This window comes from Pleurodeles waltl, chromosome 8 (genome assembly GCF_031143425.1).
Source record: "Pleurodeles waltl isolate 20211129_DDA chromosome 8, aPleWal1.hap1.20221129, whole genome shotgun sequence".
NCBI classification, from domain to species: domain Eukaryota; kingdom Metazoa; phylum Chordata; class Amphibia; order Caudata; family Salamandridae; genus Pleurodeles; species Pleurodeles waltl.
Window position 1 is genome coordinate 1,381,777,917 of NC_090447.1, and position 72,089 is coordinate 1,381,850,005.

Genomic DNA, 72,089 nt, shown 5'->3' on the forward strand with positions numbered 1-72,089 from the left:
GATAACATTTTTTTAAACGACTTCAGTAGGTGGCGGCTGAAGTCCTGCGAATGCTTTGTCCCCTAAAGATGGTGCCAGAGGCTGGCTCGGTAGAGTGGCGCAGGGCATCAAGCCAGGGATGAACTAATACACAAACTACTTCACCAGCACAATAACTGTCCAGTGCAGTGCAAGCACAGCACAATCAAATGTGCCTACAATGCTCGAGAAACCAGTCTTAGAGAGAAACTGGCAGTTAATTGTGCCATCTCACGTGTATTGGGATAGACACATGAAAGACAAATGTGATGATCAATTTCAAAATCAATTTTCACTGGACATTGTGGCGTCAAATTACTAACAGTATGCGCCAGGTTTGTGTCATGAAACTGTTGTGATTCACTTTCCAGCCCAAAACTTGTACTTGTTCTGGATAGTATCCTCAAAGTAACACAAAGAAGTGCTATCTGCTACTCTCTGCTGCTTTACATCAAGAGTGTGTACAGTGGGTAGAACATGGCACTCCCATGCAGCCACCTATAGTTTGGGACACAAATCATGATCTGCTAGCATTGGTAATCAGGGATTTGCATCATGTTTAATTGAGGCAAGCATAACTTTAGAGAAAAAGTATTTTCTCCAAACATTTCCGACTTTGCAGATGTGCTGTACTGTACAGCTGACGTGCAAAGTGGGAAAAGTGTTAAACGTCAAAGCATAGCATTTTGTGCTGGAAGGTTACCAAAGGTAGTGTGCATTCTCAGAAGGCAGCCGGAAGGAGATCAGCGCTTGGGGAGAGAGCAGCAGTGCCACATCTTAATAGATATGGCACTATTCTGCTCTCTCCTTTTCACACAACGCTGTACAGCAACTCTGTTTGCTGGACTGCATTCCATGAAAACATAGTAAATCTTCCCCTCAGTTTAGAAATCAGAAACAAATCTTGGCCATACTACATGGGTAACATTAGTACAATGCAACTTTGCACAAACACTATCAACCACAAACACAGTTGGCCATCTAACCCACATCAACACCTTGGAGTCTCCAATGGAATTAATTGGCAATGCCCTTCACTGGTTCTCCTTCTACTCTTCTGATCGACACCTGGTTTGTGCACCTCCAGGTCCAAAAAGAGTCCTACCACCTGCTGAGTTCCCCAGGTTCCATAATACCTCCATTCATCTTCAACCAATAAATGAATCCCTTTGGGGCTTTACTCACAGATAACAGCATCAAGATCTACCAATCTACTGAAGATACACAACTCTACCTGAAAGCCTCTTCCACTCCAAACATTCACTGCTTCAAACAATGCCTACACTCCACAGACTTGGATGTCTGGCAGCTTCCTGCAGCTCAACCTATCCAAGACATAGGTCCCGATTTACATTTTGGATAGCCCAGTAGATATTTCTAGCATTGACAGAAACTGCTGTCACACCGATTCCTACCACTGCATTGTATGTTTTATGAACAGTTCCGGCAGCATGACAGAGCTGTACAGTAAACTTAATTTTTTTTTAATTTTCAAAAATGAAAACCCAAAGCAAGATTTTCTTTTTGAAAATAAAACAAATGCCCCCTTGCCATAGGAGTTTCCTCTAATCGCGAGGGAGTCACTGAGCACTTTTCAATGCCCCTTACCTTCAGGTTTTTCTTGGCAGTGGCGGGCATTGAAAATTAGCTTTATGTCCACCCATCTAAATGAGGTTGATGAACATACAGCCCAACCTCCGACAGCCCTTACTCCATTGGACCCTCAAAGGGGTTTGGCCATGCCGGAGACGAAGTAGATTCTGCCGTCCTCGAACCTATGGTTAGCACAAATCTAAACCAAGTGGGTGGACATACTGTTTGCAGGAAGGGAACTCCTTCACCACTGCGGTGGAATTCCCTCTCTGCCATCATATAAATCAGGCCCATGATTACAGCCATGTGCCAAGAATAACACACAAGCAATTTGGCTTAATGGCATGAACCTTGATGGCTACCAACCCCAATTTTCGTTGAATTAAAGTCACTTGGATTAAACCTGGACTCTAACCAAATCCTCAAAGAACATGTTGATTAAAAATATAAAGACAGCCTGATACCAACCCTCTCTTCTAAAGAAAATGAAACTGTTTCTTTGAGAAATTGACTTCAAAATTGCTTTTTGGACAGTCATACTCTTGTATGTAGATGCTGGTAACTTTCTGCCCAATTGGCCTCCCAGGCTCTGCACTTCACTTCTTAATGCCATCCTACACACAATAGCACGTCTCATCAAAGCCAGAAGAAATATTATCATATCACCCCTAGCCTGATGGAACTCTGTTGGCTCCCCTTGCAGGCTGGCACCATCTTCAAAATCAGCTGCAACATTTACAAAGCCATCACAATCGGCACCTCTGCTTATGTTGCAGACAAGCTCAACATCTCTGGTGGTTCTAAGCACACCCACAGCCAGACAACCATTCAAATAAAGACTAAGGGGGTCATTACAACCCTAGCGGACGGTGTTAAAGCTGCGGAAATACTGCAAACAGGCCGGCGGACAAAAAAACAGAATTATGACCCTGGCAGTAACCGCCAACAAAGACAGCCACTTTAACACTTCGCCCGCCACGGCGGTACTGACAAACAGCGCGGCAGTCACCGCCAACAGACAGGCGGAAGACAATGTACCGCCCACAGTATCACAACACACCAATCCGCCACCTTTTCCGGGGCGGATTCTCCGTGGATAAAAACACGGCAGAAACAGCTTTTGCTATGGGAAAACGCTCACCTGAACACACTCCACGAGGAACGACGACTCCATGGAGCCGGAACTCCAAATCCTACCTGCCCTTGTCTTTCTGCTCCTTTACGAACAACAGCGACGTAGGCGCAGAACATACCGGTGAGTACTGCATCTACGACACAGGGGAGGGAGGAGGCAAAAGTTAGGGGGACACCCACCAAACACCCCCACCCCCAACCCTCGCATATCTCAACATATACACCAATGCAGTCAAAAATATCACATTTACAACCCACAATTCAACCGGAAGAATGCAAAGACAAAGCGAATTGCGGTCAAACATTGTAATGTGCCAATATACATGTCATACAAAAATATACTGATTTATATCTCGAAATCTGTCATAATTATATATACAGTACAAGAAGTAGTGCAGATATGTACACAACAATGTCCGTGCACCAACAGTCCAAAAATGCATGGGCGAGGCCCACAACAGATACCTGACCAAAATCCGAGAGAACACTGCCGGGGCATCAGATTGAAACACTACAGGCACCTCAGGGGGAAGGGAAGGGGGGGCACCTCAGCCAGATGACTGCAAAGCCAGATCCACGACGGGGCTCCAAGCCCATTGATGTATCCTGAGGAGTGCAAAGCCACAGTCTCACAAGTCTTTACAGTGGGTGGTTTGCCCACTGCTTTATCCTGGGGAGTGCAAAGCCACAGTCTCACAAGTCTCTACAGTGGGTGGGTTGCCCACTGTGCCATCCTGGGGAGTGCAAAGCCACAGTCTCACAAGTCTCTACAGTGGGTGGGTTGCTCACTGTACCATCCTGGGGAGTGCAAAGCCACAGTCTCACAAGTCCCAACAGTGGGTGGGTTGCCCACTGTGCCATCCTGGGGAGTGCAAAGCCACAGTCTCACAAGTCTCTACAGCGGGTGGGTTGCCCACTGTACCATCCTGGGGAGTGCAAAGCCACAGTCTCTCAAGTCTTTACAGTGGGTGGGTTGCCCACTGTACCATCCTGGGGAGTGCAAAGCCACAGTCTCACAAGTCTCTACAGTGGGTGGGTTGCCCACTGTACCATCCTGGGGAGTGCAAAGCCACAGTCTCACAAGTCTCTACAGTGGGTGGTTTGCCCACTGTGCCATCCTGGGGAGTGCAAAGCCACAGTCTCACAAGTCTTTACAGTGGGTGGTTTGCCCACTGTGCCATCCTGGGGAGTGCAAAGCCACATTATCGCAAGTAGATGCAGTTCTCAACTGGTACTGGGTGGGACTGGTGCCCAGACTTGATGAGTCTCCCCGTGAAAGTTCCTGTCCTGTCACTGTGCCAGCTGCACATGGGATAAAGATGCCTGATGTGGCGGCCTATTCATACCCACACGGTGTTTGCCCTGTTGAGCGGTCTTCACCATGGCAGTCTTGGCCTTGTTCAGCGGTGCTTTGCCATGGCGGTCTATGGACTGTTCAGCGGTGCTCTGACATGGCGGTCTTTGCCCTGTTCAGCGGTCTTCACCATGGCAGTCTTTGCCCTGTTCAGTGGTCTTCACCATGGCGGTCTTGGCCTTGTTCAGCGGTGCTTTGCCATGGCGGTCTTGGCCTTGTTCAGCGGTGCTTTGCCATGGCGGTCTTGGCCTTGTTCAGCGGTGCTCTGACATGGCGGTTCGGATACTGACATTGGTGTGTGGCATGAGGAACTCCACACTGGACATTGGTGTGTGGCATGAGGAACTCCACACTGGACATTGGTGTGTGGCATGACGAACTCCACACTGGACATTGGTGTGTGGCATGATGAACTCCACACTGGACATTGGTGTGTGGCTTGACGTTCCATCAACGCCCAGCGGGGATGTGGGATCCTGGTCCCTCCTGGGCACTGACTCCGGCGGTGGTCTCCTGACCAGTAACGATACTTGGGCCCTCCTGGGCTGTGACTCTGGCGGTGGTCTCTGGACCAGTAACAATACTTGTGCCCTCCTGGGCACTGACTCCGGTGGTGGTCTCCTGACCAGTAACGATACTTGGGCCCTCCTGGGCTGTGACTCTGGCGGTGGTCTCTGGACCAGTAACAATACTTGGGCCCTCCTGGGCTGTGACTCTGGCGGTGGTCTCCTGACCAGTAACGATACTTGGGCCCTCCTGGGCTGTGAATGTGGCAGTGGTCTCCTGACCAGTAACAATACTTGGGCCCTCCTGGGCTGTGACTCTGGCGGTGGTCTCCTGACCAGTAACGATACTTGGGCCCTCCTGGGCTGTGACTCTGGCGGTGGTCTCTGGACCAGTAACAATACTTGTGCCCTCCTGGGCACTGACTCCGGCGGTGGTCTCCTGACCAGTAACGATACTTGGGCCCTCCTGGGCTGTGACTCTGGCGGTGGTCTCCCGACCAGTAACAATACTTGGGCCCTCCTGGGCACTGACTCTGGCGGTGGTCTCTGGACCAGTAACGATGGTGCTGGCGGTTGTGTCTGGACCGCCAGAAATGATGGCGCACTTCTCCGCCGTGACACTCACAACAGGCTGGGCAGACTTCCTCGGGACCTTCCCCACCTTCTTTGGAGTTACAGCTGACTCACCAATCGCCTTCGATCCCATTTCACTTGTTGTCCCACCAGGAGTCTTGACACGGTCCCGTCGTCCACTCTCCAATTTCAGAGCCTTTTAGGGGGTGGGCTGACAGTGCCTTGGCTCCGGGTCCTACTGCCTGCCCTGGTGGACAGTGCACTCCAAAAACCTGGAACACGCACCACTGGTACTGGAGGCTTTTTGGCTGAGGCGCTACGACGGGACTGATGAATTGGAGGGGGGGTGGGGGCAAAAAGGTCAATTTGACAGAGGGACAGTTTCTGACGGACACTGGGATGGGTAGCTGGAGGGGGTCTGGGAGTGGAGGAAGAGGAGGTGGTTGTAGGAGGTGTCACTTTAGGTGTTTTGGGTGCAGGTGCAGGTACTGGAGGCTGTCGTGAGGTGGATGGATGTTGGGTGAGTGATTGCCGGCGTTTGTGTACTTTGGGAGGGCGCATCACAGACACACTGGGAGAGGACGCAGGGGACGTGTAAATGGCAGTGGAGGTGGTGAGTGCAGGTGAGCGGCTTGTGGTGCTGGGTGTCCTGGTGCGAGTCCTAGTGCCTGTAGATGTGGTGCATGCAGGTGTGTGTGTAGACGACACTGGGAGGGAGGAGGGAGAAGAGGAGGAGGGGGACACAGCGGAGGCAGTGGATGTTGCTGTGTCTGTATGGGTGTGATGCTTGTGTGAGTGCCTGTGGTGTGTGTGGTGCCTATGTTTGCTTGAGCTACTTTTGGGTGTTGACTTGTGTGCATGCTGGTCTGTAGGTGTGCTTGGGATGGGCTGGGGTACAGTGGATTGGGTCTGGGTGGAGGAGGTTGGAGGGGGAGGCTGGACACAGGAACAATGGCTGCCATCAGTGCTGAGGCCAGAGATTGCAGGGTTCGCTGAAGGGCAGCCTGACCAGAATGAATGCCTTCCAGGAATGCATTACCGTGTTGCAACTATCGTTCTACACTCTGGATGGCATTCACAATGGTAGACTGCCCAACAGTGAGTGACCTGAGGAGGTCAATGGCCTCCTCACAGAGGGCAGCAGGGGTGACTGGGGCAGGGCTTGAGGTGCCTGGGGCGAAGGTGATGCCCACCCTCCTGGGTGAGCGGGCACGGGGCAAACGCTGAGGGGCTGCTGGGAGGGCGGTGCTGGTAGGGGGGTTGGCGGCTGTACCTGTAGAAGTGGGGTGCACAGATGGTGCCGCCACCACAAGGGAGCTCCCATTGGCGGACGAGTCAGTGTCGCTGGTTGGTGATCCTGTGGCCGATGTGAAGCTCCCCTCGCCCTCCGTCCCACTGGTGTATTCAGAGTCTGTGGTATGGCCCTCCATGGCCATGTGGGATGCAGCTCCCTCGTGCTCCAGTGCCACTGTACCTCCGCCTGATGATGCTAATGTACAAAAGGACAGGGAGAGCAGGAAACGGGGGGGAAACAGAAGAAAGAGAGTTTTAGTGCATGGCATACCGCTACCGTTGGCGGACAAGACAGACGCAGCAGCCCCATGCATTACGCCGTGCTCCTGCCCTCTGCACATGCAATTTCTGGGATATGGCCTACATGGCAATGGTAGAAATCTGCGCACATGGATGGCAAAGGGGCAACTATACCTCAACTTGCCACTGTTCTGAGCTGGAGTAGAGTGCCACATGGCCTACATTACGGAGGGGCCTTGCCTACCTAACTCGCCCTGGCCTAGGGACACCCACAGCCCACCTCCCCCACCCAGACCCCTCTACTGCACGCAAAGTCCACAGAATGAGGTTGTACTCACCCCCTTGTGTCTGCTGTGATGTCCTTAAGCGCCCATCCAACTCCGGGTAGGCCACCGCCAGGATCCGGAACATCAGGGGGGTCATGGTGCGACGGGCACCCCTCCCACGTTGGGAGGCCATCTCCAGCTGAGCCTCCGCCGTCTTCTTGCTGCAGCGGCGAATGTCCTCCCATCTCTTCCGGCAGTGGGTGCCCCGTCTCTGGTGGGCCCCCAGGGTCCGGACTTCCTTGGCGATGGCACGCCAAATGTCCCTCTTCTGGTGGGCGCTGACCTACATGACATGCAAAAGGAAAGAGGAACAGTCATTACCAACTGCACCGTCAATGTGAGTGTCCCCCTCCCAACTCTGCCCATGTGGCCCATTCATCCCCATGCATTTCTGTTCTTAGAACTCTGCCCCCTTCCCTCTCCCACCCAGCCCTGTCCACCCAGGCCTAGCCCATCCAACATGCTCCCAGTGTACTGACCTGTTGGTCTGGAGGACCGTAGAGTAGCATGTACTGGGGGAGGACCCCATCCACAAGTTTCTCCAACTCCTGTGCAGTGAAGGCAGGGGCCCTTTCCCCAGACGCAGCAGCCATCGTCGCTTCCAGACTGAGGTCACAGCAGCACTAGCAGTGTAGGTCCTCTCCTGTCGAAGGTCAGGTATCTAGTGATTGAACAGATAGAAAATGGCAGTGACGTCTGCGGCGGTGACGTACGCGGCGGTGCGCATCATCACCGCCAGCGCACCTGTTCATTGGCTCCTGGGACCCATAGGGTCCTATGTGAACCAATGCAGCATTGCGCCGCGGTCTACGACCGCCTACCGCGACGGTGTGCAACGCCAGCGCAGTTACCCCACAATCCCATTGTCTCAGTTTAGAGGTCAGGCAGCCGCCATTTCAGGGGCCCACATGGCTTCATTTACTACTGCGTCACGCATATCTAGGCCTATACTCAACACACATACAGGAAGGGGTTTTGTCTGGTGTAGTCTTGTGTGTAACTGTGGGTACATAACTGGAGGAATAGTGACAGGTTCTTCGCTGTTGTCCTTCTTAGGCACCGTCAGCTGGGACATATGAGAAGATGGCGGAATCCTCCGGTGTACCGACCGCTGGTGGACCTGTTGACAATGGAAGAAAGACATATCATTGTCACCTACCGGTTTGACCGTGCCACAATCCAGGAACTATGTACCCAGTTGGAGCCAGACCTGATGTCACCGATCCGCCATCCAATTGGAATCCCCCCCTGACGTGCAGGTGCTGTCAGTGCTCCATTTCCTTGCAAGTGGGTCTTTTCAGACAACAGTGGCCATGGCATCAGGGATGTCCCAACCTATGTTTTCCAACGTGTTGTCCAGAGTGTTGTCTGCCCTGCTGAAACACGTAAGGAGATACATCATTTTCCCTGAGGTGGAGGATTTGCCTACAGTGAAAAGTGACTTCTATGCCCTTGGACATATCCTGAACATCATAGGTGCTATTGATGGGACCCATGTAGCTCTGGTCCCCCCGCAGGAGTGAACAGGTGTACAGGAACAGGAAGAATTATCATTCGATGAATGTCCAGATGGTCTGTTTGGCAGACCAGTACATCTCTCAGGTAAATGCAATGTTCCCTGGCTCAGTGCATGACGCCTACAACCTGCGGAATAGCAGCATCCCTTATGTGATGGGTCAACTCCAGAGGCACCGTGTATGGCTAATGGGGGACTCTGGTTACCCCAACCTTTCCTGGCTACTAACCCCAGTGAGGAATCCCAGGACCAGGGCAGAGGAACGGTACAATGAGACCCATGGGGGGGCTAGGAGGGTGATCGAACGCACCTTCGGCCTCCTGAAGGCCAGGTTCAGGTGCCTCCATATGACAGGTGGGTCCCTATTCTACTCACCGAAGAAGGTGTGCGACATCATCATCGCCTGCTCCATGCTCCATAACTTGGCATTGCGACGCCAGGTGCCTTTTCTGCAGGAGGATGATCCAGATGACGGTGTTGTAGCAGCTGTGAAGCCTGTGGACAGTGATGAGGATGAAGCTGAGGAAGAAGAAAACAACAACCGGGAGTCAGTCATACAGCAATATTCTACCTCTATCCTGTACCTACATTTCACTCACTATTTGTTAACTGAGTTGTCCCCTTCCATTTCAGTTTCACAAATGTGGTAACCTACGTGTCAACAGCTTGCACCCTTGAAGGGCTTGTGATGTGTGACATTGGTATGTTGGCCTTTCAATGGGTAACCCTTTTGGACACTGTAATTGACAATACAAATTTCAAAATCATAGACTGACTCCAGTTTTATTGGTGTTTCAAGGGTGTTTATTTAAGTGCTAAAAAATGAAGGGGGGTTGTGAAATGGTGATGGGTTATGGTGGAAGAATGTCCATGGCAGAGTCCAGTCTATTAGTCTCACAGGTACATTGCACATCTGGGCATTGGAAGTAGAGCTGGGGCAGTTCCAATCTGGACAGGGTAACAAAGTGGGGCAGTGGGAGGACAATCAGGGTGGTCTCATTTCCTGGCGGGGGTCTTGCCATCTTGCTCTGTCCTGTTCCTGGATCTCAGGGACCGCTTTCGTGGTGGTTGTCCGTCTGCAGGGGGTGGGGTGCTGGTGTGTTGGTCCTGTGGTGGGGCGTCCTGTCCACTAGCGCCGGCGGAGGTGGTGGGCAGTTCATCGTCGTGGCTAGTGTCAGGGGCCCCTTGGAGTGCCACGGAGTCCCTCAAGGTCTTTTGAATGTCCGTCAGCACCCCTACAATGGTGCCCAGGGCGTAGCCTATGGTCCTGAGCTCCTCCCTGAACCCCAAATACTGCTCCTCTTGCAGACGGAGGGTCTCCTGCAACTTGTCCAGGACCGTTGCCATTGTCTCCTGGGAGTGGTGGTATGCTCCCATGATGGAGGAGAGGGCCTCGTTGAGAGTAGGTTCCCTTGGCCTGTCCTCCCTCTGTCGCACAGCAGCCCTCCCAGTTCCCCTATGTTCCTGTGCCTCCGTCCCCTGGACCGTGTGCCCATTACCACTGCCCCCAGGTCCCTGTTGTTGTTGGGGTGGTGGGTTAACCTGGGTGCCCTGTAGTGGTGGACACACCGCTGATTGACCTGTCCTGGGTAGGGAGGTATGGGCCCGCTTGGTGGGTGCTGTGCTGGTGTTCCCAGAGGGTGGAAGGTCGGTGTTGGGCTGTGGCTGGGCAAGGGGAACCGACTGTCCTGAGGCCCACGATGGTCCGGGCTGGTCATCAAGATCCAGTAGGGCAGGGCTGCTGTCGTCACTGTGGGCCTCTTCTGGGGGTGGAGTGGTGTTGTCTGGACCCTCTGGTGTGGTGACGTTCCTTCGGGTTCCTGCGGGGGTATGAGTACATGATTATTGCATGTGTGTGTTTCATGGTGTGCAATGTTTGGGTGTGCGTGTACACCAGTGCAGGCATTCCTGTGTGGGGGCTTGTGTGCTGATGGTTGGGGGGTGTTCTGGGTCTGTGCAGTGGGCATGCTTTAGTGATGGGTATCCATGCTTAGTTATGTCATGCAGGTCTTGGGGTTGGGATGGGTGGTTGGTGTCATGGTTAGATTAGTGAGGATTTGGGGTGATAGGGGAGGGTGTGAGGGTGTGGGTGTGTGATAGCATGCAAGTAGGGTGGGGGATATGATAGTTAAGATTTGACTTACCAGTGTTCGTTCCTCCAACGACTCCTGCGAGGCCCTCAGGGTGCAAGATGGACAAGACTTGCTCCTCCCATGTTGTTAGTTGTGGGGGAGGAGGTGGGTGTCCGCCGCCAGTCCGCTGTACCGCTATGTGGTGCCTGTATACCGTGGAACGCACCTTCCCCCGTAGGTCGTTCCACCTCTTCCTGATGTCCTCCCTATTTCTTGGATGCTGTCCCACAGCGTTGACCCTGTCAACTATTCTTTGCCATAGCTCCATCTTCCTGGCTATGGATGTGTGCTGTACCTCTGAGCCAAATAGCTGTGGCTCTACCCGTAGGATTTCCTCCACCATGACCCTGAGCTCCTCCTCAGAGAAGCAGGGGTGTCTTTGGCGTGACATGGGGTGGTGTGTGTGAGGTGTGGGGTGGTGTATGTGTTGATGAGTGTGGTGAGTGTAGTGGTATGTGGTGTTTTGTGCGTGGGTGTTGTGTGGGTGATGGTGTAGTGTGCCTCTGTGTGATGGGGTTCTCTATTCTGTGCTGTCTCTCTATGGCCTTCTCTCTAATTTTGGGTCGTAGGGGTTTGTGGGTGATGTGGGTGTGTGTTTTATATTGTGTTAGATGTGTGGGAGTGTTGTTTGTATGTGAATCAGGTGTGTGTATTTGGATTTGTCCAATGTGGCGGTGTTTTGGAGATGTGTGTGTAATTTGAGCGCGGCGGTGCGTACCGCCAATGGAATACCGTGGTTGAAAGACCGCCGCCTGGATTCGTGGGTCCTAATGGCATGGGCGTGTTTCTGTTAGCGTGGAGGTGGAGGATTTGTTTCCGCATGTTTATCGCTGACCTTTGGTGTGGCGGGATTGTGTGGGTGTTTGACTTTCGGCGGATTCCGTGATGTGTGTCATAATAGCTGTGGCGGGCTCCCGCCGCCGCGGCGGTGTATTGCCGGTCTTCTGCACGGCGGTAAGCGCCTTTTACCGCCAATGTTGTAATGACCCCCTAAATGTTATGAAAAAGAAAAAAACAAGGCAGGTGGTCTTTTCCCTCTATGCACCCAGGATCTGGTAAAACATCCATGTATCCATCAGGACCGCCCCAACCAGGGCCGAACTGGGCAGGGCCTGGCAGATTTTGTTATACCAGCCCCCATAGGATGCACAGCAAGCGAGCCTGACCACTACAGTGAGGTTGGGAGGATGCGGGCTCCACCCCCAAGAAATTTGGGAAATACTGGCAAAAATATTCAATTGTTTTCATTTTTAAAGCATAGTAAATGATGACCTTAAAGTTCACCAGCAGAAAGGAATATTTATTGGGGTTCTTCAATGACTGCCTCACCATTACCTTCTAACAGTGCCTCTCGTCTCTACGTAGCCCCTCTCGTGTATTTTTCATTTGTTTTATAGCACCTCTTTTACCAGCATGGGGTATTGGAGCACTTTGCATCACACACACAGACAATGAATTATATATGTGTATATCAGTATATAAAAAATGTTCACAAAGGGGGCTAAAAGGTGTTAGATTTATGTCATCCATACTGGTAGGCATTTTTAAGAGTTCTTGATCTGGGGAATCATAAACTCGGGATTCAGAATGTAACACAGTGGTTAGGGTTGACTTTTCTAATATAAATTTATTTCTACCCAAACAAATGCTTTTTAGCAAAATTAAGATAATGAAAGGCTGGGAAATAACACAACTTTCTAGCTTGTACCATGCAGTTTGCACGCAGCTCTTTGATGACAGTTCATAGATCGGTGTGCTAGTCTATTTTTTCAATTTATGAACTACACAGTAACAAAAGGAGCTTTGTGACAAAAGCAGAATCCATCTGAGTGGTGCACATAAAATACTGTCCTGTGATCTGCAAAGCACACGTTCTTTGATGCAGGCATATTAACTTTCTGTGCTACTCAGTGCTTAATTTGTGCTTGTTGTTTCCGGTGCTGAGCACCAGCACTTATTTTTGAGGGCCGGCTCTTAGTCTTCTGCCTCAAGCATGTGCTGTGCGCAAAAGACACATATGGCAAAGACGGAGGAAGGGAAAAACAAAAAAGCGTCACTAAGGGAGAAATTAGAAAGATGCAAGAGTGAGCTGAAGGGTAAGAGAGCGGCTTTGCATGGATTGAAGAGGCCCTAAATGGCTTCAGGATTACGCTGCCTCAGTATTCTGTGTTCACGCATTTAATTGCAGCAGCTGGGTGTTTAAGAGGAGGGCTTTGGGCACCGGCACCTTTTTATTTACAAATTAAGCACTGGTGCTACCTAAGGTGAGTCAAAACTGCCACTAGACAAAACCCTGATTTCTCTGCAGAAGGTATATTAATCACCAGCGTTATCTCAGCACTTTCATTGTGTCTGAAAACTGTTGGATGTACAAGGAACTCTGCAATACTTTTAAAGCTGCTGCACTGCTACAAAACCGGCCCCCAGTGACAAAAGTGGCCCCCACACTTCCAGCCTCCCGGGGAAACACCCGATGCCCCCTATGGCAAGTTTGGCCTTGGCCCCAATGCATCTCCAATTTATGAAAGAGTTGAAACCGTATCTCTTTAAAGAACACTACATGACAATGCATTCATCACCCGAAACCCAGCGACTCTCCTATCACTTGTTGAGTTTATGCTCGTCATTGACCCTGTACAACGCTTATCTGCCTTTTAAGCTAGATGTTTACTATACAAATACCACATACATGCACAATCATTGTCATGAACTGTCAATGGAAAAATTGTGTTTTGGTAAGAGTTATGTTTCTGCACTGGTTGGTCAACATAGATATTAGATCCAAAATTGCAATGCAACAGCGTTGTAATCGGGTTACATAAATGGACCACTTGATTTGATATACACAGAGGTGCTATTTAGCACCAGTTCACACTTTCTCTGAGTATGGCCCTTTGGGGCTCCAGCCCTACTTCACTTTAGGTGTTTGGTTCAAATCAACATCAGGGGCTGCATGATATGTATTCACAAGGCAATGCTATCATTATTTCATGTGAAAAACCTATGCAGCCTCATTTTGAGCTGGGTGGTCTAGTCACCCAACCACTAGTTTAGGGAGGGGGAGTACCTACCACAGCAGCACTTTCGTATTGCTTCCCAATCCCTTGACGTTGCACCTCCATTGCTCCAGCCCTCTACCCATTCATCCAGATTGATATTCTGCTTCCTTCCTGCCTGTACCCCTCAATTAATGTTTTTTTTCTCAATAACAGCCCCTCAATTTAGAGGCGTATTTCCAGGACCCACATTTTAAATGTCCCTGAAATTCCTTCATGAACTTTTTTGTGTTTATTTGCAAAGCTGCCATGGTTAACATGAAGGTGACAAACAGAAAATTCACGCTGGAGACAATTGCATCTTAGTGATGCCCTAAGTTGGGTGGGCAGTTCAATTACATTTAACTGGCATTATGGCCGCCACAAAATCGTTCCTAACAGTACAGTCAGTAGTGGCTCCACCACATTCTCTGTCCTCATGCAGGATAATGAAGACGAGGAGGGCATGGGCTTTTTCTGTTTTTTGTGCATGTCCCAATACTGCTGTCCTCTAAATCACATCCCTGCTTTTTTCCATCATTAGTATACACAGTTTACCAATGCTAGTAAGCAGTGGCATACAACTTTATTGTATTGTGTAGTACTGTAGTTGAATTTATATAGTGCTTCCTACCTCATGAGGTGTTAAAGCGCTTTATGCTGGCCAGAACGCTACTTCAAACCCCAAGCTTAGTGGTCAGTCCAGTGGTCATGGGTTATTGTTGGTTATTGGTTTAGTCTTGCACTCTCAAAGAAACCATTATATGTATTTACCCCAATTTCTTTGTAGTATACTCAATTAATAGATGTTAGCTGTGATTGTTAGTGGGGGGAGGTGTGTGAGTTCATGCAGATGAGCTAGGTATTGTCAGGGTGCAGGAGTGTGACTTGAATGAAAAAGTCAGAACCTGGACAAAAAGCCCATTATAAATATTATGAGGTGAACAAAGTATGCCATTCCTAATGAGCACTAATAAAGGGCATGATTTAGTGTTTGGTATAAAGGGTACTCGCGCAAATGCAACAGACGTCCCTACCCGCCAAACTGACAGTATACCCACCTCAATAAGGGTTGGGCTGACCTTAAATATTTTTAATGGACAACTGTTGGGTCTGTCAATGAAATATTTCCTCTGACAGCCTGACAAAGTAGGAGCCAATGGAGGAAGGATTTTACATGATCCGCCCTGTATAGGGTGGACTTTGTGAAGGTTTTTTCCCCATGTCACTCACCACCAAAAAAACCCTGACAGTAAGAGACAGGAAAAAACAATAATGACCCCCAAACCCTCCTATCCTGGGTAAAAACTACCTGTGTGTGTGTGAGTGTTTGTGTCATTAGCTTCATTTTTTAAAACAAACTCACACTTTACAAGTTTGTTTTTGAAAAACAAAAAACATTTGTAAAGTTTGCTCACCAACCATCGTGGCTGACGACACTATCCATCAAATTTGTCATACTTTAGCAAGATCCACCATCAGTCTGAATTTGATGTGCAGTGGTCCTCGGGATGGCTAAAGTAATGAACTCTGCCATTCCAACAAGAACTGTTTGACCGACAAACTCTAAATCAGTCCCTTAATTTGAACCCTTCCTATCAGAATGGCAAAACTAGCCTTTCTACCAGTGAAGGATATTAACGCAACACAACAAGACATGTAATCTGGACCCCATTTTCTTAATATCTATTAGGCATGTTTTCTTTTCAACTAACTTGTTTAACTGCTTTATTTTAAGATTGTTTACAGGGCTTATATTTTAGAAACGCTGCATCGATGTTTTGCACTAAGATTTTGTAATTCATGTTGACAGCAGAGTCAAAGACTAGTGAACGAATTAAAACATTATTTTTCCTTGTTAAAAGTATAGTGTTCTAGGTACACTAGGTATGTTACCATGCAGAGTTCTTCCTCCTAATGTACACCTGCAAAGCCTCTGCTTTTTTACACGGTCATGATTTGTATTATTTCTTTGGTCCACTTTGGTCGCAGGGCAGACTGGGAGTCTGTGCCTTCGTCCAGCACGCAAGGAAGAGGAGTGCGGTGCGGGACCGCACGGAACAGGTAAGTGTGTTTTTTAAAATGTTTTTTTATTTAATTAAATTACATTTTAGTGCCCCCACCCGTGCCTCCTCCCCGCCCGCCCCTTCCGCGGCCTGCGAGCCGCTAGTGGGCAGAATATTGTTACAACAATATTGAGGGACATATGGTCTGTAGACAAAACAGAGACAGTTGCTGGAGCTGTTGCTTGTCTAATTGGGTTAGCCAGAGAACCAGAGAGATGGACAAAGGGCAGATCTCCGTGCTATTTGGTAAACCCTGAGCCTTTCATATTCAAGTCTCATTCCCTTGCATGCCCTACACTGTTCTGCTGCAACTTACTCGATTCAGTATGGTTTCTAAATGCAATTGTTTTGTCTCCGCTTCTTTGGAACAAACCTAACTGATCACAACAGTAAGCTATACTGGAGGTCACAAGGAAGAGAGGTGAATAAAAGGACATGCCAGCAAAGTACCACACTATGAATGGCATCAGACCCTTTATCGCCCCACACACCCTTGATAGAAATGAAACCCCTTGATATTAAAGACCAACCTGCTATGTGTACTATGCCTCTATGTCAAAGCGTCTCTCCTTAGGGTCATTGGAGGGACAGTGGGCACCTTACAGCTTCATTTGTGCAAGGCAGTATGGTACAGCACTGGTGTGCTTCAGGTTTATGGAGCACACCATGGGGCTGATTTAAGAGCTCCTAGCGCCTCCTTGCGCCACATTAGTATAAATTTTTTTACGCTACTGTGGCTCAACGAGGCAAAAATTGCAGCCCCAAATATACAAGGTGGCGGAGTGCATGCATTGTGCCACGTTGTAACCCCTTGCACTACATTATGCCTGTGCCAGCTAATCCAGCAAAGCTCCAAACTAGCATTAGAAATTTTGACGCTAGTTCCCTAACTACTGCCAAGATGCGCTGTATCTTAGATACGGCGCGCACACAGCGGCGTTAGAGGGGTGCTAAGGGGCTCGAGAAAAGTGACGCTGCACTGGGTGCAGCGCCAGTTTTCTTAAATCTGGCCCCATGTCCTTTCCCTGGTCACCACAGCAGGTACAGCAAGAATTCTGATTTTCCTAGCTTTAGTGAAGGAAAGTCTAGCTTTTATTAAAGACACGGAGGCGAGTATTATGCTTCCTTTTCTTGCTTTATTATCAATAGCAGCCAAGATAAAACACGCAAACAAGAACTACATATCCCATGAATCAAGAAAAAATATATGTCGTACATGAAGTCATAAACAAATAACCAATAGAAAGCACCCAACCCCAATAACTGTCTTGACTGCGAGCAACAAGTCCTCTTTTCTTGCGAGAGCATGTCAAGGTGAACGAAACAAAGGAATAATAACCAAAATAATGGAAAAAGCCATCAATAGCGTAAAAAAGTATTTTGCACAGTCCAGGGCTGATGGAGGAATCGGATTCAGGAGGTACCCATAACAACCGGAAAGCATTAAGCGATGATCGTGAAGAATGTCAGAAGGAGAGACTTCCTGAGGAAGGGTCTTGGAAACCAAACAAACATCTTCAAGACGAAGCGAGTGGTGCAGGGGGAGCCGGCACTGAAATAGAAATGGGAGGGTTAATAAAAGCGGTGGGATGATACTCGCCTCAGTGGCTTTAATAAAATCTAGACTTTCCTTCACTAAAGCTAGGAAAATCTGAATTTTATTACAAGAACGGAGGCTCCTATTATGCTTGTTTAAAGCATGTTAATAACAGAATCGGCCACAGAAGAAATTGGTTTACAATAAAAAGTTCTAAAAGTGGAAACATTAGACCAGTCTGCTGATCTAAGAATGTCCTCCAAACGAGCTCTAACCCAAAGGGCCTTAGAAGCCATAGCACCTCTGGCGGAATGTGCTCCAAAGGAACTGGTGTCAATATCCCGCAAGGGTCATAACCCATTTAACCCATCGAGCAAGGGTAGGGGAAGAGACGGGTTTATTAGGTTTAGAGAAAGAAATAAGCAACTGGGGAGAGGAGGACGTTCTTAAATCTGCGGTTTTTGCAATGTAAACCTTTAAACAGTTACCAACACAGAGTTTAGGATGCAAAGGAAAATACGGGTAATGAATCACAGAAATATTTGTCTTTGTCCTTCTATGAACTCTGAAAGACACATTAGTAGGAGAAAACTGGACGTGAATATGTTCGGCAGAAATAGCAGATCTATAAGTATTTACTGTTCTGTATGCTTTTCCCTGGGAGGCTAGGGACGCTAAAAAATGAATGACTAAAGTCACATCGGCTGAAAAGGGATCTGAATTCCTGTCCAAGCACCAGCCACACCAGACCAACCAGGCAGACTTGTAAGCCTTAGTCGTTCCTGGAGCCCAAGAGTGGCGGATGTACTGGGCAGCTTCCTCCGAAATTCCGGCGGTTCTCCAGGCTGACCCGAAATCTTCCATGCTACCAGAGTTAAGGTGTGGTGGAGAATCATATCGTGAGGACGACCCTCCAGATCGAGAAGGAGCTCCGGAAAGGGTGGGATTAGGACCGGAAAATCGATTGACAGTTCCAGAACCAAAGGGAACCAAGCCTGGGTTTGCCAAAAGGGAGTCACTAATACCAGGGAGGCTCGTTGATGACGAACCTGGGCCAGGACTCTGGCTATCATCATGAAAGGAGGAAAGGCAAAGTTGAGATGGAAAGACCAATCCTGGAGAAAAGCGTCCGTAGAAAGAGCTTGAGGATCCGGTCTCCAGCTGTAAAACCCTGGGAGGTGAGAGTTCATTCGAGAAGCGAACAGATCTATCGTCATGGCACCGAATTTCGAAGAAAGTTTGTTGAACACTAAAGGATGAAGACGCCAATGGCTGGAATCTTTTAGATGGCGTGAACACCAATCCGCTATTGTGTTCATTTTGCCCGGTAGATATTGTCCCCTGACCGACAATTTCCGAAGAAGGCAAAACTCCCAAAAGCTTTTGGCTAGATCTGCAAGAGGTTTGGATTTTGTTCCTCCAAGATGATTGATATACTTTACTGCGGAAATATTGTCCATCTTCAAAAGAACAGAGCAATTTACCTTGTCCTTTGCGAAAGTCTTTAGTGCAAAGGAACCTGCAAGCATCTCAAAACAATTGATGTGCAGTGCAGACTCCTTCTCTGACCATACGCCCCCAGTCAAGACGTTGCCACATCTTGCGCCCCAACCTGTCTGACTTGCAGCGGATTCTACTACTAGATCTGGGGCCGAAGAGAAAATTGCTCTCCCGTTCCATGCTTCCAAATGATTGAGCCACCACTGTATCTCTGCTCGAGAGTCCTGATCCAAAAGAATTACATCCGAGCACTGAAGACCTCTGCGGAGATGTCAAATCTTTAGCCTCTGAAGGGCTCTGTAATGTAAAGGACCTGGAAATATGGCCTGAATGGATGAGGCCAAGAGGCCTACAATTCTTGCCAGAGATCGAAGAGAGAGGACAGAAAGATTGAGGACTTGCCGAAGCTCGTGTTTTATTCGACTCACTTTCTGATGGGTAGAGACAGGGATGTTGTTTTGGAATCTATCAAATCTTCCACCTAAGTCGAGGGAGCAAGAGAAGACTTTTCCATGTTTACCAGAAAACCTAGGGACTGCAAAAGATGAAGGCAAATGTGTAAATGCTATAACAGGGTGTCCTTGTTCTGAGCCGTAATGAGAAAATCGTCTAGATAGATGATCAATTTTATTCCCTGAGCTCTTAAATAAGCTACCACTGGCTTCATCACCTTTGTGAAACACCAGGGAGTGGAAGCAAGGCCGAAAGGGAGAGCAGTGAACTGGAAAATGGAGCCTTCCCACTGAAATTGTAGGAATTTCCTGTAAAAAGGATGGACAGGAATCGCAAAATAAGCGTCCTGGAGATCTAGACGAACGAACCAATCGCCTTCCATCAAGATGTCTCTGAGATGGAGAATAGTCTCCATTTTGAAATGATTGTAAACAACATAGTTGTTGAACAATTTCAGATTTATCACTGGACGAAACTTTTTTTTTTCTTTTGGACCAGAAAAATAGTACTGAGAAAACCAGAGGGGTGAAAGCAAGTTTCTTCTATTACGTTTTTTGAAATCAAAGACAGAATCTCTAATTTTATTAAACATGATTGTTCCTGGCAAAACCTTAGTGGGGGAGGAGGACAAGGTTGGCTGGGAACTTGATACAGGTCTAGGCAATACCCTTGAATGGTCTGAAGAACCCATGGATCCGCAGTAATTTGATACCAATTTGAAAGAAAATGTGCCAATTGACCTCCCACAGGAAGAGGGCCAAAACTTACATTTCTTACCTGAGACTTGTCCTCCTCTTTGACGGTAACCTCTGCTCCTGAAACCCCTCCCTCTTTGAGAGTAGAACTGAGGTCTGAATTCAGGGAAGTAGAACGAGGAGCCTCTGAGGGGAGGGAACTGCCACCACGGGAGGTGAAGCGGCCAGTAAAGCGCCTCCTCCCTTTACCTGCCCTGCCAAAAACCCTGGAGCTGAAAATCTTCTTTAATGAGACCTGAGCCTTATCCAGGGTCGCGAAGGTAGAAACATATTTACTGAGTTCCTTTTATAAACTAGTCCCCAAAAAATAGACCATTAGCTTGCTGTCCTTCTTCTCTGGCTACCAGGCTGCCCAATTTAGGGTCCATTTTAAGCACAATACTTTTTCGTCTTTCCTGAGAAATAGCGGTGTTCGCATTACCCAAAATGCAAAATGCCCGGTGGGCCCAGTTAGAAAGAGTAGCAGGGTCAATTTGTGAGCCTTCCAACCTGGCCTCTTCAGCCAAATCAAGAATTCTGGTCAGAGGACCAACAAGGTCAAAAAGTCTGTCCTCGCAAATGGACCACGCCATATCGACCCCTTTCTTAGGATCTTAACCATATTTGGAGAAAAATAAAACCGTATTAGGATCAATAATGGGAGTGGAAGTGATGCTGTGAGGAAGGGAGGGACGGGGACATTCAGAGCACAATTTGTTTCTCATGGACTTGTCCAAAGAGTGTCTTAATTGAAGCAAAACATTTTCCGCCACATGTTCAGACGGGAACAATTCAGTAGAGTTTGGGTGGTCTATCAAAGTGGGATCAAACATTGGTTCCCCCAAAGCATCAAGAACAGTAAAATCATTTATATTTGAAGATAGGTCCGAATCAGAAAGAGAAATGTTTTGCCTTTTCTCTAGAGGCCCTTGCCAGGGATCATCAAAACTGAGTATCATCGTTTTCCCCATCATCATACTCCATATCATCATCTGTGTCCCTCAACTGTATAATATTAAAAGGAGAGGGACCCATTTCCACCATATGAAACTCCTTATGGGGGCAGGACCAGCAAATTGGGGAGACTCATCAGCGCTAGACATAGCCTGTACCTTAGAAATGGTGCGCTTTTCCTTTTAATTGGCTCAGAAACATTAGCATTTTGGGTAGACAGTTTTTTAAAAGAAAGTTCCAGCTTTTTAGACATATGCAACATAGATGTTGACACAGCCTGCTGAACAGTATCTTGAATAAAAGTATTCAAATCAGTGCAAAAATTATCAATGTCAACGTTATTATTATCTTCAGAAGCTTTTTTAGACATTTTCTAGAAATATTAAATAAGTTCTGGGGCAGAAAAGCTCACAAATTGAAAAAGGTAGGAAAAAAGAATAAATAAATTGTATACTAAAATCAAACCAGTGAAGAAAGGGTTAAAAATGTGCTGTGGGCTATGGGCGTATGCAGGGGGAGTGTAAAAAATGAAAGACACTCCCCCAAAACCAAAAAAGGCTTGAGGAGGCGTGACTCGCTCCTCGACTCCGCCCGAAGCAGGAACTGTCTGCTGGAGACGGTATTAAAACCGCCGAGGAGCCAGAGGGAAGAACGCGTTTGTAGATGCAGGAAAACCCTGAAGAAAGCTTGCCGAGACGCGCTGCCGCTGCGCGATGCAGGCTCTTCTGAGGAAAGCGCTCGAGTGAGACGCGTACCTTAGAAGAGTGAGGCAGGAGAGCCGAACGTTCGGCTCCTCAAGCGACGCGTGAACAAAGCGCTCGCTTTAGATTTTAGAAAACCAACAGGAAACCATAAGCCAGTTAAAAAACACAACAGATTATACATACCACAAAATAAAATACTTAAATTAAGAGAATAACAGCAATATTATATGTAAGGCGTAAAATAGAATTTATCTTGACTGCGAGCAGCAAGAAAAGAGGACTTGTTGCTCGCAGTTAAGACAATTATTGGGGTTGGGCTCTTTCTATTGGTTATTTGTTTATGACTTCATGTATGACATATATTTTTTCTTGATTCATGGGATATGTAGTTCTTGTTTGCGTGTTGTATCTTGGCTGCAATTGATAATAAAGCAAGAAAAGGAAGCATAATGGGAGTCTCCGTTCTTGTAATAAAATTGAGGGACTTCTTTAATATCAGTGGATTCCCACTCACCGTGGTGATCATGGAAGACACACACACAGTCATCAAGAAGCCCCACAGATGCCCCTTTAATACTTAAACCGCAAAGGATATGTAAACTGCAACATATAGTTGACATGTTCTTGAGAATTATGTCTCAAGATGTTCAAGGGTTCATGCGCCTGAATGTTTCTTTCCACTACAATAAAGATCTGATGGAAAGCCACATATGAAGTGTCATCATATGGATTTTGAGGCCCTTCAACACGTATTTTGGGCCCCCCTATTCATCAATTTAATGGAAGTTTCCTCCTAATTGAACACTGCATGGTGCCAAGCAAACTTTCAGAAACAGAATTCACACAAACAGTTCAAATATGTCTTTCCAGGGCCCTCATAAATATTTCAGATGCCCCTGGGTATAGAGAGAGAGACATTCAGAGGTAGAGGTGGGCAGGGAGGAGAGAGTCTGATACATGGAAATATACAGAGGTGAGCTATATAAAAAGAAAGTTCTCCAGGAGGCCCCTTGGAAGGTGGGGACCCTGGGCAATTGTCTACTTTGCCCATTCCTTATATGGTCTCTGCTTAGGTGCTTATCTTGCTGCTTGGTGTTTACTCCTTGCAATATTTGAGGAGGTCGTTGGCAACCTTGTTTTCTCGTTATGCCATGCTGCTAGCGGCTTTGGAGTCTCCTAGTGCCTATCCTGCATGTCCATACGTGAATTTGTTTTTTTCCCCCCACGGAAATCTCATCTTATAATACTTGACCTTCAGGTGTGCTGCAGTTTGGCTTTGATGTGATTAGGCATAGAACAGATTGCAGTGGTTGGTCCATGTGATTTTTCTGGCCTTGTGGAGCAGCTTACCTGTTTGCAGTATCTCTGTGTCGGGATTATCATTTCTTCTTTGGGAAAGTCTGGCATCTTGATAGCTCCCACTGGTCTAGTTCTGTTATGCATTGTGGTATAGTCAAGCCACTCTCTGGTGTCAGTGCTGCTGTCTCACTGGTTACATACTCAGTGGTGGTGGTGACTTTGACTTGCAGCTGCAGGCTGCCACTGTCTGGGGATGTTGGTGAGCCTCTCTTTGGGCTTTCCAGGCAATGGAGATTTCTGGCTGCTATTAGCTCTTAGTTTGGTTCACAGCAGTGGCAGCATAATACACCATTATACATCAGAAGGGATGACAGATATTTTGACATAAATGTAGACCATCTGCGAACGTAGACTGAAATTTGACACAACGATACTGACATAGGTGCAGTATTCCATCTTTTTCAGTCACTTTTATTTCACCTGGAAACAGCTGTAAATCCATTATTACGAGAAGAATGATGAACGAGCATTGGCAAAGCCAATGGGTCTCGCCTATGCACTAGCTATTGGCTTTGCCAATTTATTTTAGTCATGTTGTACACCAGCATGGCTGCTACTCAATATGGCTAAAAGTTAGTAGCATACAGGAGTCGCATGGGGTGTCATAAAGTGGAAGGGCGAAGAGTGGAGTAGAGTCTTGTAGAGTGGATTGGCAGATTGTGTTGTGTATTGGAGTGGCATAGTGTGGAGCTGCGTAGAGTGGCATACACTGGAGTGGCACAGAGTAGTGTGGACTAGTGTGGAGTGCATTGGAGTAGTGTGTTGCAGAGTATAGTGGTTTAGAGTGCAGTGGCATTGAATTCAGTGGCATATAATGCAGAGTTATAGAATGCAGTGGCATAGATAAGAGTGGAGCATAGTAGAGTGCAGTGGTTCAGAGTGGGGTGGTACAGAGAAGAGTGGCGCAGAGTAAAGTGGCACAGATTAGAAAAGCACAGAGTAGAGCAGTGCAGAGTGGAATGGTGCAGAGTAGAGTGAAGTAGAGTGCAGTGACATAGAGTGGTGCAGAGTAGAGTATAGTGCAGTGACAGAGTGCAGTGGCATAGAGTGGAGTAGTGCAGAGTAGAATCTCAGAGAGCAGTGGCGTAAAATACAGTGATGCAGAGACTTGCATGGGAGAGAGGTGTTACCTCTTTCTCACAGGAAGCCGAACAGGTGTTAGACCAAAAGGTCAGCTTCAAAGGAGAAGCCACATTTGAACGGCACTTGAAAGAGGAGCTGCTGTATTGTTCAGGCAGACAGACTGGCACTAGGGATAGGGAAGTGGAAGCCAGTTTTCAAAGTGGTTTTCCAGGGGAGTGTAGCACCTTTAGTAGCCACACCTCTGAGTTGGGCTAGGGAGATCTGGATGCTGAGGGAGGGGTTCTGCTGTGTTGGGAGTAAGATGAAAGCCAGATGACAAACTTCCCAGGAAGTGGTCATCGGAAAGGAGGGAACCTGGTAGCCCATTGGCTACTAACTACGCCTACCATGAGTGAACTTTCAGAGCATAAAATGGGTACCCCTTGCAGCCAGAACTCAGATCTTAATTGGACTAGAAGAAAAAAGCTTGAAGAAGGATTGCCCTCCTGCACTGTGGTACCAGAAAAGGGAGGCTGCACTGGCGTGGACTGCACCTGCTGAAACTGCTGGCTAACAAATAAGAGAGACTGTGTCTGCTGTGTGCTGATAATGAAGAAGTTGCCTCCAGAGCTCAGCCAAAGCAAAGAGACTCCAAGGTTCAGTTACTTGACCTCATTTCCACAGCACAGGGCCACAACAGCTGAAAAGCCTACTGGTGTAAGTTGGTACCCCTTTATCTTCAGACTGCTGCTGTGAAGCACCAGTGACCAGGACCCAATGCCCAAAGTTGCACCCGAGTTTGCTGAGCCCAGGCAAGTCATTGGAGTGCCGCTTGGTCACCAAGAAGCCAGGTTATTGCCCAGGGAAGGTTTTGGCTGTGACCCTGATACCAGGTGATCCAGTCCCCAAGTAGGGTATCCGTAAGGGCTTTGTTAAAGGGGGTAATGGTTCGGCTGAAGCACCACTGTCAGGACATTCATCTTCACTGCCACTGTGGGCAATTGAAGGTTCAGGACCTCAGATGCACTCCGCACCACCATTTCAAATTAGGCACCCTCCTCTGTAGCCAAAGTGGGGGGGAGACCAGACCTGTGTCTGGTGAGGTGTCCAAACCACTGGCATCTGCCAGGTACTTTTACTACTTGTCCTCTGGTTTATCAAATGGATGGTGGTAGCCATAAGGATCCTCAGACCCCTCCCAGTCATCACCTTCTCCAGGCCTGTCAAAGGAAAGGACACTAGCTCTGATTTGGGGGGCGTGATACTGGCATACACTGCCTATCTGGCTAAGTGTTGGCCCCTTCGATTGCAGGAGGAGGACTGTCCTGTGAGGAATATGGAGTGAAGGGCACAGGGAGAGGTAAGATGTGAATACCACATCCTTTGTGGCCAGTCTGGGGCAATCAAGATCACTCGGACCCCATCAAGGTGAATTGACCCAACGAATCAAGGGTATGGGAGGAAATGCATTAAGAAGCTGGAAGCTCCAGCTCAATTGAAATGTGTCTCCCAATGCTTCCTGCATCAAATACTGGATGCTGCAGAACAATGAGCAGTGCACATTTTCTTGAGTGGTAAAGAGGTTTAGCTGGGGAGTCCCACATAGCTGGAAGAGGAATAACACCGCCTGCATGTAAGTTGAGCATCTTGGCGAGGTGACTTGCAGCCATAAAAATCTGGAGATCCTGAACCCAGGACCAGAGTTGTCAAGCATCTTTGCAGAGAAGAGATGACCCCCACTCCTCCTTACTTGTTGAAGTACAACGTTGCAGTAGTGTTTTACGTCAAGATTTGGGCTGACTGACCATGAAGGGAAGGGAGAAAGATATTGAGAGCCAGACGTATCATCGGCAATTCTAGCAGATTCATATGAAACAATTGTTCCTCTGCAGACCACAGGCCTCTGATCTCCAGATCCTACAGATGTCCTCCCAATATTAAAGTGGAGGCATCTGTTATGACTGTGGACACCGAAGACCTCCATTGTGTTGAAACCACTGCTTGCAGAGGCACGCCTGGAGGGCCCTCATGTGCCAGTGTGCATGCCTCTACCAGGCCTAGCAGGCGAAACACCTTCAGGACTGGAATAACCACTCCATCCTGAATCATCAGAATCATAGCCTGAATGTCATTAATCCTCTGAGGAGGAGGGGAGGCTCATTCACAGTTGTTTCCCTTACTGTCTGTCTAAACAGGGAGTGCCAAGAGGTCTCTAGGAGAGATTTGGGCCTGTTGATAGAAAAGCCCAGTTCAAACAACAGCTGAGTTGTTACCTGCAAGTGATGCAACACCGACCTTCTGAGATGGGCCGCTACCACCACCAACACCTTTGTGAAGACATGAGGGGTAGAAGTAGGGCCAAATAGGTGGACCACAAACTGATAATATTGGAACCCCACGTGAAACGGAGATACTTGCTGTGTGACTACAGAATAGGGATGTGAAAGCAAACATCTTGCAAGTTGATTGACACCATCTAGTATTTTTTCTCCAGTGCAAGAAGCACCTAAACTAGGGTGCACATCTTGAACTTTTCTTTTTTGAGAAACCAGTTCAAAATCCTGAGGTCTATGATCAGTCGTAAACGACTATCCTTCCTGGATACCAGGAAATAATGTGAGCAGTATCCCTGACCCCTTTCCTGCTCTGGTACCAACTTCACTGTGCCCTTGTGAAATAGGGATTGGACTTCCTGTTGGAGAAGCCGAAGATGGTATGCAGAAAGTGTATTCAGTCTGGATGTAAAAGGTGGGGGGAATTCTTGGAAGGGTAGGGCATACCCCTTTTTGACAATACTTAACATCCAAAGATCTAATGATATGGACCTCCACTGATGCCGAACCTGGGACACTCTCCCTCCCACTGGTAAGGCATACTATAAGAGGGAAAACTAAGGTGGCTTTCCTTTGTTTTCAGCACAGGAGGAAAGGTATGAGGTGAAAAATGGTGGGCGGGGAATGGCCAGCTGTCTACCTCTACCATGCCCTCTGTACGACTTATAGAGGGGGTCTGCAGATTGCTGCTGTTCAGGTTGCTGCTGCTGGCACCCACTAAATGAAAATCCTCTAAAGAAGCTGCAAAGTCCTTTGAATTCCCTGTAATCCTGAGGCTGAGACTGAAGACCCAAGGAACAAGCTATGGCATTGCTGTCCTTCAAACATTCTAAAGTAGAATATGCCTTAGCCCTAGATAGGTGAGAGCCATCAAAGTTCAAATCTATAAGGGTGTTCTGCACTTACTATGAAAAACTAGAACTCCTCAGAAATGCATGTCTTCCAGTAGAAATTGAAGTGCCCATTGCCCTTGCCACAGATTCAGCCATATCCAGTCCCGTCATAATACCCTGATTGGGTGCTGCTTGTCCATTTTTCAATGGTTACAAAAAATGACCTTGGTAGTCATCAGGCAATTGAGGAACAGAATGCACAGAATACAGGAGGACATGAATGTACCTCCCCAGTAAACCAGTAGCTTTAGGGGACTATAGAGCCATGCTTCCAGATGAGAAAATCTTTTTAGCTCCATCTTCTTGGACTCGCTATCCAGAGGTGAAGTGGGAAATTAGCCTGGGGGTCAGCTTCGATGAGCATGAGGCTTGAACAACCAGATTCTCTAGTATAGGATGTGAGGACAAAAACAGAGGTTCTCCAGGAGCCAGCTTATATCGTCTGGCTTTCGGCCTTGAAACAGATGTGGCTGTTATCAGTTTCTGCCATGTATTCATGATTGGTTCTGTCAAAATCTCATTGAAGGGTATCAGTGGCTCAGAGAATTGTGAAGAGGAATGAAGAGGGAGTTGGAGTATTAGATTCAGCTCCGTGGTAGGAAGGGATAAATCTAACATATCTGATCCCCAGCTTTCCTGATGATGGAATGGTACATAGTGACTTCAGGAGATTAAATGCCTTTTGGCTAGCAATTCCCATTCTGGGGATGTATCCAAACCACTTGACTCTCTTAACCCTTCAAGCTCTGGGTCCGTTGAGGGCGGCTCAACAATCTCTCCCTCTTCCTGGGAGTCTCATCCTTCAAAACAAAATTGGCCTTTCTTCCATCACTTGTTCATCACTTCCATCACTTGTCCATCACTTCCATCACTCTCTTCTGGATCTGTGCCTAGGATTCTGATTAATGTGAGCTCGTATGCGGTGTCAGCTATGCCATTGTTGGCACCAGCGAAATCTGCAATTGCACCAGAGAAGTCAGAATGGACACCAGAGTTGTAGCTTGTGATGTCAGGCAGAAGTAGTTGGCACCGGTAGTGTCACCTGCTACATTGACAAAATGTCTAGAGAAAGTAGTACCCAAAAGAGGTGGCATCCTCTTCCTAGAGATATCCATTGGTGCCAGAGTTGGCCAGGGGACCCAGAACCTAGGCCAGCGACATAAATGGCATTAAGGGTGCCTGCTGGTATAGTGTTGAAAAGCCTCCTGGGAATAAGCTAAAGAACTCATGGAGCCAGCAGGTGCCCCAGATGGAACCATCGGCCTATTGCAAATATTGAACACAACATTAAAAAAGTTACTGGGGTCCATGACAGAGTTAGAAATGCTGTGTACACCTTTTCCTTTTGTGGTTGAGTAACTGGATCTGATGGCGGCATTGCACTTGATACTACAGGAGAAGTAGGAAGAGCAGATGGTATCAAAGGCTGACATCGACGCCAGAGACGAAGTTGGTTTGACCACCTGACCATCTTCCTCCAAGAGCGGTTGTGACGAAACCGGCCTCAGTGACCTGTCCTTTGACGAGCGATGTCAGGGCATATGACATTGCTTCTGGTTATGCTTCTTACTTGTTGACTTTGAAGAATGAGGGGATGGAACCCGGATTTTGGACAAGAACCTCTTTTTTTCATCTCACGATCTGGCCATAAACAATTTTGCCTCTCTCTCTTTCAGGGCCTAATGATTAATTTTCTGCCAACTGAAACAGTCCCTGGCATCATGATCCAAACCCAAACACCAAAGACAGTTGTCATGAGGATCAAAAATAGACATCTGACCCTCACAGTCCTTGCAAGGTTTAAAACCTGACTTCTGATGCTGCAACAATTTACAAAATCCTATACTTTAAGAGAAAAAACACTGAAAATGCAACAATTTCCAAACAGAGAGTATGAAAAAAATCATTATGCATTAAAGGCATGGAAAAAAGGGAGCTGATATCAGTATGTTGATAAGGGCTCCCACCTCTGCCAAACCCACAAAAATGGTAAAAGGATTGAAAGTCACTGGAAGGTGGCGGAAGCTGAAGATTAGGCAAACATGCCATGGCATTTAGAGTCTATTATCTCAAACGCATAATCTGTTTTTATCACTGAAGAGGTGCACCCTGTCAATAGGAAGATCCATTAGAGTGGACATCAAAGGAGAATTTGGATGTCCGTTGCCAGTTATGGCGATGTGTGGAAACAGAAGTCCCCATAGCACGTGCAATGGAATCAGCTGTATGGAGCCTGGATTTAATTATATGATGAAACGCACTCTGGTCATCAACAATACTTCCTGAAAATGCCCCTTCATGTACGCAGGAATGTGAGGCAGCATCATATGGGCCATGTTCCATAAGACGTGGGTTGAATGAGTCAGAAGACATAATTTATGGATTTCAGCACCACTCTCCCTGCCGAGAATGCCTTTGTGCCCCAATTCTCCTCTCTCTTAGACTCCCTGTCCAAAGGCAAAGTATGGAAAAGAACAATGCAGTCATCTGGCACCGAGCTGTAGCAGCGGGCCACAAGTCTATCTACCGCTGGCATAGGTGAGGACTTCTCCCAAGCCGCCAGGACAGGTGACAGTAAGGCCTTATTAAAAGGTAGCAAGGGTTGTGCTAAGGCTGATGATTGCATGAGGGCCTCAGTAAGGACATTGGTTTTCATCTATGCTGTAGGGAGCTGTAAATCGAAGGCCTCAGCAGCCTTCAGCATAATTTGATGGATGAATACTACTGGCATTGAGGGCCCAGCTGTTAACTCCATGGTGTGTTCTGGTGAGGTGTCCAGACCACTTGCTCTAGACAGGCCTTGAAACTCCTGAAGGGGGTCCTGGTCTGGGTCATCATATGGTAGGTACTCCACAGGGTCAGAGTCTACGCTAAATGTAATGGTGGCAAGTTCTGTGCACCTCCTCTTCTAGTGAGCATCGGGCTTCCCTATGGGAATTGACTTTTGGATCCACAATAGCCTGCTGTGCCAGTGGCTCTGTATCCGAAGGTCTCTCCACTGCTCCCATAATACTCTTTCCTTTCACTACGATCTCACTACCTCTACCAATCAGGCTCGTTCCTCTCACCATCTCCAACCATCAAACTCACATCATCCAACAGGTTCAACATTGCTAGATATCACACTCACCTATTGTTCGCCAGACTCTCACCATTGCTAGCCATCTCACTCTCACTGCATTCACCACAGCCACAATGGTCTCACATTACTGACGTGTTTCACCATTACTACCCATCACACTCTCACATCACTCAACACAAGCCTAACCATCGCTAGCCATTGTGCTCACATCAGTGACCACAGTGTCACCATTGCTGATCATCACACTCTCATCACTCAGCAGAGTCTTAGATCTACCCATCACACTTCTGCTTCACTCACCACAGTATCCCCTCCACTTTCCTTTGCAATCCAAGACAACAACTCACCAGTGACATTCTCACAGAGCTCACTAGTCTCAACATTGCTACCAAACACTCTCATGGCACTCACCACATTTTCACCATCGCACCCTATCACACTTTTTCATCACTCACCAGTCTGGTCATCACTATCCACTGCCACTACTATCCTCTGCCACTACACTCCACATCACTCACCACTCTCATCAGTGATAACCATCTGACATGGTCCACCAGCCTCATCATACATTCTAACAACACTCACCACAGCCTTACCATCACTACCCATTACACTATGACTTCAAATAGCCATTATCGTAATTGCTACCCATGGTAACTGAGAAAAAGTCTCACCATTGCTAGTCATCAGATTCTTAGGTGACTCACCAAAGTCTCAGCATCAATATCTACTACGTCCTCAGTGTTCCTTCTCGTCACACTGTTGTATCACTCAGTCTCATCCTCATGAACCATCACTGCCTAGCCACTGCTACTAACACTCACACATCACTTATACAGTCTCACCACTGAAACCCATCACATCTCACATTACGCACTAGTCCCACCATTGTTACCCATCACATTCTCACATTAACCACCTCAGATTTATCATTGGTACACATGACACTCTCCCATCATTCACCTGTCTCACCAATGTTAGTCCCCGCACGATAAAATCACTGACCCATCTCACCATTGCTACTCCTAAACTCTCAGATCACTTGTCACAGTGTCACCATCTTAGACATCACTCTCCAGTCTCACCATCTCTACACATCACACTCCCACATCACTCACTAGTCTCAGCAATGTTAGTCTTCACACTCGTCACTCAACAGTCTGATCATTGCTACCCATCATATTTTGAAACTACAATCATTCCCAGCACACTCTTGAGTTACTCACCAATTTTACCATAGCTATCGATTATGCTGTCAGATCTCTGGCCAGGACAAAGCCCTTGATGGCATGTGCCTATCTGGAGAGAAGGCTGACTCCATCTGGTGTGCTTGAAAAACAACACATGAGCCTCGACGTGCTCCCTTGGTCTGACCTCCATGGTGAAGCTATTCTACCAGGAGTAAGTAGCATAATTGTTCGGGCCACTCCACGTCACAGCAGTCCTGTCATTGACACATTTCTGGGACTGGCAGACTGAACTACCCACCTGGCAATGTATGTGGGTTCAAGCCCTGACAGACTGCACTAGCTACCGGGCATTTGATGCTGTTTTAGCACTTTCCTTCCAGATGGACTGTGCTATCTGCATGGCATTTCAAGCAAGGGAAATGCTTTCTTTAAGCACTTCATACCTTAATAGACTGCACTACCTGCCTGGAATTTCAAACAAAGGCAGCACATCCTGTCACAATGCCAAGCCCTGACAGACTGCGCTGTGTGTGGCATTTCAGGCAAGGAAAGCGAAAACTGTTCGCTCTTCATTCCCCGACTGCTGCTCTACTCACCTGACAGCTACACACTGATGTCTTTGTCTTTCTTCTCCGACACTGGATTGGTACTGTCAGCAGTTCATTCCCTGACAGTCTGCAGACTGTGTCTGACATGTCAAGTGATGGAAGCGCATCATGTCAATGGTTCGCGCCCTGACAGTCTGAAGACTGTGTCTGACTTATCAAGTGAGGGGAGCGCATTCAGTCAGTGGCTTTCTCATGCAGACTGCTATCTACTTGGGATTACAGCAAGGGAAAAGTATCCCGTCAGCAGTCCCCATCCTGACAAATCACACTCCATGCTTAGAATTCCTACCAAGAGAATACCATCCAGTCAGTGGTCCATGCATCGACAGACTGTGCTTTCTTCTTGGCAGGACCGGCTTTAGAGCTGGTGGCGCCCTGTGGGGTGGTCTATTTTGGCACCCCCCACGCCATGACCACCTCCTCGGATTTCCTCACTACCACCCAGCAAATGTGCCCCTCATCTCTCCATAGCCCCCCTTTCACATATTCATTTGTTTTAAAAGGCTGGCTTTACTAATCCACTCAGCTATCCACATAAAATATAGTTCTGTTCTTTGCAGCAGGCATATTAACCCTCTGCATATTCTTCTTCTACGCTGCTTTATGGCTGGTCAAAGCTGCCACTGAACAAAACTCTCATCTCTCTCCCTAGCAGGAACATTAATCACAAGAGGTATCTTCATATTTTAATTGCTTCTTGAAGGCTGGACACACAAAAAACTTTTCAAGAGGTGCTTCTAAATCGCAAGCTTCTAAGTTATTGCTCAAGACAGCGCCCCCTTGAGGGCAACACCCGGTGTGGTCGCACCGCTCGCACCGCCCTAAAGCCAGGCCTGCTTCTTGGCATTTGAAGCAAAGGGAGCACTGTCTTGTCAGTAGGTCACATCCCGACAGACTGCACTCCGTGGCTTGAGTATCGAACAAGGAAAGGAACATTCTGCCAAAATTTCACACTCTGAGATAGAGGAAGTTGTAAATGGCTACAGACTGATGTGTTTGTGGGTGTTCTCAAACCTTCAAGGTAAATCACGCCCAGTTTACTCAGTGGCTGCCTCGTGCATGGGATTTTAACCCTTGTAATATTATCTATGGTATAATATTATGTAGGAGAAAATGAATATACATCTTCAAGGCTATCTTGTGGCCATGATATCTAGTTTGCAAGTGGTTTGTATATGTTTGCACAGGGAAAGTCCCTATTTGTAATATAATTTGATTCGTACACATTTATGTGTATTTCCCCCAAAATAATAAACCTTATTTTATTGTACCAAAATATTAATTAAACATTTAGATTCATGTTATTTGCTATGTATTTTTGCTGTATTTACATTGTCTAATTGTAATAAAAAAAATAAAAACGGTAACAAGTACAAAGTCAATAAAGTAACTACAACAGAGAATCGTTGTTACTATTTTTATGTAAAAAAAAGTAAAACGCCATTAGAAAGTAAACGAAAGGATAATAGCATAAACTTGAAATTAATATAATATGTAGCAGAGAAGCAAGGAAAAATTAAATGCCTTGTGCAGAGCAAATGGAGAAGCAGAATCTGTTAATTTAGTCTGTCACATACAGCTTCCTTTATTTGCATAAACACGCCCAATAAATCTAGGCGCATGCGCAAAACAATAGGTAGCACATTTGCAAGCTCATTGTTAACCGAAGGATCACTGCGCAGTACGAAAGGAATTAATTGAAACAATTGTTATGAGACATTAACTCATTGGTGCTGGCTACAGGAATGGGGATTTTACAAACAAGTGAGGAGTAAAAACCATATTATCCTTCAAAGGGCTAACCAATCTACATAAATCATCCCGCACCGAACTCTGAATACTTAGTTCAAGAAAATAAAAAAGGAGTGACTTACAATGTCTTGTGAACCGCATTTCTTCGTCCTGATTCTGAATGAAAAGACAAGTGATGTATTTTACAGAAAGATCGTTTGCTATACAGCATACGATACACAAATATTTTAGCACTCATATTAGCAAATGGCAGCTTCTTGGGTAGGGTTGTGTGTATTTTTTTATTATTACACACGTGCAATCGGGCGTAAACCCAGGTTATTGAGCTACGAGTTTCCTGCATGCAGTCTGTTTTCCTAATGTTTGTACTGATTGTGATTGAGACTTGGCTTCAGCAGAAAATGCCTCTCTGTAGCTCTGAGTGTGCTTGTACTCTGCATTTTTTTATAGAAGCTCAATCAATGATTAACACCCATCACTAGGCTAATTGCATCGCGTTTAAATTCTGTTTTAGGTATGCTTAACAGATTATTGGCTTTATTCAAAGTCTGGTGGTATGTACTTTGTGAATCAAGGTTACTGAGGACACAACGTCCACCACCATGATGGTCAAAGGCCTGCCACAATCAGAAATCCACTGCTGGCTATTCTCAAGACTAGGTGGGTGAAAGTAGGAGGAACATTCACGCTCAGAAATACGTCAGCCGAATGCATGCTCATCCAGCATCTCACACTCAAGCTAGCCAAGTCTGTGTCCTGAGAAAAGTGGAGATTTCTAGCTACAAGTACCGATGGTGGCTTTTTGGGTGTTCATAAAGTAACTCAACTCAGGGTATGATTGTGTGTGGTAGGCTAAGGTAGTCTGTGACCACTTTAGCTCCTAATATAATAATGGAATGTAAGTCCTATGTCTCCATCAGTAACTCTAGGAGAAGCATGTGACTAAAGCGTTGAAGAGCTTCACACGTGGTCTTTATCAATAGAATTCCAAATGGTGAGCACTGATGAACAAGTTAGTTACCTTCAGTAACAAATTATCTGGTAGAGACCATATCTAGCCGCAGATTCCTTTCCTTTGAATTTCCCAGTTGTCAGATTGGATCCAGAAGATTTTTCGTGAGCAGTACCCCTGCACACTGGTTGGTGGCATCGAATGGCCACTTATATATGCACCAGCTCCACATGCTGACATCCATGGAGCCATGAAGTGCACTGACACTGGTGTGTCTGAACTAGGGCGCTAAAAGGGATTATCCCTAACCCTAGAAATCTGTCCGCAGAGCGGGGAGGATGGGTTGGTCAGGAAAGCATCTGCGGCTAGATATTGTCTCTACTAGAAAATGCGTTACTAAAAGCAAGTAACATGTGCATCTGATGGAGACATCTAGCCCCAGATTCCTTACATTTCTATAGATACCAAAGCAATACCATCCCTTGCGGTGGGCTGAAGACGAATGTTAAACTAGGAAGTCCTGCAGAACAAAACAGCTGAAATGGCCGTCCCTGGAGACCTGACTGCCCAGGCTGTAGTGTTTGGTAAATGTGTGCAGGGACACCCACGTTGTTGTCTGGCAGGTGTCCAGGACTGGGACTCCACATGCTAATACAGTGGTTGCAGCTTTAGCTATGGTGGAATGAGCCTTTAAGCCTTTAGTCTTCTGCTTCTTGGCCAGTGCGTAGCAGATTTTAATGCGGAGAATGTCCCAATGTGAAATGGTTCATTTCTGCACTGCCCAACTCTTCTTCGTTCCAACATACCCCATAAAGAGTTGGTCATCCATTCGACACTCTCTTGTGCGATCAAGGCAGAACAACAATGCTCTTTGTGGGTCCAGATGGTGGAGGTGCTCCACTTCTTTGGAGGGATGTAAAGGAACGTAGAAAGTGGACAAGGTGACGGATTGGCCCACATGTAATGGTGTCCCCACTTTCTGGAGGAAAAAGGCCCTTCTGCAAAGCCCCAGTTTGTCTGGGAAAACAGACAAGTAGGGAGGCTTGGATGACAAAGCCTGCAGCTCACTCACCCTCCGGCAGATGTTACTGACATGAGAACTGCTGTTTTTAGCCTGAACAGCTGGAGGCCTTGAAAGGAGCACACATCAGGAATGTGAGAACCAAATTAAGGTCCCACTGAGGTATATTGAAAGGCAAAGGTAGAAACATATGTGCAAACCCCCTAAGACACCTTTGTACATTAGGGGAGTAAAATATAGAGTATTGGTCAGGCAGCCACTGGTAGACAGACAGAGCAGAAAGCTAACATTTCAGAGTAACCAAAGCGGAGCCCTGCTAGGAAAGGTCAAGAATGAAGAGAATTACATCAGTGAAAGAAGCAGGAAATGGGTGGATTTCTCTGCATTATAAAATGCAAACTTTTTCCTTCAGCAGGCGAATACCAACTTTGTAGAGGAACACCTTGCTGCCAGAATTACATTACAGACTTTGGGAGAAAGGTCAAAAAGGTTGAAAGCTGTGAACTGTCACCGCCCAATCTCCATGAAAGAAGGCAGAGAGTTAACAGGTTTGGTTGGAGGGACAGCCTGGTCGGGGAATCAGTGCTCATACTGAGCAGCTGGAGATACCAGACTCTGTGCCCAGCCCAGAGCCACAAGGATGACTTTGGCCTGGTCTCTCTTGATCTTCTTGAGAGCTCTGGACAGGAGTGGTATGGGTGGTAAGCCGTAAGGAGGCCTGAGCTCCACTCTAGATGAAAAGTGTCTCAGAGTGAGAGCCACCTTGGAAAAGTCCAGAGCGCAAAATTGTTGACAGTGTGCGTTCTTGGAGGAGGCGAACAGATCTAACCAAGTCTCACCCTACTGCTGAAAGAGACATTGTGCCACTTCCAGATGGAGATGCCATTCGTGATCCACTAGACATTGGCAGCTGAGTTAATCTGCTCTGGTGTTCAGGTAACCTGCCAGATGTTGAACCACCAGGGATATGCCCTGCTGTTCTAGCCATACACAGAGGTGTAGGGCCTCATGACAGAGGGTCCACAACCCCAACCGGCAGTGTTGCAGTACCACATGACAGTGGTGTTGTCCGTGAACACCTGCACTAGCCATCCCTTGATGGAAGGAAGGAAGGCCGTCAATGCCTGATGGATTTCTTGGAGCTCCAGCATGTTGATGTGAAGTCGCTTTTCTGCAGGAGATCAGAGTCCTCTGAATTGCACCTCCCCCAGATGGTCGCCCCATCCTAGAAGCGACGCGTCTGTCACTACTGTGAGATTTCATTGGGAAAGGGAGACCCAATTGCGGTTTGTTAGCCACCTCTGCAGGTCTTTTCAATCAATCAATCACTGAGATTTGTAGAGTGAAATCTTGTCACCCCAAGGAGCGTTCAGGCGCTGGGGGGAGTCTGCGAGCCATGGCCAGCTGGTGATGGAGGTAGAAATGTCATGACTTTAGCTGTCTTCTGAAGTCTTCCAGAGAAGGGGAGGTGCACAGGTGAAGGGGGTGAGCGTTACTGGACTTGGCAGCGAGATAGGAGCAGCAGCAGCCACCAAGGCATTCCCGACGGATGCGGAGGATGTAGGCCAGGTCGAGGTTGGCAGAGCAGAGCTCTCTGGTGAGTTGGTGGAATGTGATGCATTTGCTGATATAGGCAGGCCCGACATCGTGGAGGGTTTTGTAGGCGTGCATGAGGAGCTTGAAGTGGCATTTTTGCAGGATAGGGAGTTAGTGGAGGGCCCTGAGGTGGGGACACTTGCTGGTTCTTCTGAGGAGGTCGAGGATGAGTCTTACTGCTGCATTCTGGATGGTCTGGAGGTGATTCAGGAACTGCTTCTTGGTTCTGGCGCAGAGGACGTTGCCATAGTTGAGGTGGCTGGACATGAGGGCCTAGGTTACTGTCTTCCTGGTCGCAATGGCGATACATTGGAAGATCTTGCAGAACATGCGGAGGACATGGAAGCAGGAATAGATCTGGATCATGTCGGAGAGATTCCCCTGATACTGTGCCTTCTGGAAATTCAGGTCCCACTGCAAAGCCCACATATGCCATCTGGCATGCGTCACAAGCAGGATGCAGGAGGCCCAACAGCCTCAGTCATTCTCACTGAAATTCAGGATAGAGGCTGAAACATCGGTTTCACAGCCTTAATATCTTAGACTTGCTGCACAGGAGATAAGACTGAAACTACATCATGGTCAGAACAGCTCTGATGAAAGGGAGCACCTGAGATGGAGCCAGGTGTGACTTTGGCATGTTTATAGTGAACTCCAGCGAATGCAGGAGGTTTGCCGTAGTCTGAAGGTGGGAAACAACGAGACAACAGTTTGGTCTGAGCTTGCCTTCAACAGCCAGTCAACAAGATAGGGGAAGACTGCCACCCCTGATCTCTGCAGATGAGCTGCAACCACTGCCATCACTTTAATGGACACTGAGTGGCGCTGGTAACACCAAAGGGGAGCACTGTAAATTGGAAGTGCTTGTGACCTACCATAAACCGCAGGTAGCGCCAATGGGCAGGCAGGCTAGGGATATGGAAATGTGAGCGTCTTGAATATCTCCTTCTTGAGGAAGAGATTGAGGGTCTGCAGATCTAAGATAAGCTGAAGACCTTTATTCTTTTTGAGTATCAGAAAGTAGTGGGAATAAAAACCACTGCCTACTTCTGACATCGAAACCCTCTCTACATCCCCCTTGGCCAAGAGAGCCATTATTTCCTTGAGGCGCAAGGACAAATGATCCTGTGTCAGCTGATCATGAGATGGAGGTACATGGGGAGAGGAGAATTTAAAGGGGAGGGAGTAGTCGCTCTGAATGATCTGTAAGATCCACCTGACCGATGTTATGGACTGCCAGTGGTAGAGATGATGGCTGATTCTGCCACTAACTGGATGCCCAGGGTCTTGTAGGGCAAGGTTAGGAGGGCTTAGGGACTGCGGTTGCTGGGGGGTATAAACCGCACCCTACTCCACGCAGAGGCTGGGCAGCTTACAAGGGATGTGTGACTGGGATAAGGTTGGTGTGGTCCAAAGCCCCTTCCGTAGCCACAAAATGAGCAAACGGCAGACTTGGGGTGACGTGGGGCAGCTCAGAGACCCAAGGGCTTGGCTGTAGCCTGCGAGAACTTAAAGTGCACCAGCGCTGAATCTTCCTTGTCTCCAAAGAGACAATTGCCATCAAAGGGCATGTCCCTAAGGGAAGCCTTGGGCATTCCCTGAAAAGCCAGATGTTCTCAGCCAGGCGTGGCATCAAAGCACCACTGTCGAGGAACTGCTCTGCCTAGCAAGTCAGTCGTGTCTAAACCACAGCTGATGGCGAACTTTGCTGCATCTCTCATCTTTGACAGCTTGGGAGAGGATTGCCCAGACCGGGAGCTGTGGCAGCACTTGCACAACTGTGTCCCACAAACTGTGGGAATAGTGGCCCAATAAGCATGCAGTGTTCACTGACCTCAATGCAAGGCTGGTGGAAGAAAACGTTTTCTTTCCTAAGATATCCTGCCTCTTGGATTCCCTGTGTGGTGCTGCGGCAAGGAATGTGCCATAGGAAATAGAAGCCTGGACCAGCAACTGTTCGCAGGAGCCCCTATCCTGGGCTTCAGTTAGTGCTTCATTAAAAGAGAGTGGGCTTCTGAAGAGGAAGCTCCCAGCTCGCATATGTCTCTACCTACTCCTAGAGGAGGAGAAAGCATGCCAATATTCAGAGACCTATCCAGCCTGTTGGCATCACCCAGTCCCTCACACCAGTCCATGTTTGGCCTTCTATCTGGTATCCTAAAGGGTGCAGTGACCCCTCTCTTTCTTCCCCAAGGCCCTACTCTTCAGAATAGGGCTCAGGCGCAGACCTTGGACACGTGGATCTGGTCACCACAGGAATCAACGTCGGTTGACCCTATGCCAGATTTGGGAATCTAAATAGGGCTCGTGCCACCGGTGGGCACCAGAAGTATTGGGGAAGGTCGCAGTGGCATGCCGGTCGTTGGTCTGCATCCGTGATTAGATCCACAGAGGCCCATCAGGGTCGAGGCCGAAGCTACTGCTGCAGATCCTGATGGGCCCTCCTTGACCCTGTCGGGCCCGAAGGTGCTCTGGAGGGTTTGGCCCTCTCAAATATGCATCGCATGGCCTCGTAAAAGTCTTTTATCTGAGTGAGGGGTGCTCCGGCTTCCGGAAAAGTGTGGAGGTGCGAAGTCCAACCTAGTGACAAATTCACAGAATTGTGCCTCTATCTCCGATACCAGAAGGAAAATTCTTCAAAAAAACGAATTTGCCAAAATGTTGAAAAAGGTCTGTCAAAAAATGACAGCGGGGTAGCTCTCCTCTGGATCAGCATTAATTGGCGAGGAAAGAAAAGAACTGATGTCAGTGTGCCAAGGTGGTGTCTATATAGGTGACCACCATGTCATTTCCAGTGCAGACGATACCAAAGATGCCATGCGGAGCCGATCAACGCTACCTACTGACACGCAGGGGTACTGCTCATGAAAAATCTTCCAGATCCAGTTTGACGCTTGGGAAATTCAAAGGTAAGGAATCTGTGGCTGGACGTCTCTTCTAGGGAAGTGTGTTTCCAAAAGCGTGCTACATAGAACATCTGAAAAGTAGACTCTAAATAATGGACAACGTAGAAGGATGAGAGATGTAATGGAATGCAGTAAACTTACCATGCTCTTAATTTCTGCATCCATGTCACTTAATAGTAATTCCTTTTCATTACTGAAAGACAAAATGATGGGGAGATAAGAGTGGCATATTTGGTGACATGCATATAAAGCTCACAATATAACTTAAGTTGATAAACTGTGTTGATTCACTGGTGCTTTCAGAACATTTTACTTTAAAGGAAAGTTTTGACTGCATTGAAAACAGCCTTTTAATTGGAGTACATAACGGAGAGGATTTAATGAGTGATTGATAATGCCTCAAAAACTGCATTAAATGTAAGTGTATACCTCTACAGGCTTCCATTTCAGAGGTGCTGCATTTCAATCTGGCACAGTTGTTCACCAAGAGGTGAAAAAAGGGCATTGTGCAGGTAGCAGGGACCACACAGTTGGTGGTCCTGTGGTTGCAAGAAGCATTCAGCACCCCAGTGCTCCTCTTAGAAATTATTTCATTGTCACAAAGCCCTTTCATGAGTCAGAATATATTCTCTGTATACCCAACATGATTTACCTGCATACCGTAAAACAATCCAGTCAGGAAAGCCCTGATCCCCAAGGGAGAACAAATCCCATAATATAAAGCTTTTGGGGTGGCAGGGTGGTGGGGGTCCCAAAATCTCTTTAAAACTGATGCTCTGTATTACCGTATGGTACTTGCATTTCAACTACTTAGACACATTTAACCAATGAGACTCCACAAATGAGACCCCTTCAGTTTCCTTCCAGCTGAACCATAAACTGGCCATACTAGCATATAAAGGAAGTCCCGTCATCATTGAAAAAGATGGATCAGCCAAGGTCATAGGTTATGAATTGGCAGTTTGGCTGATTAGCGCCAATCCAGGAGTATATTACAAAGTACACTGTAATCAGAATTTCTCAAGTCTCCCACTGAAGCTTGCAACTGCTGTGAGAGCAGTAGGTGCTGCAAGAGTTGAAGGTGGAGAGACTGGACAAACCTAATCAGAAGTGGAATGTTTGTGAGCTCATACTTTATCTCAGAAGAGCTTTCTGCATCAGCTGGGAACTCTATATAGTGGAAACCAAGAGGCACTTACAGTAGAAAGTTTGCTTTAGTATTTCTTTGGAGCTAACAGTAAGTTCTCCTCATGTGACATAAGCAGAGAGAGTTTTTAATATTGGAACACAGAAATATTAAGAAATTAATATTGTGATACAGAAATATTGTGATGCAGAAATATCGTCAAAAATATTGTTTTTTCAAGTAAATAATATCTTTTACAAGAATGATGTTGTTAATATTGTTTTCAATAACATAGTTGTAAAGAATATTGTTTTTTAATTATTTTAATGTTTTAGTTCATATATTAATTTTACGTGTTATTTTTGTTTGTGTAATTGTTATTATTTTTTTTAAATATAATTTGTAATTTTAAGTGATCTAGAATTTTTAATGTAATTCTTAATAGTAATTTATAGTGTGGAAGCAGGTTGTTAGATGTGTCGGGCATACGGTGGTAAGTTAGTTAAGTAATAATTGATTATTGATAATGTTAAAGTAAGTATGTGATTGATATTAATGATGTGCATTATGTAATACTAATTTAATTAACTATATTATAAGTGTGGGATGCTATATTTGTAGGTGTATGGGGAAATTAATTAGGTAATAATTAAGAAACAATTGTTAATAATTACTTACAGTATTATAAATTATGTAAATTATCCAATCATTTATTTTAGTTGCATTTTAGGTGTGGATTGCTGGGATTGTATGGGTATAGGATGGGAAGAGAATTAAGTAATTACTAATTAATAATACTTGTTAATGATATTCTTGTTGATTATGTACTACTGAATTATTTTAGTTATATTTTAGCTGTGGGCTGCTATATTTGTAAGGGTATAGGTGGAAGGTCAAGTAGGTAATAATTAACAATTAACTTTCAATTTATTATTAATTATTTAATTGCTTATGTAAATTATGTAATAATTATTTATTTTAGTTACATTTTTGGTGTGGGTTGCTGGGTTTGTAGGGGTAAAGGATGGGGCATTAATTATGTTATTAATTCATAAGTTACTAATTTATTATTAATTATCAGAGTGAATAATGAGGTATATTATGTAATACTGAATTATTTAATTTCTATTTTAGCTGTGGGCTGCTAGATTTGTAGGGATACAAGGTGGGCAGATAAAGTCATATTTATTAAATAATAATTATTGTATAATTAAATATTTAATTGATTTATAGTTATGTGAATTGTGTAATACATTTTTAAATATTACTTATAGTTTAGGTGTGGACTGCTGGGTTTGTAGGGTTGTTGGGTGGGAAGTATATAAGTTGTTAATAATTGATGAATAATTGTTAATAAGTTATTTAATTGTTTCTGAATCATGTACATTGTGTTTTACTAATCTATGTTAAGTATTGGTTGCTAGGCTTGTAGGGGTAGGGTAGAGATTAAATTAAGTAATAATTCAATGACTATTATTTTTAAATTTCAAATTAATTATACATTGTTTATTCATTTTGTAAATTGCTTAATTGTGTCTATTTATATATCTATATAGAGAGAGATATGTGTGTGTGTGTGTGTGTGTGTGTGTATATATATATATATATATATATATATATATATATATATATATATATATATGTAGTCACTAAAAAAGCAAAGGTTACAGGGACATTATAGTTAGGTTCACATTTTACCCACTTAGAACCATAGAAATTCAGCAGTTATAGTTATACTTATAGTTACACTTATGTTAAGAAACTATAACTTGTAGCCTACCATCACAAGTCTTCAGATAAGTATATTTATAAGTACACCTATAAGTGCTGAATTTCTATGGTTTTGTGTGGTTAAAACATAAACCTAACTGTAACGTTCCTGTACTGTTTGTTTTTTAGTGAATTTCTATTTTTTTTTTCACGTAAAGTAATATAGAAATTTGGTACAGTAAAACAACCACTGCTGTGCATGGCTTTGTCCGTGCGCGATGGAGGCTGACTGCAGCGCCTGCGGCCAACTCCCTCCCCCACCACATGCACCCATGCCTATGCTGCGTGAGTTTTTTTCCCATTGAACATCAGATCCGCGGGACCTGCCAATCCTCTGGAGGTACCCGGAGGATCCACGGATGATCCCCGGCCCTAGATACACAAATTTGTTTTTCTTTTAATATCTCCAAAACTAATGAATAGGTTTATTCCAAATAACAAAAATAGCACCTTCTGGACGAAGCGCTAGCTTTCTGCCAGACTGGTGTAATTCTGTCCAGTGGTTCAGGCTATGGTCATGTCTAAAATCCCTATGTGAAATTGCAAGGGGAAAACATGTTTTGCAACCAATGTTCCCTCTAAGGTGCACACGCCCACCGCGCAGGCCCCTCTGTCAAGCGTGCACGTTTTTGCAACATCACGTCGCTGCCTGCATCATGCGGGAGAGAGGACATCAGCACTGCGTTTACAACATAGAAACAGCGCAAAAACACGTTCACTCTCCGCTGCCGAGCAGGTAGGACATCTTCAAAGTCTTCTGTTGAGCAGGACGAAAAACAAAAGTGAAGCCACCCGAGGACATATCACCGCATTCAAGCAGGTACATGTATTTAGAGGGCCTCGGGGCACAGAAGGCATCTGTGAAAAAAAAAGGGGCTGAGAACATACGAGGCACAGCGCGTTTCATTGTGGTGTTCCGGGATGGTTTAGGCATGCTGATTTCCAGTATGAGGCCGTTTCTCAACCATTCATGCTCCGGCCTCTGCTATCTTTCTTCAAAGCTTTGCACAAAAGTGCCAAAGGAAATACAGACAACATGGAAACATAAAAAAAACATTTCAGACTTCATTTTTTTTATAAAATCACTGGTATGATAATAACATACAAATTTTAGCTTAGAAAAGATTCAGAGTATCTATATTATTGTACCTGGGGGAAATTCAAACTGCCTTTTATCAGAGTATATAAAATGTGCTGCAATTATTTAAAGAGATAATGGTTTTGCTAAAAGTTTTAGTCCCGTCATCTACTTTTATTTTCTTCAAAGGAGAAAATCATCTCCCTGAACACGTTTTAACATCGTTATTTATGAGCTGAAACCGTAAAAAACTGTTCGCTCTTTAAAATAGCTGTAAAAACGAGCCACTTCTGGGGTTGAGGCGGAGGGGGTAGTAAGCACTGTATCAGTGCTTTAAACTGAAATAGGGAAGTGCAGGTACTCGTTATTTAGAGTACCTATTTGCTCCTGAGAAGTCCCTGTACTTTCCCATGAACGGTATAGCAGCAGTACTGAGAAGCGCAGGTACTTTCCCTTTCAAATTAAAGAAGTGTAGGTACTCAATAGTACCAATTTCCTCTTGAAATCCAGTGATTAAAACTAAATTGGGGCATTCTCTGCATTGAGATTCCACAAGGCATTGTCGTCTCCTAAAATCAAGCAGTTTATGAAACACAACTGTGCACTTTCGACAGATTCGATAAAAAAAAAAAAACACGAGTATATTGATAAATGGGGTAAAAAACGAATATTAAGCACTGACCTTCTGTGGTCCCTGTTCCGGCCGGTGTCCAGTCCAAGAGAGAGAGCGAGTTTTCGGGGGCTCAGGCGGGTCCCGCGGTGCTAGGCCGCTTCGTGCAGGAGCAAAGGAGGAACACGGGCCCTGGTGCAAGGAAGGAGAGAGCCACCTAGCTACTCTAACCTAGCTACACCTAACTACTAGCGAAAAGTTCCTCCGCAAACCGGAGTCCGCTCCCGGCAGCAAGGCACCGCGCAGCACCGGCGAGGAGTCTAGGAGCCCGCCCACCGACGGGGAAAGGACATTTCCCTGTCCGGCCCCGACGGCACAAGAGCAGACCCTCCTCCGACCCCCCCGGGAGCTGCACCCCGCCGTCCCAGCATCCGAGCGCTGCGAGGCCTCCGGGAGGCTCAAGCGCTACACAACTCCAAATAACAGAACTAACTGTCCGGCTCCTATCCCCGACTGTCAGCTCCGCTCCTCCCCGCCCGGCACCCTCTCACCTGCGCCCCGGCCCCGCCGCCGCCGCCTCTCCCTCCGCCTCGGCCGCGGCTCTTTGTTTCTTTCGCGTTGCGCGAATACTAGCTCGGCGGCGGCCATCTTGGGTAAGGATCTGCGCCATATTGAGTCGGGACGTCAGCTGTGCCCTGCAGTGAAAGCCGCCATTTTAGATGAGGGAGCAGCGAACGCGCCCACTCCGTACCTGGCGTCTGAACGGGTAACCGTAGGAGCCATTTTCCCACAGGGTCACAACCGTCGCCAGTGAGGTCGTACGCCATCTTGGTGATGACACGCTCCCTCTCCAGTGGAGACATCTGCATTAGGGGCAATCCGTATCTATACGTACGAGGCGGCCGTCTTGGAAAAGGACGAACTCCGTCTAGAGTGAAGACTGCGCCATCTTGGATAAGGACGTACTCCGTCTAGAGTGAAGACTGCGCCATCTTGGATAAGGACGTACTCCGTCTAGAGTGAAGACTGCGCCATCTTAGATAAGGACGTACTCCGTCTAGAGTGAAGACTGCGCCATCTTGGAAAAGGACGTACTCCGTCTTCTGTGAGGACTGCGCCATCTTGGATAAGGACGTACCCCGTCTTCTGTGAGGACTGCGCCATCTTGGACAAGGACGTACCCCGTCTTCTGTGACGACTGCGCCATCTTGGATAAGGACGTACCCCGTCTTCTGTGACGACTGCGCCATCCCGGGGACTACGGAGCCCGTAATATAGACGAGTCCCCAGGGAGGACCCGAAGCGGCTGGCCCCACTCTGCTGAGCTGAGCCGTGCTTGCCTCTGACACCCTGCGGAGAGAAGGTAAGCGGAACACCGGTGACCTGATCGGGGTCAAGGAACAAAACTGGCGAGGCCCCTTGACTTGGGGCCGCTGGAAAACTAACTCTAGAGACCCCTACTCGGAGGTCCGACAGAGCACCACTGGGGGCACCTGAAGACAAGATTGTACAAACGCAGCATTAAGGTGAGAGCCTCTGGGAATATAATGGAAACACCCCTGGTCCTGGGAATCACCTGGCGAGTTGAATTGAACCAGATCCCAGCAGGGACTATTTCCAAGACTCTGCACTAAGAGGGGGGTTTCAAGACCAAAGCAAGAGTAAAAGCGATCCACCCAGTTTCTTTCTGACCCCAACTATGGATTGTGGGCTCTGAGAGTAACTCCACACCTTGCCCCATCACTCGAGCAAACTACAACGATCTGTAGGGAAACCACCTACATTTGGCACATGCACATCACCGCAAAATGGGTAAAACGGGCCAACGCCGTGCAGTACAGTCCTCTAGACTCTTAGGGCATTTGGAGGTAGTTCTGTCTGAGGTAGGAGTGAGATGCACTCCTTGCACCATTTCTTCACAGCTGTGCAGCACTTAGTGCCAGTTGCAACGTTTAGGTTTGCGCAAGTACGCACGCTGGTCTTTTGCTGTATTGGCAGCAGCCCCAGAATTCTGGACACAGGGCATTTGAGCCCCTTTGGGTTGGCCAGCTGACTAGGGGTTCCTGGTGGTTTGTAGGGCGCCAGGCCCCATTGTGTATTTGTGGTGCTAGGAAATGTATTTCTGGTAGTTTGATTTTCAGACCCTGTTCTGGCTACCTCTAAATTGTGTTTTATGATTTTGAGGTTCTGGCATACTTTGGGTTATGCTAGTGAAATTATGTTCCACCCTGTGCTTTTTGCCCATAATGATGCCGATACTTAGGAGATAAGTATCTAATATTAGACTGTTGAGATTTGGGGCGTACAATGTCTTTGATACCTATTGTGATGCTGTGCTTTATGTGGTTTATATCTCAGGATGATAAGTACAGTGATTTTCCTCTTACACCACTCCATCTCCTATCCTATCTTGTTGAATCAGCCCTGTTCTGAAGTAACAACCTATCCCTAATCGCCTCACTTTCCTGTCTCCACAATAACTCAGGTTCCTTCACCCGATGTCTGGATTACGTGCCCCCTTCTTGCCCTCATACTTCTCATCACCACCACCGTCCTAGTAACACCCTTCCCTTATCCCCACCACCCTCCTCCTCCAACATGGCCACCGCTCGAATTAAGTCTGGAATTAATTGCTACAAAATCATCTACCCTTCTAACCTGTCTAAAGCTGCTACAAAACGTTTCAAGCATAACACCATTGAATATTTCCCCGATTCCCTTTTTGTCGATCAGTTTTACAATGGTCGATATGGGGGGCTCAAAAACGATCTAATTTTTTTCACGCACGACATACCCTCTTGGTCTACCAGCTTTTACAATTCCTTTAACGTCACCTCCTCCTCCTCTATCCCCCATGGGAAACAGCTAAAAATTTCCCCCTCTGCGTGTTTTAACGGCTCCCTCACTATCTCACTCTATAACAACGGTACTGTTATGATCCAAGCCAAAGACACCTGTCTCTCTCTCTTTGACCGCCTCTTCCCTTCCCTACTCCCCTCCCCTGCTACCGGGCTATCCCTTGACTCTCCATCTAGCTCCACCAATTACTCCCTTTCTCCTCCCCTGACCCCCCCACTCTCCAACAGGCTGCACCCTGGGGAGGCACAGGTCGACCCTCTTCTCTCCCCTCGGACCTCCCCTCGCATTCTTCCCCCCTCACAGTTTGCCCCTCTTCACTTCAGCCTTACCTCTAGCTAACACGCTCCTCGTCCATTCCGCACCGTCCCGGCACTCCATTCTCATCTCCTCCCCCCTATCCCTTCCAGCCACCCCCCTCCTTAGACCACCTCTCCTCCAGCCCTCTCCCCCTGTCTATGTTCCCTACGCTCCCCTTGTTCCCTCCTCCGCTCTTCTTTTCCGCCCACTCCTCCCCTCACTATGTACCCCGATTTCCCCGCAAATACATTCCATCTCTCTCCCTCCCCACTCTCCTCCAGCACTGCTGTGCTACCCCCTTTCCTCCCCTGGTAACCCCTTCCCTCCCTCGGACCGAGCAGAATCACTTCCTTTCTTCAACTTCCCTTTCTCCCAATCCCCCCCATTCTGCCCGATACCCGCTCCATCACAGCCACCTCACTTAGCTGCCAGGACCTATCCAACTCTATCCAACTCCCCCCCTTTCCTTTCATACCTCCCTAATCCCTATGACTCCTCACACTCCTCCCCTCTCCTATCGCCCCACCGCCCCACTCCTCTACTATCGCCCCCTAGTTCTGCCCTTAATTCCTATCCTTCTTGCAACGCCAACGACAACTCTCCTCTCACCCCTGGTGCACCAACTCCTGCTCTCACCCTAAACCTTTCCCCACCTCTGAACCCTATACCCCTACTCCCCTTCCGTTCCCCCACCTCTTCCTGCCGTACACTGCCTAGTGCACCCCCTCCTGTTTCCATCGAGCCACCCATTACGCCGTGCTCTTCCTTACTCTCTCTGGAAAAAAAGCTAGGCTCTCTAATCACCGCCATCTCCCAACTTGAAGCTACCATTTTAGTTTTAAGCTCCAAGATCTCGACTTTTCCACACACCTCAATTCCTTTGGCTAACACTCACCCTTCCACGAGATGCACCTCACCACCACACCCCACTATAGCTAAACATAGCCAGTCGTCTGCAAATCCACACAAGCACTCGAACGCCACCCTTCCTTCACTTCCACTTCCCAGTAACCCTGTAACCTACACTATTCCGACCATCTCCTCTGTCAGAACCACTCGCCCACCTAAATCCTCCCGAGCGCCCTCATATAAGCACAATATCCCTATCACCCCTCATAGCCCAAGTGCCCCCGTCACCAAAACAGTTGCGTCAGAGCTGCGCTGTCTGCTCCACAACTGCAGATCTGCAATAAAACACAAACTTGAAATCTCCGATACCATCAACCAGCACAATATTGACATGATCTTCCTCACAGAGACCTGGTTCAACGATACCTCTCACTCTATGTTTGATCTCCTTGTACCCACAGGCTATTCTATACTTAGAAATGACAGAATTGACAAAGTGGGGGGAGGTGTTGCGGTCATCTTTAGAAACTTCCTTCAACTTAAGGCTCTTCCTAACAGCTCCTGCCACACTTTTGAATGCCTATCACTTGAGCTTCAATTGCACCACCGCTCACCTCTCAGATTCCATGCTATTTACCACCCGCCTGGTAGCAGCCCTTCGTTTATGGAGGAACTCACGGACTGCATCAGCGATCAATTCACGCAAAGTGACAATCAGATCTTCGTGGGTGACTTCAATGTCCACTGGGGCTCGCCTCAAGACACAAATGCAAATTTGCTGACCACCTTCCTCTCTGCAAACGATCTTATCCAACACTGCACAGAAACAACACACTCTAAAGGCTCAATCCTAGACCTTGTCATTTCTAAAGCAGGCTTGCTGACTATCGCTACCCCTATTCATGTAGACTGGTCGGACCACCTCCTCATCCCATTCTCTCTTCACCTATCACACTCTATAACTCTGGGCCAGCCTAAGAGGGCTACTTCCTGGTTCCATGACACTAAAAATATTGACCTCAGTACCCTCTGTAAATCTGCCTTGCTATCACTTCCAAGGCTAGACCCGGACCTAGATGTCAACGAACTCACCTCCCAATGCCTCACAGTCCTTGCAGTCGAAATCAATAATGTCGCTCCTCTCCAAAGCAAAAAGAAAAGGCCCACTCCCTCAGCACCTTGGTTCAACAAATCCCTCTATGAAGAAAGGAAGTTCATAAGAGCCCTAGAGAAACAATGGAGACAAGCACCCTCCACTGAAAATTTGGCCACGCTTCGTTCAGCAAGATCCAAGTACCACAATCTCATCTTCCTTGGAAAAGCGTCGCACTACAAATCCCTCCTTGACTCAGCCAAAAATAGACCCAAAAAACTATTCGACCTCATCAAGAACCCTAACAGCTCTCCCCCAACCTCCAAATTGGAAGATTCCACAAAGAAAGCAGCGGAATTCGCTATATTCTTTGACGAAAAGGTAAAATCACTTGTAGATCAGGTCATTCATCCTACCCCCACAGAGGAGTGCAAATCCTTAACCATTTGGCAAAACTTTGACCCCATCTCAGACGATGCTCTCCTTAAATGCATCCTCGATACAAAGCCCTCTAACCATTCTCTTGACCCCATCCCGAGTGCCATTGCCATTGACTTCTATACTAATTCTCTTTCCTACTGGACCACTCTGGTCAACCTCTCCCTCAGTCAAGGCTCCCTTCCTGTGTCCTTCAAAACTGGGCAGGTCACCCCTCTGCTAAAAAAAACCAATGCTGATGCGAACGACCTCAACAACTACCGTCCCATCACTAACCTACCCTTTCTTGCGAAAATCACAGAAAAATGTGTAGCGAAACAACTCTCTCGCCATATCAAGGAAAATGATCTTCTTGACAATTTCCAGTCTGGCTTCATTCAAAACCGCAGCACTGAAACAGCCCTGCTGCTAGTGATTGATGACGCGCTGCGGATACTCGATTCAGGGGAGTCTTGTCTTCTAATTCTTCTTGACCTTTCTGCAGCCTGTCAATCACAACACTCTCCTTAACACTCTTCAACAGAGAATGGGCATGGAGGGCACTGTGCTCAAATGGTTTGCCTCCTTCCTCTCTGATAGATCCCAAATGATCAAAATAGCGAACAGTCTTTCAGCTCCTGTAGCAGTCAGTCAAGGTGTTCCTCAAGGCTCCATACTTGCACCCACACTGTTCAATCTCTATTTAGAACCGTTGGGAAATCTGCTGAGTAAATCCGGGATCCACTATCATCTATATGCGGATGACACTCAGATTTACCTTAAGGTGGCCTCCAATCACGATCTCTCCTTCCTTAGCTCTACCCTCGACTCCATTCAAAACTGGATGGTAACTCATCAACTGATCCTGAATCCCTCCAAAACAGAATTCCTCCTCCTTTCCTCCTCCCTTTCTCATCCCCCAGTGCAAACATGGATGGATCAGATCAATCTAATGAACAATAAGCCCATCATTGTCGAGAGCGCAAAATCCCTTGGTGTCATTCTCGACAAAAAACTTAATCTACTCTCCCACATTAACTCCATTGCAAAGTCTGCTCGACACCAACTGCGCCTTCTTTGGGGGATTCGTCGCTTCTTCCCGGAGTACGACCTTAAAACCCTGGTCCAAGCGCTGATTCTCTCCAGATTGGACTACTGCAACTCTCTTCTTACTGGCCTTCCCAAATCCCACCTTTCCCCCCTGAAGTCTATTCTCCATTCAGCAGCTCGTTTCATATATGGGGCCAAAAGAAGCGACCACATCACACCCATTTTATCCACCCTCCGTTGGCTTCCCATAGAGGCAAGATCTATCTACAAAACTGCATGTATCACCCACAAAGCCTTGCACTCCTCCTCCCCTCGCTACCTGGTGAATAAACTGAAACTCTCTGGGGGCTCCAGACCATTACGTAATGCAGAAAAGTTATTGCTTGAACCTCCCATTTTCAAGAAGGAAAGATTGATGGCCCAATCCTTTTCAGGCAACGCGGTGAGAATCTGGAACTCACTTCCGCCTTAGCTTCGGACCACCACCTCTTCCCAGGCCTTCAAAACTGACCTCAAAGCTCTCCTCGTTCAAAGACACTTCCAAAGTTAATTCAAGCCCTCTGTTTTCAGAAGGAAGTCCTTCCAGTATAGGATATTCTGTTCTCCATGCCTATAGAAGTGCCTTCCCAGGGTGTTTTTGTGTTTTGAGTGTCTGCCATTTAGTGCAGTATTTTACCTCTACCTGTATCTTGTACTCGTTTGTAACATGCACACGGCACCTTTCCTTTTCAACGTATCATTTGCTACCTCTTATATCTTGTTTGCTTTTGATACATGCACAACGGCCACCACTGCCTCATGTAACGTAACTATTGTTTTAGTGCTTTGAGTGTCTACCATTGATTGCAACTTTTTTTACCTCTATTCGTACTTTATTTACTCTTGTAACCTGCACACGTCACTTTTTCCTCTCATAACGTATCGTTTGCTACCTCGTTTATTTTTTGCTCTTGATACGTGCACAATTATCACGATTGCCTCTTGTAATGTAACGCTTGTTTTTGTAACAGGCTCACTTGTAATTTTTCTCCTCTTGTATCTTTATTTTGCCTATTGTGAAGCGCTCTGACACCTTCGGGTAAAGTCCGCGCTATATAAAAACGCATTAAATAAAAAATAAAAATAAATATGAGACAGAGAGCACGTAGCGCTGAGTGGGGATGTCCCGTCCCTTCGACGCGGAAACAAAGTAGGCAGGAGCTGCAGTCATCCCTGGATCGACCACGCCCCTTAGAGCTTGTGACGTAGGCTTTCTCTTTGCTCCTTAAGCCATCTGACAATGTGACTTATGATATGAGACTCCCAAAGTTAAAAGTGCTTGGTAGCCAACAAAAGAATTATGTTTCCAACATTCCGTTTTTTCTTTTTTGCTTTGCTGTATAAAATATGAATTAATTGACATGAGAAGGTACTGTACGGTGAGTACCTGTACTTCTTGCATTTGAAACGTAAAACTTCGACACTTCTCTGTGCTGGTGCGATAATTTCAAGGGGGAATACCGACTCTCCTCCGTGCACACATCTCCTCTCGGACAGCGAGATTTAGCACTGCTATCCGCGGTTTGATAATTCAACCACTACTACACCGTGCCTTTTTGTCCAAACCAGGCTCCGCTCCTTATGGGTAAACGCCTTATTCAGAATGTACTGCATAGTACTACTCTTCTGCCGAGTCCTCACAGCTTGAGCCTTCGATCACTGCAGGTGGTTACCAATCATTTTACCAAGTACCTCCACCATTCATTTAGTCTAAAAATGTGCCCCCGCCCCTTGGAACGGGCACCACGTGGGTCGTTTGCTCAATGCCATTTGCACTAACACATGTTGACCAGTACATAAGGATGCAGACTCTAGTGGCTCTGCTGAATGAACGTCCACGGACTAAACTAGTACCTTTATTTCCTTTTTCTGAAAGTGCTTGTTACATACACATGGATGTATTCCTGTGGTTGTGTTTGTTCGGATGAAGCACTCAAGTTAATTATGACTACTTGCCCACTTTACCCCCAGTCCACAAGAGCCTGAAAAAGCTAGCCCCTCACATAACATTACCAATTTATTGTCCCTTACAAGCCTTGTGAACAGGATCTACATCTAGTAATGGACAAGAATGCTGACCGACACATTGAAGACGTGCAGGAAGAATACTTAGTCCAAGTGCATAGGCAAAGGACTTGTGTGATCACATCAGTTTCACAGGTTAATGCACAATGTGACCTTCAAACTGTGCTGTAACTTACACCTCTCAAATGACCCACTGTTGGCAAAACTACCACTCATTACACCTTTGTTACTTTAATTGGTCAATTTAATTAGTGTAGGAAAGTACCATCTTGCCTGGCATGTTACCCCCATTTTTACATGTATGTAAGTTTGTTTTTGCCTGTCTCACTGGGATCCTGCTAGCCAGGACCCTGTGCTCATAGTTTGTTGCCACATAGTTCAGGGCCATTTCCCCGGACTTTGTGAGTGAGGAGATGCCATTACACGCATGCACTACATGTAGGTCAATACCTATATGTAGCTTCACAATGGTAACTCCGAATATGGCCATGTAACATGTCTAAGATCATGGAATTGTCACCCCATGCCAAATCTGGTATTGGGGTGCCAGTCCCATGCATCACCACTCCACTATGGACACCAGGTATTGCCAAACCAGCTCTCTGGGGTTTTCTCTGCAGCTACCGCTGCTGCCACCCCACAGACAGGGTTCTGCCCTCCAGGGGTCTGGGCAGCCCAGTCCCACGAAGGCAGAACAAAGAATTTCCTCTGAGAGAGGGTATTATACCCTCTCCCTTTGGAAATAGGTTTTAATGGCTGGGGAGGAGTAGCCTCTCCCAGCCTCTGGAAATGTTATGAAGGGCACAGATGGTGCCCTTCTTGCATAAGCCAGTCTAAACCGGTTCAGGGAACCCCCAGTCTCTGCTCTGGTGGGAAACTGGACAAAGGAAAGGGGAGTGACTACTCCCCTGTCCATCACCACCCCAGGGGTGGTGCCCAGAGCTCCTCCAGTGTGTCTCAGACCTCTGCCATCTTGGATCCAGAGGTGTGAGGGCATTCTGGAGGCCTCTGAGGGGCCAGTGCCAGCAGGTGATGTCAGAGACCCCTCCTGATAGGTGCTTACCTGACTAGGTGGCCAATCCTCCTCTGAGGGCTATGTAGGGTCTCTCTAGTGGCCTTTTCTTCAGATAACGACTTGCAAGAATTCACCAGAGTTCCTCTGCACCTCTTTCTTCGACTTCTGCCAAGGATCGACCGCTGACTGCTCCAGGATGCCTGCAAAACTGCAATAAAGTAGCAAGAAGACTACCAGCTACATTGTAGCGCCTAATCCTGCCGGCTTTCTCAACTGTTTTCTGGTGGTGCATGCTTTGGGGGCTGCCTGCCTTCATCCTGCACTGGAAGCCACGAAGAAATCTCCAGTGTGTTGACAGAATCTTCCCCCTGCTTCTGCAGGCACCAAACTTCAGCGTCACCGGTACTCTGGGACCCCTCTCATCCTGACGAGCGTGGCCCCTGGAACACAAGTGGTAGACCCAAGTGACCCAGACTGTCCAGTGGTCCAACTGTCCAAATTTGGAGGAGGTAAGTCCTTGCCTTCCCTCTCTGGACAGTAATCCTGTGCACCTCATGAACTGCAGCTGCTCGGGCTTCTGTGCACATTTCCACAAAATCCTTCATGCACAGCCAAGCCTAGGTCCCCAGCACTCTGTCCTGCATTGCTGAACTCCCTGAGCTGATCTCGGGCTTCGTGGAACCCTTTTTTGCAGTGTTGAGATGTCTGCTGTGTTCAGACTTCTTGAACCCATGTCCAAGGACTTCTGTGGGTGCTACCTTCTGGTGCATGGGCTCTCTACGTTGAGGAGGGCCCCCTCTGTCTCCTGTCCCAAGTGGCGACATCCTGGTCCTTCCTGAGCCCGGGCAGCACGCTTTTTCTCCAACCATGGCTCCTGCAGCTAGCAAGGCTTGTTTGTGGTCTTTTGCCAAAGAAACAGCTCTGCATCCTCCAGCACTCCGTGGGACATCTTCTGCACGAAGGAGAAGTTCCCAGCACCTTTTGTTGTTGCTGAATCTCCAGCTTCTACCATCCAGAGGCAGCCATTTTGCACCTTCATCTGGGGTTTAGTGGGCTCCTGCCCCCCACGACACTTTCGCAACTCTTTTTACTTGGTCCCCTTCCTTTGCAGGTCCTCAGGTCCAGGAATCCGTCTTCAGTGCGTTGCAGTCTGTTGTGGTGTTAAAAATCCTCTATCCCGACTTTAGTATGTTTCTGGGGAAATAGTAGTACTTTACTCCTACTTTCCAAGGTCTTGGGGTGGGATATCTTGGACACCCTTAGTGTTTTCTTACACTCCCAGCGACCCTCTACACACTACACTGGCCTAGGGGTCCACTCGTGGTTCGCATTCCACTTTCTTAGTATATGGTTTGTGTTGCACCTAGGCCTATTGCATCCTATTGTATTCTACACTGTTTGCACTACTTTCTGACTGTTTTTACCTACCTGAATTTGGTTTGTGTGTATATTTTGTGTATTTTACTTACCTTCTAAGGGAGTATATCATCTGAGATATTGTTGGCACATTGTCACTAAAATAAAGTACCTTTATTTTTAGTAACTCTGAGTATTGTCTTTCTTATGATATAGTACCTATATGATATAAGTGGTATAGTAGGAGCTTTGCATGTCTCCTAGTTCAGCCTAAGCTGCTCTGCTATAGCTACCTCTTTCAGCCTAAGCTGCTAGAACACTACTAATCTACTAATAAGGGATAACTGGACCTGGCACAAGGTGTAAGTACCATCAGGTACCCACTATAAGCCAGGCCATCCTCCTACAATTAGTACCACCACTTCATGTAATTGTTCTGTGGAGGATGGACTGCAGAAGTAGAGTAATGTGAATTTAATCTTTTTTACACTGGTTTCATGGGGGACAATTGGTTCAGAATGAAACCAGATTTGTGTTTTTAACCTTCTGCCGCCCACGCACATTGAATCTGGAAGCAATGTATAGCGAAATAGCATTAATTACTGCAGTGTTTTATATCACATTGTTGTGTGTCCCATCAATGCAAAAAATAGAAGGTGGTGTATTATTGCGGGTATATAACTGAAGGCAGTGTCACTCACGTCAGAGCTTTACGGATGTAGAATGTGAATGCTCATGGTTCCACCAGATTCTTCCGCCTTAGTGATGAGAGCTCCCAGAGGACTGGGTAGCTCTCCCCACTTTCAGCTGGGGGGAGGGGCACATGTTAGACCTGACAGCCTTCGGTGGTCATCCCACAACCTTTTACCTGCCTCCCCCCACTTTTCTTACACTGTTTTTGCTGGTTTTAGGACTCTGTGCACAGTACCACCTCTAACCAGTGCTAAAGTTCATATGCTCTCTCCCTTAATCATGGTATCTTTGGTTAATTCCCAATTGGCATATTTTATTTACTTATAAGTCCCTAGTGAAGTGCACTACATGTGCCCAGGGACTGTAAAATTAAAAAAGTAAAAGGCAGGACTCTGTGTGCGCCGCTTTAGCGTGATTCTTTTTATGCTAATTCATCGCAAACTTAATTCCACAGCACACTTTATTAAATCCTCTAACGTTGCAGTCAGAGCAGAAAAGTAACCATTAATCTCCAGGATAAAATAAGCAGCAAATTGTAAGAAGACATAAACTAGCACTGGACTTCTGTCCTTGACCCCACAGCAAATGTGACAAGACAACAACAAGACTTAAAGGCACCTTCATTGCTCATTCATTGTCTGAATGAACAGAACACTTTTTTTTGTCAGCTTGCCAGAACAAGCCAGTAGGCCCAAAAATGGCTCACCCTTATAAATCCGATGAGTCATAGCGAGTGGCTGAGCAGATAACTTGAGGCCTGTAAAGGCTGCATCATCGAAGGTCTAACGCCTGATGTAGGTTTCCAAACGGATGATAATATGGAACCAGAGTTCATCTAAACTGAAATCCAAGTTAACTGCTCAATTGCTCTGGAACTGTCATGCATAATGTTTTTATAACTCCTATAACCTATGCTAAATATCTTCTTTCCAATTATAGCCAGTCATCATTTGGATTTGAACGGCCAGGTGTGAGTACCAAGGAAGACCAGGTAATTCTGTAGACGTTCCAGGTGAGATTAAGGGTCTCTACATAAATCACGTTCATGATCCACACCTTTGCTTCTATTACAGGTTTGTCGGACCGAGCAAGTTATAGATTTGATTGGACGACGTGTAGAAGCATAAGGACCAGGTAATTATTTGGTAGGTACCCCATCTGGGTTACGTGGCACATTATAATATGACAACATGCTGTAGCCAACTGTTAACCATCTTGTCTTTTGCTGCAGGCATCTCAGACAGTACTGGTCATAGAAGAGGACGGGCAGACCGGAGTAGCAGCAGAAAGAGCAGGTTATTATTTGCTAGTTTTTCCTTATGGTGCAAGTGAGACATGGAAACGTTCAGGTGCTTTAATCATTTTTTCCTCTTGTACAGGCATCTTAGACCCTGCTACATAAATTTGAACAGGCACACGTGAGTAGAAGCAGAAAGACAGGGTAATAATGTAGCAGATTTTCATTGTGGTGCACCTAGTACAGTGGAATATGACAACCTACTTTAACCACCTTACCCACCTTTTCTTCTGTTGCAGGCATCTTTGACAGACCTACTCATATATTACAAAAAGGCACCTGTGAGTAGAAGCAGAAAGACAAGGTAATTATTTGGTAAATTTTACTTGTGATGCACCTAGTACATTATGAAATGAAAACATTCTTCAACCCTTTTTATTGTTCTTCTGCAGGCTTCTTAGACAGTGCTAATATTGGTTAGAAAAGGCAGACATGACTACAAGCAGAAAGACCAGTTAATTATTTAGTAGTTTTTCCTTGTAGTACATCTTGAACACAAGCATGTGCTATAACCATTTTTTTCTTCTATTGCAGACATCTTAGACAGTGTTACATCTACAGGCAGGTGAGAGATCAAACAGAAAGGCCCAGGTAATTACTTGCTACTTTTTCCAAGAGATAGCTCAGTCTTGTCTGGTAGATTGCATTCAATAGCATACAAAACAACTTTAAATAATGTTCCTCACTTTAAATAATGTCCTTTTTTTTTTTTTTGCAGGCTTTGCGGCACAGTAGGCTCAGACTGATTGCCACCAAAATGTTCATGCGCAAAGCTATGACTTCTGCAGAGAGCAGTGCTTCACCACAAAGGAAGAAATGCTGTCTTGTGTTCAAAGAAGAATGGCTGAAATAAATTGTGGAGACTGAGACACAGAAGTCCAGGAGCAAGGTTTGCATACAACTGGGACAGTTATTTCTATACAATCCAGAAGTAGGCCTGATTGGCAAAGTATGTGCAGAAGCAAAGATCGCAGGGGACTTTACTACTGGGAAGAAATGGAGTGATGGCTGGAAGTTGGACTACTTGAAACGCCATCTATGTAGCAAAGTTCATGAATCTGCTTTGGTGACACTGAGAAATAAAAGTGCTGCTGCCAGGCTGGGTTTTGGAGTGCGCACCATGCTAACGGAAACCGCCAGTGACAGAGCAAACAGACGAGAAGTGGTTGAACGGCAAAGATTCCTGCCTGAGGAGATACAGATTCTCATCAACAATGAGTTGCTAGCAGTCAAAATTAACACATCAATGTTATCTGTTCAAGACATCCAGGACCATGTCGCATTGTATGTGAAGATACCAGACAGCTGGAGGAGCAAGAACTATGCCTTTGAGTTTTTGTAGGCCATCAACAGCGTGATACGCTCTGACTTCATGGCACAACTTCTCAATGCTCGGTATCACACATTGATAATTGATGAGAGCACAGAAATTTCAGTTACAAAAATGCTCATCCTCTACTTCAAGTTCTGATCTGTAACATCAACAGAGCACATAACAATGTTTGGGGGAATTGTAACTCTAAGTGCATGCAATGCAGAGGCTATCACTATAGCTGTAAAAGACTTCTACACTGCCAATATACTGGATCTTATGAAAATGGTCATGTTCACATCAGATGGTGCATCAGTGATGCTGGGAAAGAACAATGGTGTTGTTAACCTCCCCAAACAATCCATTCCCCATCTAGTTGAGTAGCACTGTGTTGCGCACAGAGAAGATTTGGGAGTTTATGATGACTGGAAAAAAGTGCAGATGATCAGGGAAATGGAAACATTACTGAGAACTGTCTACACTGTGTTCTCCCACTCACCTTTAAGGAAGTCCAAGCTGGATGAAATTGCTTTGGTCACTGAATGTGAAGTGATCTCCTTTCGGCCACTCAATGAGGTGCGGTGGCTTTCAAGGCATTTTGCTGTTGGTGCACTCTTGCTCTCAAATACTTTGATCATGAAAGAGTTGAGGAGAATGACCCAATTGCTAAATATTGCTACAAAACAACTATATGACTCATACTACCATATTTCCTTTACAACACTAAATAACATTCTGGGTGAAATTACATCTTTGTGCAAGTTATTTAAGAAAAGCTCTTTGACCACCGTTGGAGCTGTACAGTATGCAAGAGCAAAAATTACCCAAATAAAGGAACAGAACTTGGGCAGCACTGTCTTTTGGAGAAACACAGTAAGAGATCTGATGGCTTTGTGCAGAGAGAACTGAGAGTATGATAGTGAGCCGATGTCATCTTTCATTAAACTTCTTTGTGAGCACATGGAAAGAAGGTTCCCAGAAGATGAATTGAAGGAGTGGACAAGCTTTGATTTCCATACAGTAAAAACACAATCACAGTTTGATTTTGGGACAGAGAATGTACAAAGACTTGTTGAAAAGTATAAGAAGGTCTTGGTCCTGGGTGATTGTGACACCGCTGATGATGATGTTCAGCAGTACAGAGATTATAAATATGTGGTGGCAGTGCATATAAAAAGCGGATTGTTTAGGACTTTTCAAGACATGGTGAATTTCACTCTGCGGAATGCTGCACAGTATAGTGTTGTATCTCAGCTTGTTGATATCTGTGCAACTTTCCAGGCTGCAAGTGCAGACCCCGAACGAAGAAGCTGTCTCATAAACTCAATCAAGTCCAAATTAAGAAACAGACTAGAGGAGAGTCACCTAGATATGCTGATGATGACAAAGGCTTACCTCTCAAATGGGAAAGTTGACTTAGACCGAGTTTATCAGCACTGGAAAAATGGCAAGGACCGGCGAGAAAAACAAACATGTCACACATCTAATGTTGGCACCTGACTTGTCTAAACTCTGATGCAGCTCCTCCTACAGTCCATGTGTGGGTGGGGTAGGAACATTTCTCAGCCTTTATCTTGGCAGGGGCATCGTGGCATTTATCAGCAATGTGTTCATCAAATTGTAAATGTTAACTAATTGTACAACTGGCTGTATTTGATATGCAGGGCCCTCTGCAGCACTCTGAGAGTATTCATTAAAGATTCATAATGGTTCAACCTCCTGATGTCTTTTTTCTCTAACTGGGGTGTAGGTGGCACTTAACAGGTCATGGACTTGGGGTGTGCAACCAGGTCACAAAACTGCCTTAATGCCCTATTGCATGGAGCAATCTTTATACAAATATCCCTTTTTTGCTTTAGTGGTATGGAGAGGCTAATGCCAAAGATCTTGGTAGTTATGTGCTGCGCTCGCGTGAACGGTCAATTTCTTGGCGCACGTATCCTTGGCTGCAGCGCACAGAGACCTCACACTGCCGCACCTAGTGAAAAAAAATTAGAGGGAACATTGTTTGTGACCCCCCCTTTTTCTCAGCCCTCGCTTGACAAATAATCCCCAAACTCTCCACACAGCCGCTAAAGTAACTGGAATACTAGGTTTAAAAATGTTGTGAAGATTTGTCAACAGAGTCAAAGTTATAGGCAAAACAAAAATGCCCTTCCTATGGAAACTAGGTCCTAACTATAACTACCTATTGACACCAGTAAGCTGTATATATAAATATATATATGCACACATACACATAATAGATCAGAGAATTTCACAGCAGAACAGCCAACACATATTTCGAGACAGTCTCTGCTTCAGGGCTGTTTAGAAACAAGAAATAAAATTCGGTATACACAACGATACAAAAAAATTAGTCAAGCGTAATCATATACAGATGAGTACAAAAACCACCTTTAACCAATTAAATAATAATCATTCACAACGGTTATGTTCTGTCATTTGTACCCGGGTATATGTGATTGGATAATATGTACATGCCTTTTTTATTCTGTTTTAGGTATTAAACACAACAACCGCTGTGAATGCAAAGAGCAACAAGTTCAAGTTGTAATACTAACATATCACATAATATCATGGCTTTGGTCTCATTTATAAAGATGAGTAGTACTTAATTGTTTTTTGTGCTTCTAGGTACAAACCTCGAGGCTCCAGTGCTCAGGGGCACAATGCCCTTTACACTCACTCTAAAACACTGTGATAGGCCAGCCCCTCAGTGATACATCTTAATGAAGAAAGTGAACAATGCAACAGTGTGTGCCAATGTTGGGGATTTGGAGAAGATATATTGTCACATTTTTGTCCTGTTGAGTGAGTGAGTTTGTGTTGGGGGGAGTGCAGTGGGGAGTGATTGAGATAGGTTCTGCCTGAAATTAGTGAGAGCAGGCACCTGATTCAATAGCTCAAGCATTGCTTCTGTCCTTGAGTCAAACCCTACCGTTGTCTACAGTCTATCAATGGAGACATGTGGAAAGCTGGATTCTACGTATGATGCTGGTGTGCTTGGGCCACAAATAGAGGTTAACACAGAATACCATTTCTTAGCAATATAATAAGATTTATGTCACTGCTATACGTTATTAGAGAGAAAGAATTCATGCCCCAGGCACTCGACAAGGAAAATAATGGCTATGTGGTGACTAAATTGAAGATATGCGGGCAAAATAAATAATAGATTATTATTAGGCAGCAATCAGCATCTGCAGTGTTATAGGAGAGTGACAGTAACATTTGAAAGTCAAACAGAGGTTGGTAATCCAGGACAAGAATTCAGAGTCTACAGAGGTATTGAAAAATGACCTCAAGAGACAAAGATGCATTTCTGATATGGGGGTATCTACCAAAACAGCATCGCATAAAACAAAACAATTGAATAATAGCTCAAAAAGGTAACTCAAAATATTGGACTTGAGAGAGTGGCATACTGAGCGGTAACGTTTTATTAATAATTTATTATATGCTTATCAATTTTGAGTATCATCCTATTGAGGTGCAAAGCATTAAAGCAGATTGTTTTTGATAACATAAATCAAAGCTGCAGAGATTGATTTCAGACTCAGAAACCAATGTTTGGTTATGGGAGTCGAGGATACATAAAATATACACATACAAATCTGACAACATAGAATCGAAAAATATTTCAGCAGAACATTAAAAGAATAAAATAATAGCTCTAAAATACTTTACAATACATCTTCTAACATATCACCTGTAGAAAAGTAGAAGGAGGCATTTAGAATATTTGACAAGACAAACAACAAATATAATTGAAGAATTGAAGGATAATATGCCTTTACCACATAAGAAGATATGAGCATGCCCCATTATCATTTCACAACAACATGTATGATGCATATGTGCTGTATTTGATTGTCTGTTATTCTATTTGTTTGGTTAACTGTACTTTATTCCTAATCAAAGCAAATAAGTAATCCTTCAATTCTTATAAACTAATTTGCTCTAGCCTTAAATTTAAGTATGCACAAAGGTTTTGGGAGTAATTTAGACCCTGTTAGGCAGCACACTGGCTGGCCAGGTCATCAGAGTATATCTGTGCATTGAAAGGAGCTGCTGTGAAGCAGCTCTATCGACAGCATGAGAATGATATGGCCCCTCCAACAAAGTAGAAAGAAATAAACTCTCAAAATGGTTGTTCGCTTCTTGTTCAAAAACAAACAAACAATGGGCCTTACTCTTTCTCAATGCACGTAGGAGCCATTTTGCATATTTCCTGTCCTGGACTGCCATGCTTCACCTGGTGGTCCTGGGCAAGGAACACAAGAAAGGGTCCCACAGTGCTTCCTTTTACTTTAGAGAGGGGAACCACAAGCTTGGCTGAACAGAAGAGCCACCAATTTACAGAAGTCCTCACTGTGGGCTATGCTTCAGTGTTTTCACTAGTGTAGACTGGGAATGAGTTAATACTGTGCTCAAAAATGTTGGCAGCAAAACACACTTGTGGTGAGTAAAATATCAATAGTTGTGGTCTGTGAAGTGGAGCAGCCCTCCAACTACAGACAAGGAGTTTTACAGAGTTCCATAACCTTGTATACATAATTTGTGCAGCACTCAAAAGGTTGTAGGGCTTAGGTTTAGATTCCACAGTGTTTTTTGTTTCTTTTGCATGTTCCTTAACAGAGCTACTACTTCAGGTTCATGGAATTCCTATCATCCAATTCCCAGCTCAGATCACTTGGAGTCAAGAACAAGTTTTCATGTTTATACTGTCTACAGGACAAGCAGGAGCAACCTATGCAACACAAACCCTTTTGCTCTATGTTTACAATAGTAGATTGTGGAATCTATAAAGGAATATTGATTGCAACTAAGGAACGATTTGCATTTATAGGTGTAAGCTATTCAGACTTTTACATACAGTTCATTAATGCAAAATCTTTAATATTTTTGTGAGTGTTCTAAGGAAATGAAGTAAGCTGTAAACTCAGCTTGCATTACAGACAGTGGTTCCAGGCTAAGAAAGTGTAATCATTTGCAAAATGTAACATTTCTTGACTAGTCATAACACTCCTAGAATGCCTTCTGATTACATGAAATATAGGCAGGAGCTTGAACACAAGACTGGTATTCTTTTGCTTTAAAAAAAAAATAACACCAAAAATATGCAACTTTCAAAAGAAATATCGTACAGTTGTAGATACCATTTCTTTAAGGCATTGGTTACTTACCTTCAATAACAAATTATCTGGTAGAGACATATTCTAGTTGCAGATTACTTACCTTAGAATTTCTTCCAGTCGTCAGACTGGATCCGGAGATTTTTCTTTTAGCAGTACCATTGTACGCCTTTGTGGTCACCGTGATGATGTTGCGGTCGTATATAGGCGCCACCCCACTGCACTGACATCAGTTTCTCTTCACAACTTTCCATACCAGAAATGCGGAGCCATGAAGCATATTGAAATTGGTGCCCCAGAACTATGGCCCTGAAAGGGAGTCCCTGTCCCTAGAAATCAGTTCGCAGAGGAGGGATAATTGGTGAGTCGTTAAGGAATCTGCAACTAGAATATGTCTCTACCAGATAATTAATTACCGAAGGTAAGTAACTTGTTCATCTGACAGAGACTTCTAGTTTCAGATTCCTTACCTTAGAATACATACCCAAGCAATACCATCCCCAGAGGTGGGTCTGTGACCCAAGATCATAATAAGAAGTCCTGTGGGACTGAATGACCAAAGTAGTCATCTCTGCGGACCTGACTATCCAGGCAGTAATGCCTTGTAAATGTGTGCAGAGATGCCCACGTTGCTGCCTGCAGATGTCCAAGACTGGAACTCCTCGTGCTAATGCTATGGTTGTAATAGTTGCAATGGTGGAATGAGCATGCAAACCCTCAGGGGGTTGCTTCTTTGCCAAAGCATAGCACATCTTGATGCAGAGGACAACCCATCTGGAGATGGTCCACTTCTGCACCGCCTCTCCTTCCTTTGCACCCACAAAACCTACAAAAAGGTGATCATCCACCTGGAAATCTTTGGTACGATTGAGGTAGAACGCCAATGCTCTTTTTGGATCCAGATGGTGGAATGTATCCTCTTCATGAGAAGGATATGGGGGTGTGCGTAAAAAGTAAGGAAATTGATGGACTGGCCCACATGAAAGGGTGTGACCACTTTAGGGAGGAAGGGGGCCCTGGTACGAAGCACCACTTTGTCAGGATGGACAGATAGAAATGGTGGCTTTGAAGAAAGAGCTTGGAGCTCACTCACTCTACGAGCAGGGGTAATTGCAATAAGAAAAGCTATTTTCAGTGTGAGAAGCTGGAAAGGACAATTATGTAGTGGCTCAAAAGGAGCACACGTAAGGTACGTAAGTACCAGGTTCAATTCCCACTGGGGCATTATGAATGGGGTAGGTGGGAACATGTGGGTAAGTCCCTTAAGAAACCTCCCAACAATGGGAGATTTGAACAAGGATGGTTGACCTGACAGTCTGAGGAAGGCAAAGATGGCAGACAGGTAGTCTTTAAGGGTGCTAAAAGCAGAGCCCTGCTGGGCAAGTGAGAGGTTGAACAGTAGAATGTGAGACAGAGGTGCAGAAAGGGGATCAACAAATGTGTTGGTACACCAAGCCACAAATCTGTTCTTGGTGGAAGGTCGAAAGCTGTCAACTGCTACTGCTCAATCTCCATGCAAGGAGGTGGAGACTGGACAGGTTCGGGTGGAGAACTATCCCCTGCTGCTGTGACAGAAGATGCTTCCAAAAGGGCAGTCTGATCAAAGGATTGATGGCCATGCTCGGAAGCTCAGGATAGCATACTCTTCGTGCCCAGTCAGGAGCCACAAGGATTACTTGGGCTCAGTCATCTTGATTTTCTTCAAAACTCTGGGAAGAAGTGGTATTGGCAAGAAGGCGTAAAGGAGGCCTGAGTTCCACTTGAGATGAAAAGCATCACCAAGCGAGTGCCGCCTTGGAAACTCCAGTGTGCAAAACAGCTGATGTGTGTTCTCTGTGGAGGCGAATAGATCTAACCAAGGCTTTCCCCATTGCTGAAAGAGACCTTGTGCCACCTCCAGATGGAGATGCCATTTGTGATTGGCCAAGCATAGACGGCTGAGTTTGTCTGCTCTGGTGTTCAGAGAGCCCACCAAATGTTGAAGGACCAGGGACATGCCCTCACATTCCAGCCATGTCAAGAGACACAGGGCCTCTTGACCAAGGATCCATGACCCTACCCCGCCCTGCTTGTTGCAGTACCACATGGCGGTGGTGTTGTCTGTGAACACCTGCTCCACTTTCCCTTGGAGAGAGGGAAGGAATGCTTTCAATGCAAGCCTGATCGCCCTGAGCTCCGGAAGGTTGATGTGGAACCCGGACTCTGCCAGAGACCAGATGCCTCTGATCTCTGCCTCTCCCATGTGGCCGCCCCATCCCAGGAGTGACACATCTGTCACCACTGTCTCAGCTGGTTGGGGAATGGAAAGGGATCTGCCTCTGACCCAATCTGGGTTCGTTAACCACCACTGCAGATCGTTTGCAGTTCCCTCTGAGATTTGGACAATGTTGGAGAGATTCCCTGATGCTGTGCCCACTGGAACTTCAGGTCCCACTGCCGAGCCCGCATATGCCATCTGGCATGTGTCACCAGCAGGATGCAGGAAACCGTGAGGCCAAGCAGCCTCAGTGTCATTCTCAACAAAACTCAGGATAGAGGCTGAAACATTGGTATTGTATGCTGAATATCCTGGACTCACTTTTTGGGAGGATAGGCTTGAAATTGCACTGTATCCAGAACAGCTGCATTGAAAGGGAGCAACTGAGAGGGAGTCAGGAATGACTTTGGCACGTTTATAGTAAACACCAACAAATGCAGGAGGTTCGCCATAGTCTGAAGGTGGGAGATGACAGCCTGGGTGGAGCTGGCCTTCAAAAGCCTATCGTTGAGGTAAGGGAAGACTGAAATCTATAGCCTGCGCAGATGAGCCGCGACTACTGCCATCACTTTTATGAACACCCCTGGGGCACTGGTAAGACTGAAGAGGAGCACGGTAAACTGAAAGTGCTTGTTACTTACCATGAACCGCAAGTAACGTCTGTGGGCAGGCAGGACGGGAATGTGGAAGTAGGTGTCCTGCAATTCCAATGCTACTATTCAGTCTCCAGGGTCCAAGGGCACATAGGATCTGAGACAGAGTGAGCATTTTGAACTTCTCCTTTCTGAGGAATATATTGAGGGCCCAGAGGTCTAGGATAGGGCAAAGGCCCTCGTCCTTTTCAGTCACCAGACAGTACTGGGAATAACAAACACAACCAACTTCTGGCACAGGGACCCTCTTTATGGCTCCATTGGCCAAGAAAGCCGCAACTTCCTCACGGATAAGTGCCAAGTAATCTGCCGGTAGACGATCGTAAGATGGTGTTATGGCCAGAGGGGTAGTCTCAAAGGGGAGGGAGTAGCCCCGTCAGACTATTTGCAAAACCCTCCTATCCATCGTGATGGATTTCCAGTGGGGCAGGTGATGGTGAATCCTGCCTCCAGCTGGTCTGGGATTTAACAATGGTCTAGGAAGGTTTGTAGGCTGCAGCAGTGGTTAAATGGGCAGACCACTGGCTCCTTGATCCATGAGCACGTGGGATCCTGCATCCGCGGCCTTGTAGAGGATGTGCAGCATGCACAGCTCAGTGGCTGGTGGGGAATGGATGCAGTTGTGTGCCCCTTCTGAAGCCACAAAAGGGGCAAAAAGCCGATTGTGGAGGGCAAGGAGCAGCTGTGTGGCTAAAGGACTGAGCTGTAGCCCGGGACTCCTCAAAGCGTTTGAGCGCGAGTCCATTTTATCTCCGAAGAGACGGGTGCCATTAAAGGGCATGTCCATGAGTGATTGCTGAATATCTCCTGAAAAGCCAGATGTCATCAATCAGGCATGGCACCATAAGGCCACTGTCGACACTGATCTACCCAGTGAGTCGGTTGTGTCCAGCCCACAGTGTATTGTGAACTTGGATGCATCATTCCTGTCAGCAACAGCTTGGGAAAGAACGGCCCGACCTCCTCAGGGACCTGCAAAAGCACCTGCGTGACCGTATCTCACAGTGTTTGGGAATAGTGGCCCAAACGGCATGTGTTGTTTATGGACCACAATGCCAGACTGAAGGAAGAAAACATTTTCTTCCCCAGTTGATCCAGTCTCTTGGATTCCCTATCTGGGGGAACGGATGGTAATGCGCCTGATGAAGAAGAAGCCTGGATGGCAAGACTCTTTTGAGTAGGGTGTTGAGTTAGGAATTTAGGGTTGTTTGGCGCAGGCTGGTGGCAACAGGCAATTGTCGTGTTCACAGGAGCCCCTGTGCTGGGTCTTGGCCAGGTACCTAGTAGGACATCAGTGAGGGCTTCATTAAAAGGTAAAAGAAGGTCTGAGATGGAAGCCCCAGGCTGAAGCACCTCAGTCAGGAGGTTAGTCCTGTCTGCCACACAAAGTAGCTCAAGGCTCAGCCACTTTTCTCACCTCCATAGAATATGATGCTTCCTCCTCCGTAGCCACGGTAGGGGCAAAAAGCATGCCAGCGTCAGCACAGTCCATTTCAGGGTCTCCTAAATTCTAAAAGGGTCCAGTGACCCCTCCACACTTTACCCATACCTGTACCATGGAATAAGGGTCAGGATCTAACCTAGGGAATGTAGGCCCCATCGAAGAAGTCAGTCTGGGTCTGGGTCAGAGTTGGGTATAAGTATGGGGTCAACATCGATTGTGGACCCATCTGACATCAGGAGCGTCATCGTATTTGCCGGCGCCGGGAAAGGTCACGTAGGCACAACCAACATCAGCACGAATCCGACAACAGATCCCAAGGGGCCCTCCGGAGCTGGGGCCAAAGGCATTAGCATGGAACCCAAATGGACCACTCTGACCCTCCTGGGCTAGGAGGCGTTGCAAGGGGGTCAGTCTGCCCAAAAATGAGGCGCATGAACTCATAGAACTCTCTGAGTTGGGCAGGGATGGCTCCGGCTCCCAGAAACTCTGGGAAACATGGAGCCAACCCAGAAGCAGGCTCCGAGAATGAAGGCTAAGAGCGTCGACGCTCTTCCCATGTCATATCGTCCGAGCGATGGGCGAACTCAAGAATGTTTGTTATTCTTCGACATCTTCTTCTTGTGACCTGAATGTCCCGAAAATTTCGAGCGGGACGAAGAAGAGTGGTGGTGTGACCTTCCTCTTGATAGAGACCAGGAGCAATGTGGAGTCAAGCAGCAGGCCGCCATCAGCTTTACGGACTGCTCCCTCAAAGCTTTTGGGTTCTTGGCATGACACTTGGAGCACAGCTTTGGGTTGTGGTCATGCTCAAGACACCACAAACACACGAGGTGAGGCTCCGTCACCGCCATCATGCGGTGACAGGAGTCAGACGGCTTGAAACCGGTCTTCAGTGACATCCTCGATGCTCCAAAAATTGTAAAAGAACTCGACGAAACAATCAAAGTCATTCAAAAAATGACAGAGTAGCTCTTCTCCGGATCTGTGTGTAGACTGGCGCGGAAGGAAAAGAACCGACTTCACCTGACGGCGCACAAGGGTACTGCTCAAAGAAAAATCTCCGGATACAGTGTGACACCTGGGGGAAATTGTAAGGTAAGGAATCTGCAAGTCTCTATCAGATAAATGTGTTTGATGCATACCAATACTCAAAAAATGATTAAGAAAGGAATCACTATAGAAACTAATATAACTAATGGAGAATCAGTGCAAAAGCAACCTCATCAACATTATCAGCAACATGAAAATTACTTAGTTGCCCAGATAATAAAGAAAGCTAAAAAACACACCTGCAAGTATATGTCCTTGAATTGGGCCAGATATATGACTCTCTGAAATTCACAAAAGTTTACAGAAGTATATCTGGAAACTGTACCACTATAAACATATGTGAATACTATTTTTGCATGAGAAATTATACACATGTATATTGGCTCATGGAAATATTCTCTCAGTGGTTATAAATTCACGTTCCCTACACTCCTTTTTGTCCGCCCAAGAAAAAAAGTTTAACTTCTACCTTTGTCATGAGTATATTTCCAATACTCCAGGTTCGAAACATACTGGAGAGACATTAGTGAATACTCTTAGACACATAAGTATTTGGATGTGCACAGACTCACAAAGCAATGGGATGACCACTTCCTACCTACTTCCAACCGGTGTGCACACTTGCAAGAAGGTGACAAAATCAAAGGCCTGTTCGAATCTACACCTTGTTATAATATTAGTCCCGGTATAATCAAAAGGGCTATTATCAGACTCTTATATGAGAAGGCTGCCATAATTTCTCGTCTTACTGCATGGCACTAAAGGAACAATTATTTTGTTTTTACAGGTCAGGCATATCTATGAAGCATCACATGCCCAAGTAAATAAGGGGCATATTTATACTCCGTCTGCGCCGATTGTGCGTCAAAAATGTTGACGCACAATCAGCGCAAATATTGCCCCGTATTTAAACTTTTACGCCCGAGCCCGTGGGCGACAAAATTCCGCCGTGTGCGTAATTTTTGGGATGCGGCAACCCGCCTTGCGTTAATTATATGCAAGGTAGGCGTTCCCATCCAAAAAATGGCTTAAACGGCCGTGTGTCGTATTTATGCTTTCGGCCAAAAATGACGCACGGCCGGGAGGCGGAGCCAGAAAATGACGCACAGCCAGATTTGCGTAAAAAATTAACACCCGGGTCAGGGCAGGCGTTGAAATGGGGCAAACACACCTGTATTTAATCAGAACACACAGAACAAACAGCAGAGCAGCAGCAGGGAGCCATGGAGGTCATTCTAATCCAGCATGCACGCAGACGCAGAGCCCAGCAACAACAATAGCAGCTACAACAACACCAGCAGGGACCCCAAAGGCAGTGCAGAAGGCAGGAAAGTATATTCCGCCCAAGAACAACCCTTCAGGGCCTCAGGGAACACGACATCATACAAAGGTACCGGTTGAACTGGCAGGCCATTCAGCAGCTGCTGCGAAACATTGAACAGCAGTTGGCCCCCACTTTGGTGACACCCCGCACCATCACAACAGAAACCAAGCTGCTTGCCGTACTTCATATGCTGGCAAGTGGCTCTTTTCAAACAACTGGTGCCCTGGTAGGCGGAATATCACAACCATCATTCTCCGCCTTTTTGCCCAAAGTACTGGATGCCATCATTCGACTGACACCCCGCCACATCTGCTTCCCTAACACACTGCAGAAGCAGCAGGAAACTAAACAGGGGTTCTATGCAATCAGTGGCTTCCCACACGTCCTTGGTGCAATCGACTGCACACATGTACGCCTTGTGCCACCTGCTGCAACTGAACACCTCTACCGCAACAGGAAGCACACACATTCCATCAACGTGCAGGCCATTGTCGATCACCAGGGATTGATCACCAACATCGTGGCTAAATATCCTGGGAGTGTACATGACTCATACATCTTCCGTCACTGCACCATCAATGAACACTTCCAGGATGGATGGTATGGCAATGGACTACTTGTTGGTAAGTACAAAAACCTACATATATATACACTGCACAGCAACCCACTAGGACACACAACACATACACCACAACAGCAACATGTCAACAGGAACACACTGAGGTCGTGACATCGCTAGCCATGTTTCTTAAGTCACCATTTAACCTTTCACACATCGGAAATTACTGTACAGCCCAATGTGAAGACGTCAATGAGTGTGGTTGCCTAAATGTCACCTTTCAAATTGTAAGTGTCCCAATGACCTTTACATTAATACATTGCCTAAGTCTAAAGGTATGGGATGTCCAGGGTACT

At 46.3% G+C, this 72,089-nt stretch overlaps 1 long non-coding RNA gene across 1 annotated transcript; it reads right to left on the reverse strand.

Moving 5' to 3' along the window:
- Window positions 1-16,957: 16,957 nt before the first annotated feature.
- LOC138249232 (uncharacterized) lies at window positions 16,958-40,617 on the reverse strand. Its single transcript, XR_011194797.1, has 3 exons — window positions 40,564-40,617; window positions 34,070-34,103; window positions 16,958-17,338 (listed from the first exon to the last, which is right to left on the reverse strand). It is a non-coding gene; the product is annotated as an uncharacterized lncRNA (long non-coding RNA).
- Window positions 40,618-72,089: the final 31,472 nt, after the last annotated feature.